Source organism: Arachis hypogaea, chromosome 4, assembly GCF_003086295.3.
Source record: "Arachis hypogaea cultivar Tifrunner chromosome 4, arahy.Tifrunner.gnm2.J5K5, whole genome shotgun sequence".
Lineage (NCBI taxonomy): Eukaryota > Viridiplantae > Streptophyta > Magnoliopsida > Fabales > Fabaceae > Arachis > Arachis hypogaea.
This window is the reverse complement of record NC_092039.1, coordinates 20,196,671-20,268,759: the sequence shown is the minus strand read 5'-3', so window position 1 is coordinate 20,268,759 and position 72,089 is coordinate 20,196,671. Positions and strand designations below refer to the sequence as shown.

Sequence of the window (72,089 nt, the reverse complement as noted above, 5' to 3'; positions counted from 1 at the left end):
GTTAAAGATTATACTCATTCGAAGGTCTTCATAAACTGTTATAGAGATGCCGCAGATTATGTTAAAATGTTTAACCGCAGTTGACAGGTGCAGTTTACATAGAATATAATCAAGACACACATGTAACTAATTTCAAATTGTTGCATTTATGTAAATATGAACTCCAATTATTCTATTCGTGTCATTTACCCTCTATAAAATTTAGTTTATTAAACAGACCAAATTAACTCCCTTAAGCGATCTGATCTAACTATCACGAAATAATCAACCTAAATGATAGTTATAAATCTTAAAGAACAAACTAGTTATCGAATGAAAATTCTTTTAACAAATTAAGCCTTAAGTGAATATTAATTAGTACAAACGAGTATTTGTACTTTTTTGACACGGGCAAAGTTATAAAGACTTTATGTGGAGTCTTTTGAAATTATAATATTATATTTAATTTCTTTATTCTTTCAGTATTTCTTAATCCGATAGGTTAATGACTAATTTATTGTGGATTTGAATTCTATTTAAAAGTTTGTCGTTGGCCAATAAATTACTGCATACATAAGATGAGATTCCAAGCTCTAACATTTGAAGTGGACGATGAACTAACTACTTGACCAATCCAAATTGATTATGTGCCTTATCTTATTTAATGTTATCACAACATACCTCTAACAATAACCCTTTATGTTCCCTTTAAAAACTTAGGTTAACATTTAAAAAGTGTTGCAGTAAGAATCATGCAGTTTGTGCAGCAGCTAAGAAGGCATTGAAATCTTCTCTGGCTTTCCTCAAACGAGGACTGATGCAGAATGCTGGAGAGGCAGGGCATGATGATTCCGGCGACGGCGACAGTGAAAACCGAACATGCCGAGGGGACCCATCTGATTTCCTACCACTCCCTCCTCTAGATGAACCATTTTTTAGTACCCCTTTGAGCTCTTTTTCAAAAGCAAAAGATGATGCACCACTAAATGGTGAATTCACATCATTGCCATTGATCAATTCGATTGGTAGATCAAAGTATGAACTCCTAGAGTGTGTTCTTACCTCAGGGACTTTTGCTACTCCAGAAGCCCAAGACCCACATTCAAATTCCTGCACTGAAACTGTTCTTGACATATTCATAGCACCACTTTGTGATTTTGATTCTGAACCATCTTCTTCTTCTTTTCTTGCCTTACAAGGCTTCAATAATTTAGCACCAAAACCTGGAAGGTACAAGCATAGAGAACTGCATCTAAAACCATCATCACTAACTTGTTTCTTCTTCACACTCTTGGGACTTCTCTTAACAACTTCTGAGAATGTTTCATTATGATGATGTTCTTCCATTTCACTCAGTTTTGTTAGCCAATGATGATGATCAAGTTCATATGATGAGGGTGCTAGTGATCTTGTTTCATCACATGACTTGCTCTTCCTTAATTGAGCTTGTTCTTGTTCTTGTGATCCGTTGCTTTCGCCTTTCGAGATCTTCCGGGGGGTGAATCGTGGTGAGGAGGAGGCCGAATTGGGGAGACTGAGGCTCAAGAATCTAGGATTTGGAGAGTGTAACGGTGGAGGGTGCAAAATGGTGCTAGTTAAAATAGTAGAAGATTCTCTTAATGAAAGTGGATCCACCACAATCTGTTTTTCTCTCTGCAAATTATTCTCATCTTTTTTGTTGGTGATTTCTACTCCTGCTTGCAAGGAAGCCATTATTTCTTCTTTCTTTTTTGTTTTTCAAGAATGATTCTTTCTTATGTGTTAGAAGATCAACATAGTTCACTACTTATAAAGAAGAGTCATATATAAGACAAATGGAAAGTGTGACATGGGAGCATGTCATTTACATTAGTGATGAACATGTTCTAAGTCTGCTATGGTTTAATAATTATATGTTTCTTTTTCACATAAGAAGCTGATATCACTGGAGAATAACAAAGGTCAACTGCATCTTTATATATATAGCACATGCAGGACATGATGAATTAAATATAGTTCACAAGTTTAATTATAAACGTGCTGCCATCAACTCCATGTAGCTTTTCAAAGAGGGTGAATGCTATGATGCTTATGGTGCTTAAGTAATGGTGTCTAACTTACTAAAAAAGTAAATAAATAATATTTAATAAATTTTAACTATTTTATTTTTATTTTATACATTTTATTTTTTACCTATAAAAAGAAGTTAGGTAATTTAAACATAACAATAAAAGACACCATAGAATTCACCTTCAAAGTGCTAGTTTAGTGGCTAATTTTTGCATATATTGATTTGTTGTCCTTTAATTTTTCTTGTGTTAGTTTCTCCTGGTATCTATACCATTTAAGAAATTTGAAAGAAAAGTATAGACTATCGACCATATAATGGAAATGGAAATATTAGAGTTGGTATGCAAATTTTCTTTCCCAAAATATTATATATTATCATATATAAACTATAAAAAGAATATTTTGCATATTATGGAGATATGCGGCCCTTGGTATATAATTGTTTTTTTTTTTTAAAGTATCTTTCATATATATATAATTATAAAAAAAATATTAACTCTAAAAAAATTAACTCATGATATTTGAATTTTAATATACTTATCATAATCATGATGATTAATCTTAAATTTATTATTATATTTACCTAAAAGAATGATAAAAAAAAATCCATAAAAACGGATATCTATAAAAATTGTCTATGACGGTGATTAATTAGAGACTCATAAAATTTTCGTTGTAATAAGACCTATGCGAAAAATAAATAGAGACGAAGATGAGGATATATGTATCCACTGAATAGGACCTGATAAATTCCTACAAATATTCAATTATCAAATTGACATAATTTACATATACATAAATGTTTATTTAAGTAATATTAATTTCTGAATTTGTTGTGTCTTTTTTCATTTTGTTTTTCTTTTAAATTTTTAATTTTGTCTTTCAGTAATCTTACTCTAAAAATTATGTTATATTATTATGTTAGAATATATTTTAATATTTTTAAATTATTTTTTATATAAATATATTATGAATTATATTGTGTTAGATTATGTTAAATTGTCTTGGACTGAGTTGAATTAATTAAATAGGAGGGATGGAGAAGGATGAGACAATTTTTTTAAACAGAACGAAAAGTAAGAATGGAAAGTAAGAGAAGGGATGAGAGATAATTTTTTTATATTTAATTTATAAAAAATAAATTAATTGTCATATTTAATTGTAAATCTACATAATACAGTAATATATATTAGTAGATAAAAATATTATTTATATACTAAATATTCTTAATATTTGTATAAAAATATAATTGTTACTAATTAATTGTATATTTAAATTATTTTTTAATCAACAAAACAAAGATAATACGTGTATGGTTGAATAAATGGTCAAATTCGTTTTTGAAATATCATTCATTCTCGAAATTGATCTTTGAAAAATAATTTTTCAATTAAATTTATTTTTTAAAAATTTTAAATTGGTCACATTAGTCTTTCCGTCACTTTCATTGTTCATAATGTCAAAATTTGTTGATATAATATATTAAGTGACATCACATTATATTCATGACGATCTTAATTAACTGCTAATATGATATGTTTATGAGTTGTTAGCAACCAAAGTAATTAAATGACTAGTATGACTAATATAAAATCCTTAAAAAATAAATTTAATTAAAAAATTAAAAATTAATTTAAAAAATAAGTGATCTTTTATAGATAAATTTAATTATTTACTCTGTATATAATTATTATAAAAATACTAATGTCAAAAACAATGTTTATTATAAAAGATTAGAAGGTATAGCCATAACGAAATTGTTATTATTAGAATGGGAATGAAGGGTAATTGTTCCAATAAATGATCGCTTGAAAATAATATATTCTCACGTTTATTTCAAGTTTTAAGATATTTATTATTAGAAATTAGTAATTAAATTATCAAATTTTAATGAGATTTTATTTTCAAAATGGAGGTTGGAAATAACTTCTTCACATGTCATAGAAATAAAATAGCGTAAATATACTTATATATCCTTGTTGGCCAATAAATTGCTACATGATTTTTTTTTTTTTGACCTGAAGTTGATTTCTTGTTGAATGCAATAACTGATAAAACTTATTTGGGCCTTAAACCGAATAAAAAACTGACCTATCCAGACCAAAAATATTGGAGCCCATGGAGGTAACCTACAACCTGTTTAGTTTATTTTCTCGTTTTATTCAAGTGTTTTATATCTAAGGAGAGCATCATAATACCAAAAAAAAAAAAAAAACAAAGGAGAGCATCATATCCACATTAGGATATCACTATTTGATCACCCTCCTAGGGATTTAGGACAAATTAGCTTTTAGAATGCTCAGAGGTCTCTTTATCCCGATATGTAATTGTGTAATTTTCGTTTTTTTTTAACTTTTATAGCCTTATAAAATACCAAAAAATAAATACTTTATTTTTTTAAAAATTATTTTTTTATGATTTTTAAGGGTTCTAGAAAAAGTAAAAGATACAAATTTTAAAAAATAATTTGTTACTGAAGATAAAAAAAATTTAAAAGATAAAACATTCTAAATTATTGATATAAAATATAATAAACTTATTTGAGAGTAGTATTCAGCAGGACTGCCTTTTTTAAGCAGTTTTTTGTTTTTTTTTCTCGTTCTTAGTTTTTGTTTATTTCTTTTAAGTCACCAAAAAAAATTAATAAGAAGCAACACTCTTTATTTATTAAAGAGCATTTAAAAATAATAAAATATTATTTGGTCTTTTTATTTTATCATTAAAATAATTTTGAAAATAAAAAATATTGAAAGTGAAAGCACAAATAAAATAAGTCTATAACATTTTCTTTAATTCCTTCTGTTTCTCATCTCCTCGTTACATGGCGATTTGTTAACTTATTTTGGTTTTTGGTCTTTTAACATGGGCACATAGGAATGGAATTGGCATATCGAACATAAGGGAGATATGATCGTATGAGAAGAATAGTTCGATTAGGCATCTTTTAAAAATAGTATAATATTGAGTTTTTTATTATAATAATTTAAAAAAATAAATATATTTAAAAATTATGAATAGATTTAGTATTTTTTAAAATTAAATATTTATTTAAAATATAAATTAAATAAAACTAAAATTTAAATAAATTTTTGTTTTAGATTTAATATATTTAACTATAAATATATTATAATTTAAATACACATCTAAAAACTAAATTATTTAAAATTTTAATTTTAAAATTTTAAAATAAATTTTAAACCATCTAATTATTAACTAAACACATACAAAACACTCATAGAAACAGAAGTCACATTTGTCCCACATCCAAAATCCCGAAGCTCACCTTGAAAATTCAGCACGCACATTGAAAACCCACATTTAAAATTGATTTTAATAATTTTAAAAACGTTAATGTTCAAATAAGTAAACGAATAAATCTAACTAATAATAAAATAATATTACAATCATAAAAGAGATTAATTGTATTCTTAGCGTTTATATTTAAATGCTAAAATTTATAATTTTGGATGTGTTTCGAAAATAATTTATATATAACATCATATTTTTAGATGTGCTATAATTAAAAAATAAAAATTTAATGAACATACCATCTACATTTTCTTACTTAAACTTTTAAATTTTGGATGTGTTTCAAAAATAATTTATATATAATATTATATTTTTAGTTGAGTTATAATTGAAAAAAAAAGGACGATTTTTATAAACATACCATCTACATCTTCTTAAACTTTTTATTTTTTTGTGCATCTTTATTCAAATTAATCTTCTTAAACTTTTTATTTTTTGTGCATCTTTATTCAAATTAATTAAGTATGAATTATTTTTTTATACCAACTTTATTATTAAAATCAAATAAAATCAACGTAGTTCCAATTAAATAAAATAGATTATTATGTTTATTTTATAAACATAATTAAATAATAGGGCAAAGAATAATAATAATTATAATAAAATATAAATTTAAATTAGTATATTTACTGAAAAAAAAAATCTTAATCTTTGAATTGACTCGAAGAGACTTTTAACGCATCGACCTCTCGAAACTGCTTCTTTTTACGCTGGAGAAGCTTGAAGAGGAGAGGAGCTCAAAAAGTAGACTACGAGTTTTAGGCTAACTGGATTGATTAAGAGTGGCGTGATAAATATTAGTTTTTGATATCTAATTGTTGGTGATAATAGGAGCGTAAAAAAAAGAATTATTTCTAAAGTAGGTAAAAAATTAAAAAAAAATTTAGAATTTAAAATTTAAATTAATTTTAATTATCAATATGTATTTAAAAATAAAAATATATTTTAATTAAAAAATAATTAAATAATATTAAAGATTGATTAAAAGCTGAATTTTGTTGTACAAATAATATTTTTCTGTGGCATGTTTCTTAAGGATACAATGTAGCAATCAACAAGGTCTCAAAAACATTTGCACAAATCCAATAAACTAGTAACTGCACAAACTCAGAAGAAAGAAAATACCAAGATTACAACTGAGTATAATTGATACACAGAATTACGTGCTGTGGAGTTGGAGACCATGGTCCAGCAAAGGACATCACTAGTTTAAAGATGATAAAAACAATTGTTTATTTAGTCCTAATTAAAAAATATATTCTAAAAAATGTAGATTAATAATAAAAATATAAATTATGAATAAAAATTAAAAATCTAAGAAAAAATAATTATATTAATGATTTAAACTAATATTAATTTAAATAAAACTAAATTTCTTTATCAAATAAATTTTTTCAAAATCTCAATTTCACAATAAGTTTTAGTCAAAGAATTTAAAAATAAATAAGGATTACTAGACTAAAAGTAGATCGATTAGCAATAAGAATTGGTAGATTAAAATATAGATATTCGAAAATAAAAAAATTATTAAAAGAATTATAAAAAGTATAAATAAAAACTCAATTTATAAAAAATCATTAAATTCATAAAATGAGAAAAAATATCAAAATGATAATTAAATAAAAGCAGGAAAATAGTATTATAAAATTTATAAAAAATAATAAAAAATAAAATAAACCTCTAACAAAATTTTTGCTAAAAATATAAATTTTAAACAAATTAAAAAACTAAAACCAGAATCAAATTAATGATTAAGAATATAACAACTCATTTAATCTATGTCACGTGTCAAAAAATCTAATTAACATATGATAATTTATTCAGACGAGATCAAACGCTTTTATTTAAAGACTTTTTAAATGAGATTCAAATTTTCAACTTTTTAAGGATACTCTTTATTATATTATGAAGATACTTTTCAAATATCTTCATTTAATATTTCAATAAAAATATTATAATTATATTTAATAGTCATTAATAAAAAGTTGAATTATTTTACTGTTCATGAGATATTTAATTTTATTATATTAAATGCTCGTAAATGGCATTATGATTTTTTGGAAATTTATTAATTTATACTTATACCATATATGATATACATTTGAGATTTTATGAGACGATATTTTGCCAATTTTAAAAGCATGCACTAACAGAGATACAAAGGTGTGATGTTAACCTTTAAGCAATTGGTACATCTCGAAGGATGTCATTTTTTTTGTTGGGGTGATTATTTTTTCAAAACCCATCATTAAATTAATTGTTTATATCGTATATATATAGGTTATGTTTATAAAATTTTATATTAAACTAAAATAATTTATTATACTTTAATTTGTTATATGGATTAAATTAACGTGATATAAATATTTGAAATCTATATATGAATATTAGAGTATAAAATATGTAGTTATAATTCAATGATTAGCGAGTAAAAAAAAGTGTATAGCTAGAAAGAACTCGTAACTATAATATAACTTGACCATAATAACCCAATATCAAGAAAAAAATATTATTATTGCAGAAATAGTAACTCGTATTTATAAAATTGCTCCAACCACTTAATTCTCTGTCTTTCTGTTAACATATTTATAAACTGCGATAAATGTTTCATTTCTATAGACTCAATTTAGACATAACTTCTTCTACACATACTTTTAATTTACTTCTTATATATAAAAATTATAGGCATTATTCTAACATTATTTTTTTAAAATAATTAACACATTTTTTATTTTATTGATGAAAAAATAATTTTAATACAGAATTAATTAATAACCTCAAATAATATCTTTGCAAGCTATAAATAGATTAGAGTCTAGATTATTATTATCATTATATCCAATAAATTTTGTGCTTCCATCAGTTTTTTGTTTGTGTTTATCAAATCTCCCTTCTCTTTCATGGAGAAGACTCCATCACAATCACAAGAGCCAGCATTCCAGCACGGATCTCTGAGCATGGCTCCAACGAACAAGAACTACGAAACACTTGAAATCGAATCTATCAATAACATTGAAGGAGAAGAAGAAGCAGAATCAGAAATGGGCAACAAGAAAGCACAAGAAGAGCTGCATGCAACAACAGATCAAAAATCCATAAGAAACAAGAGGTACATGCCCCTTCTGGTTTTGAATTACTTTCTCCTCTTTGTGGGTTCGGTCTCTTCAAGCATGCTCTCAAAGTATTATTTCACCCACAAAGGTTCAAGCAAATGGGTTTCAACTTGGGTTCAGTGTACGGGTTTTCCTCTCTTACTCATCCCCATTTTCCTCCCATATTCTCTCCTCAAATCCACCATCCGAAAACCCTTTACCGATTTCAACAAAAAGATTCTAACTTTATCGATTTTCGTTGGAATCATGCTGGGAATCAATAATCTTCTTTTCTCATGGGGGGTTTCGTATCTTCCAGTTTCAACCTCGTCGCTTCTTCTTTCTTCTCAGCTTGGTTTCAATCTCATTCTCTCCGTCATCATCGTGAAGCAAAAGATAACCTTTTCGAATCTCAACACCGTGATTCTCATCACGTTGAGCTCCATCATTCTCGCATTGAATTCGAGCAGCGAAAGACCCAAAGGTGTAACGGAAAAGCAGTACTTCATTGGATTCTTTTGCACCATTAGCGCGGGTTTGTTGTTTGCTTTGTACCTTCCCGTTGTGGAAAAGATCTACAAGAAGGTTTATTGCTACGAGATGGTGATGGAGATGCAGCTGGTCATGGAGATGACGGCGACAGCGCTGGCCACCGTGGGAATGGCGTTCGACAGCGGATTCTCGGAAATGAAGAGAGAAGGGAAAGAGGTGTTTGACAAAGGAGAAAGGGTTTACTGGGTTTTGATCGTGGCAACCATCTTGGCGTGGCAGTTTTGCTTCATGGGCACGGCGGGGATGGTTTTCTTGACGTCATCGTTGACCGGAGGGATTTGCATGACTGCGCTGTTGTCCATGAATGTTTTGGGAGGTGTTGTGTTTCTGAAAGAGAAATTTGGTGGGTTGAAAGCTGTGGCCACTGTTTTATGTTTGTGGGGGTTTTGCTCTTATGTTTATGGCATGTATACTAAGATGTTGGAAGCTAAGGCTATTTCTCAGCAAAACAACAACAACAACAACATCAACCGCCATTCTGGTGAAGATTCATCTTCCCTGGAGTTGGTTAGTATGGTGAAAAATCTTGGGGTTAGTCATTGAAGTTTGAACCATATAGGATTTGATGATTAGTCATGATAGGTAGCTAAGTACATAAAGTTGTTTTCGCTTAAATTCGAAATCGTTGCATGATCTCATAACTTTTAATTATTATCTTTATATCATGGTAATTTTATGTGAGTATTCACCTTAATAATATGTAAATTAGTATTGTAAAAATTTCATGGTCATTATAATAAGTACAATTATAGTTATTATAAAATTTATTTTAGTAATATTGTTGGGACTAATTATATTAACAAAAATACTATTTGTACACTAAAATTAACATCTAGTATAATACATGTGTAATTTAATTTATTTTCAATATGTATCTAAATTTTAATATATATTATATACTAATGACTAATTTTAGTATACATGAAGGATAATTCTTATATTAAATACACAACATATGTGATAATAAGGAGTGTCATCCTCAATTACATGAGGTATGTGTATTTAGTGTGATCTTTAATTAATAATAAACAAAAATATATTTATATACTAAAAGCATTTATAATATATTTATATATAAATATAGATAAATATATATGATATTTAACTCTTTTTAATAACTAATTTTAATATATATCTAATATAATTGAATAATAAAAAGGCGACAGTAGTATCTGAATTATTCATGATGGTGAGGGATTATTATTGTTGGCTAGTTTGGCTAAGAATCAGAATGGTTTACTTGAGAGTTGAGATCTTCTTGCCAAATTTAATTATTTTATTCTTTGTTTTTTTTTTTTTTTTTTTGGGGATGCATGGGGATAGATACCGTGCATCAAAAAATTTGCTTGATTTTCTTGGATGTGTGAATTCCATGAAAATGATGAGAGAAAAAGAAGGAAATATGAATAACAAAAATAGCTGAACACAAATACAGAAATAAAAAGAAATTTTTTAATTAAATAAATATTGACCAAGAAAACATATATCACAATCTTTTTACATATTTGATTAAAAGTAATTCTATTTGAATTGAGAATTAGGATTATGATGACAGAGTTTTTCTTTTTTTAAATTTCAACGCAAAGGTGTACGAATGAATAATTTCATGATTCCTTTCCTTGAAAATAAAACTCATAAATAAGTTCTTAGAGACTTTTATTAAAGGACCCTCAAGAAAAAAGGTGCCAGGTATTTCAGTTACTTCAATTGTAGCACAACCATAATTAATTTGTCTTATATATATCAATGAATAATGAACTTAATTAATTCAAGATAAAATTCATATCATGAAGTAGGAAATTGTAACTTTGGCATTACTTTCAGTTTCAGCATTTCCCGGCAGGTAAAATTGAGCTTAATTTGGTCAAACTTGGCACAGGCAACTTTGGTATCACAAGAAATCCGTTGCTAAAAGTGTTGAATGCTTAATTTCAGTCATGTGTAATATGTGCTGGAAACTGTAAGGTACTTTCAACATTTGTATACATAAAAAGAAAGAACAGAAACGTATTCACAAGCATCATTATTGTATAAAGCAATTTGTATTATTCTACAATTTCAGTAGTTAACTGCAAAATTTATACAATATAATTTTTGCTAATATAATTATTGAGTTATAATCACATATTATATATATTTTGATTATTAAAAAAATAACAACAATAATATGTTCAGATAATTCACTTAAACATATATATGTCCTTTTTTTAATTATATCACTGCAAGAAAGTAACATAATGATTGTTAGTTCTATATGAAAAATAATATTTGTAGCATTCTTTTATACACATATTAGGTGTACACCTTATAGGCTTATTTTTTAATATTAAAAGACAACTATTTTGCGTTCTATCTCTTTTCAATATTAGATAATTTTAATATTAAAAAAGAGCAGTATACTACTTATTTAAGCATTTTTTTAAAAATATACATATAACACTTTTTTTAATTACAATTTAATTTTAATATACTATTATTATAAAATAGTTTTATACATATATTTATCTACATACCGATATTTTAATAAAAATAACTATATTTTATATTAATTATATAAATAATAATCTAAAAATAATATAATTAAATAATTATGTAAAATATTTATTCTTAATCTATTAAAATTAAATTCTTTTAATTATTAGTATTAATTTTTGATGGGACAAAGACTTGGTTTAGAAAGTGCCACTATTTTCGGTAATTTGCAACGTACAGTATGATTTCCTGGAATCTTTTTCGTGTTGTAGAGCATTCTTCTTGTGAATAGCCTTGGCTTTTATCGTGTATATATAGCTGAACCTCATTTATTGGTCCTCTTTGACTATTATATCTTTTCATCTCTCTTAATTAATTGCACTCTTTTATTACGGGGGAAAAGAAAACCAATAAATGACATACATTTAATAAAATTAGTAATTAAAATGGTTCTCACCAGATGATGATGCATGAATTGGTTTAATTTTTTGTTTTTTTAATGTATATAGCATTTTATTTTTCAAAAAATTAAAGATGAATTTAATATATATTTAATGTTTTACACTATAAAACACGGACATAGACATAGATACGAAATACAACACGATAAAAAATACGACAACACACCAATTGTAAAAAATTATCGGACACAGAAATACAAATATATAAATAATATATATTCATTAATATTAAACTAATAATTATTTTTAAAAATAATTATATGATATATATATATATATTTTTTAAAATATATAAGTATTCAAAGATAAAATCTTAATTATTTGTCTTAATAGAATTAGTAAAAATATTGTACATTATATATATATATACAAAAAAAATTATCTAAAGTCATACTGTATTTTTTTATTATTATATATGATTGATATCTTCATGTTTAAAAAAAAGTTACTCATTTCAACTCCGGTTCATCAAGAGAACGGTAAACAAATTTAAAGACACTGTTTTTTTAATTAATTAGTGAAAAATTATCGTTAACAATATCTCACATCTTAGTTTCTTTCATTGTATTGTGAAATTTTTTTTAAAGAATATAAAGATTAGTATAGACAAATATTAAATTTTCTGCACGTTTAGGCTTCAACTTATTTTTTTTAGAGAATGAATAAAGAAATAAATGCTCCAATTCTATTCACAACAAAAAAAATTAATTTGGTTGTTCAAGTAGTCTAAAAGCAATTGATTGAAAAAACTTTACTTTACCATCATGAATTGACCACTAAAATTTTACATCGACTATGTCTTTATCATTCAAAGAGTCATAATCATCAAAAACACTTCTACCATAAAAAAAATTTACAAATTTAATGTTTACTTTTCTCCTTTTTTTTTATTAGAAAAATATCTCTTGAAAAGAAATTCGTGTAGTGTCTTCTTTTAATCATTAGTGACTATAATACCTATATAATTAGTAGTTAAAAAAAATTAGTAGTAACTATATTATCTTTACTTATAAATAAAAGATATTATAAATTAATTATAAATGTAAAGAATTACCTTGATTTTAATAAATGTACTAAACAATAAAGGGTTCTGCTATTTTTTTTCTATTTTTAAATTAATTTTGAGTGCATAATATTATAAAAAGATGATGACTCTTGTTTATTCTTTTTTTTATAGAGATATATAGCATTTTATATTTTTTTATTATTAAATTTCACATCTCATAAACCAAATAAAGAATAGGTATGTACATATGTATCTATACTCCTTAAAATATTATAAATAACTAGGATTTATGAAAGTAAGAATATAATTAATTTTTTATCATTATTTTTCATTCAAATTTTTTTTAATAGATTCAACTTTGTCAATATTATTTTTCTTGTATGAATATCATTTCTTATTTATAATCATCTATTTGAGTTCTTGCTTTAACAATATAAACCTTTTGAAAATTACAATGGTAGAGACAAATTTAGACAACATTAAACAATTTTAATATATTAAATTTATTAAAAATATATAACCTCATATAATGATTAATAATAATTTTTTTATAAAATAAAATTTTTGATAATTTGAATAATCCATGAACATTTTTTATAAACAATTTTATTTTTTTTTTATATTCTTAGCTATACAAATATCCTTTAAAATAAGGTCGAGAATATGACCAAAACAAAAAATTCAATAAATAAAAAGAAATTAGCTTCAATTATCACATATTTTATTTGTTTTGCAGTATAATCTTTGTTCTTGATCTTATCTAAACAATTTACATCTTTAAAAAATATAGACCTACTTTCAGTCATAATCATAAAAATATTAAGAGGCTACTTTAATTCTGGGAATCACTCTAACTGTAATATTTGTTTATTATGAATTCTCTTAACTAATTTATTCATCCTAAGGAGACAAGGCTTTGAGCTTCATTTGAAAAGAGAAATCAAAGCATGACGATGGTAAGATTTTAAATTTTTTAAAATTAAATAATAAATTATTTATTTATAATTTATTATATTTATTTATAATTTTATTTTTAGAAATTTTTATATTAATTAAATATTTTATTATTTATAATTTAAAATTTTAATAATTAAAAAATTACAAAAATTTTATATGCTTTAATTTGAATATTTAGATTTTTAACTTTATTCTATAAATTAAAAAAATTAATTTTATTATATATAATTCTTGAATTAGAGTATTTATTTAAAAATAAATTGTAATTTGACGAATAAATAATATTTTCTTTAAAGATAATTTTGTTGAGTTAAAATTGGTTTTCAACTATTATATTACTCCTAATTTTATTAAAATTACTAATATAACACTCTACCACATAGAACTTCACACTTAAATCATAAAGCAGAGGGGGTATAGTATTACGACCTCTAAAATAATAAAAAATATATATATAAAATAATAGTTGAAAGGAATTTATACCGAGGAGCTTTTGAAGGAAAGATTAAACAAAAGTCACAAAACAAGAAGCGCAATGCTCACATAAACAGAAACTTGCGTACAAAAAAAGTAAAGATACATATGTATAATAAGAGTGGAGTGTCAAGGATACAAAATATTCAAGCTCCGGGCTCAACCTGCGAAGCTAAGGCTGGCCGGAGAATATTTACATAAATATATACAATCCCAAGATCCAAAATACTCAAAACAAACCCTATGTCTCCATCAAAAGCCTCTATGAGACACAAAAGTAAAACATATATACAGGAAGAGTTCTATACATATAAATATATCTAAACATAGCAAAATACTACATCCAAAGGTCCCACTTCGCTGTAGAGTAAATCCAAACGTCTAGCGAGGTGCCTCTCGACCTACATCTGAAACATAACAACACTATATAAAATGAGAACCAGAGGTTTTCAACATGATAGTGGTACCCACATACATAATATATAAGGCCTCAGAAAAGCGAGAGGTAATCTTAGAACTTCGACACTCAGGTTTAAAACTTAAAAACTAAACAAAAAGCCATAAGCAGGATACATTGTCTAAGGCTCTTAATTCTAACTCAATTCTGACTTAATCCCTCAATTTTCTCCATATCCTCCAATTCTCTAAAACTCCGGTACACAAACAAGTAATATAGAAAAAGCAGACACAAGTAGGATACAGATACAGTAGGTAACAAATATAGCATGTAAGCATAATAATCACATAGGCAAGCCCAATTAAATACACAATCAAACAAAACACACATATGCATATGATGTATGTCTATCCTACTGACCGTGAGCTCACGTGTCGGTTAAACTGTCAGAACCCGACACATCCAGTAGTTAACTCGGATATTTGTCTCTAGGTTGTGCATCCCCAGGAGGAACTTTAACGAAGGATAGTGTCTTTCCACCTTCTCCTAGAGGTATCACGAAGGAGTGTGCCTTTTCACATCGAAGGAATGTGCCTTTCCACGCACCATGCAGCCAAAGAAGAATGTGGGAGAAAACAATACGAAGGAGCATAGTTGTCAGAACCGAACCGGTAATCGAATCGGTCAAGTTACTGGGTCACTGGATCATTGGTTCAACTGGTGGGTCACTGGTTGAACCGGTTGACCCGGTCATATGTAAATAAAAAATAAAACGTAGTCAAAATTTTAAATTTTAAATTTAAAATACATATTTTCATTAACGTTTTAAAAATATCTAACTATTTTAAAACAACATGGAACAGGAACAATAAATATTTTGTTAATTTTACTCTATCATAAATATTTTTATTTTGTTTTTATTAAAATAACTATTATTTTCAAATTTTAATAATTTATTAATAGTTTATATCTATTATACTATTTTATACTATAAGTATTTGTTGAAAAATAATATTAATAGATATTATATAATTATGAAAAGAAAAAATAAGTGAGTTTACAATTATTGTTAAATAAAAATATAATTAATTTAAGAATGAGTGAGTTTATAACTAAAATTAAAATAAATTAAATAGAAGTAAATTATTTGCTGAAAGATATCTATATGGCTGCGTTTATTTCTGTGGACAGGACACAGAGACATGAACAATACATATGTAAAACATATTTGGATAGAGAGACATGGACACTGGACACAATGTCTCTGGGACATATTTTTTATTTTTGTGTCCACTTCTAAATGAAGGACACGGATGAATAGGAACGTGGACACGGGATTTTTAATGAAATTTTTTTTCCTGTTTTATCCATAGTTATTTTTCATTATTCTCTTATTATCCCTTTTTATTATCTTGTAAAAAATTCTATCCATTTTATTAGATAGGTCTATTTTAGTAATTTTATATTATATTTTAATCTTGTTTATATTTATCCAAATATAATACTAGACATTATATTAGTGTCTTGTCCATTGTATCCAAACACAACACATAAAAAGTAATTTTTGGTGTCTTTGAGTATCATGTCCTGCCCTGTCTACAAAAACAAACACAGCCTATGTATTTTAATTTGCACATATATAAATAAGAATCAAGATAGCCTAAGGGTTATGATTATCATTTCTCTCTTTAAGGAGGGGTTCGAACCCCAACTCTCTCATTTTGAGAAAATTTTATATCTCAACCGGTTCGGTCGGACCGGTCTTTATTGAGTTTGATTGGTTTCTATCGGTTCACTTTGGGTTTGACCGATTTTTTACCTTATGTGTTTCAATTATCGGACCGGACCGGTATAGGATCCAGTTCACCAGTTTTAACAACTATGCGAAGGAGAGTGTCTTTCTACCTTTCCCACATCCACATCACGACAGAAAGGGAATCCTCCATCCTCAACTTGCCAACCTCGTGAGCCAGATGAAACCTCGTCCTCACTACGAGCAGGATAAAACCTCTGTTCCCGTCACGACACTGCAACCACAAGCAAAACGGGATGAAACCTCCGTCCTTGCCTGATGTTAGCGCTAGCACAATTTTTGAGGTAACGTGCAAGCGGGATCACACCTAAACCTTGTCATCTCAGCCAAATCCGGCCATACTCAGATTCCATTCACAATCACAAGTCAAACCTCATCATTATCAATTCTGTCATCATTCATACTTCCTCATTGATTCTATGCTTCCTCAACCACAATTCATTAATTCAAACTTTCTTCACTCTCAAGTTACCACCCTCTCAAGGCTTAAACCCCCTCACTATGATTTAGAATTTTGCTTTAGGATCTTAGAGAGTAAAAATAGAGGTTTAGAGGTTCGAAATCATGTTTAAATCACAAAACTCAAGTTGCTAAAAAATAGGGTCCCACGTACGGGAACCATGTCATGTGTACGTGCGTGCCTCATTTTCCCAGGCTGCGTACGCAACCTTTGCCAGCGTATGCGAGTGCACTGGACAGAGGCGGATGGCCATGTAGTCAGCCACACTTCCGCATACGCGCCCCCTTCATTTTCCTTAAAAAGCTGCTAATAGTGCATAATTCACATTTTTCACATCCAACTTTCGACGCGCATAACTTTTTTTGTTAAAAATTATTTTTTATCCGTTCTTCAAACGACGTAAACTTTACGGACCCAATTTTCATATAAACCAAGTTTGAGAGAAATCAAGGGTCCGGAAGCCAAGTTATGCCTCGCCGAAGTTCAGCCAAAAACCAAGTTTTGCATAAAAATCTCAAACCCCTATTTTTACAATTTTCCATGTCAAAAACCAAAGCTTCAAGTTCCAACTCAAACCAACGATATTTAAAACATACCTAAACACTTTTCATTCACTCCATAACATTCATCTCACAACATACTAACTTCCAAAACCCCCACTATATACCACAATTTCCAGACATATTTTCTATAATACCTCAACTAAATCAACACCACTCACATTCACATACATCATATCCATGCCTCAACATACAACATGCAAACCATGCCAATCTTAATTCGTTATACTTACCCAGACTTGCCGGTCACGACCTTGGGCCCAAATCTCACCAATATTCATTATCACAATTGCCATACATCACATTTTGTGCCATCAACAATCCTCATCATATCCAATCATATAACACACATTTATATACATTCAACATACAATCCAACCACTCAACTCAACAATACAAACAACAAGTCACTAATCCTTAATCTTCCATATCACACAACTTATCCTATGATCATCTAGCCTAAGTTTTCACAAGACATTATATATTATCTATGAGAAACCAAAACCATACCTTGACCGATTACTCATAAAGCCACAAAGCACCTCAAAAGTCCTTCTCACCACAAACTCCAAACTCCAATTTTCAATCCAATAAGTTCAACTCTGCGTCACTTGCTCCACCTCATTAATTAACTCCAACCAATATCCAAATTTCATATAATATCATATATTATCACTACAATCAATATAGAGTTCACTAAATTGAAAATCCACCAAGAATTAGGAGTTTCTTACCTTACCCACGGTTCAAGTGAACAAAATCCAACAATTCTCGCAAGCTAATTCGATTCTAAAACATCAAAACCACATAATCTTCAATACCAAAATTCCTTAAATTCGAAATTGAAGAGGGAAGAATTGGATAAGAAAAAGTGAATTCCTTACCAAATTGGTTAGTGGAATTTGTATAGAATTTCGAGATGAACGCATAGCTGCTGATGGCTCATCAATCGGAGCTTCGCATTGAAAGATAAGTGGAATTAAAATTAGAACAAGGGTTTTGATTCCCTTTTTCTCCCTTCATCAATTTCCCAACGTGTTTCATTATGAACAAGGGAAGAAGAGCTGAGGCTCTTATTAATTGTGGGCTTGGGTTGGGCATTGGGCATGTTATGGGTCCGGTTTGCTCAGTTCGGCCCAATTTTGGGCCAAATTTTTTAAAATTAGTGTCAACATTCATAATTATGTCTACTTCTTTAAACTATAAAATTTAATTTTCTAATTTCTTTAAATAATAATTAATTTATCAGTTAATTATTTACTAATTACCCGGAGTTTACAACTAAAACTATCCAAACCCTAATTTAGCCCAAACAAAACCCTAACTTCTTCACACCCACTCACTTTTCCCACTCTCAGCCGCCGCACAACACACACACAGCTCCACCATGCACGTAGAGGAAAATCAGAAGAAGAAGATAGATAGCGCCGGTAGGTATCACTGCCATCGTTGTCGCCGTCGTTGTGGGGTGAGAGGCAAGTGTTGAAAGAGACTCAACCGCACATAATAGAAGAGAGAGCTTGCGAGGGAGAGGAGACACTGCTGTTGCAGCTTCGTTGTCATCGCCGATGCTGATGTTGTCGCCAAAGCTTACCGTGACGCCGTCAATCTGCTATCACTATCACCGAGGAACTCGCGCAAGTGAGAGGGAGTTGCTACCATTGAAAATGCGAGCAAGTGGAGTTTTGTCTCATCACCACCGCTATTGTCAGTGGCTGTTTCCGCCGTTGCGCCTTGCTGCTACCATGGCCATCGCTCTTTCCACTGCTGCCGTGGTTGCCGCTGCACATGGTTCACCGTGGAGAGGAGCCGAGGAGAGAATGAGCAGAACGTGAGGAAGAGGACGGGTTCTTGTCGCCGCTATGCACCCAGTTGCCGCTGATGCCGCCGGCGCTACCGCTGCAAGCTTCCCCTGCTGTTTGGTTCTAGCTCGGTTGAAATCCCCTGTGTAAGCTTTATTCTAAGTGGTTTCTGGTTCACGCCGATTCTGTCCTTGCTAGTGAGGGTCACTGGAGTTGTTGCGCTTCATTTTCTTATTCCTCTTAATTTCAGTAAGTTGCTTTTGCTCCGAAAAATCTTTTTAATAGTTATTCCGTTATATGTTGTTGGGATTTTTGCGGCATTATTGCCATGGGGTTGAGTTTCAATTCTTGCATATCGCATTTGGAATTGATGTTGTTGTTGCGGGAGCGATATGGAGCTGTGGTTGCGGCTGCCGCTGCTGCGGGCTGGGAGATGAATGATTTTGTCTCGTAGTTAAGTTGCGATCAAGGTAAGGGCTTTTTCTTAAAACTTGTTTTTATTTACAAGAATTATTACAAGTCGATATCAATGAAAAATATATATATTATGATTACGTGAGTCTTATGGATTGAATTGAGTTGCTTTGGATGGATTTAATTGTTTGCTTAATTGATTCATAAATTGATTTAGAATGTTTAATTGGTTCATGTTGAAGTGATCGCTTGACAATGCTGTATTTATTATGGAACTGAGAATTCTGATTTATTGATTGATTGAGGAGGTTGGATATTTTGGTTGTTGATTGATTTTGTTGGATTTGTTTTCCTGATTTATTGAAAATGATTTAATATCAGAATTAGTTTGAAATTGAAAATGACTTCATATTGAAATTGGTTTGATTTCGAAATGGTTTGACATAAAAAATGGTTTGATATTTGGAAATGAGTTGTGTTGGGAAATGATTTCATTTTGAACCCGTTGGAAAGGGTTGAGAAAATGGTTTGGATGGGACCCAAGAAGGATGGCAAAATCCGAGTTTTAGGGGAGATACTGTCAAAATTTTTATAAGCATTTAAGTAAAATTTAATAATGATAATTTAACTATTTTGGGTTTTGGTTAATTATGAAGAAAGTTGAAATTGATTTATTCAATTGAAGCATTCTGTGTTGAAGAGTTTCGGGAGTTTTGGATATGGTTTTGAAAATGGATTGGAAGTTTTGGTTAAAGGAAAAAATGAGTTTGGTTTGATTAATTTTATCAAAAGAGATATGTCTTAAGTACTTTTAAAGCTTTTAGAGTAATTAAAGTAATGAATTTGAGGATAAATGCTTTTGGGATTTTCAATTAGGATTTTTAATTTTTAACTGGTATGACTTCAAACCTAGTTGAAAAAGTTTTAAATCTTGAAATAGTTTTGAAATTGGTTTATGATTATTAACTCATTTAATTTTGACGACGGTTGGAGACAGTGAGGATACTTTGAATTGAGATTTTAATTCTTGAGAAAGTTTTGTAAGTTTGTTTAAAAAAGATGAGATTGGTTGTCACTCCCCTAAAGTCTAAAGGCCTTGTTGAGGAGTTTAATTAATAAATAATTTTTGTTTGACTTTTGAGAGAGGTTTGAATCTTGAAATGGTTTGAAGTAGTTTAAAAATTTTCGGTTAAGTGAGGATTGAGTGTTAAAAGAAGAATCGCTTTTAAGTGGAATTATTTTGAAGGTTTTGGAAAATGTCATAAAGAAGTGGTATTGGTTTTACAGGAAAAGGATTTGAGAAAAAGGTGTTGAATAGTGTGTTGTAAAGAAAGTGGAAATGTTTTGAACTTAAGAATGAAATTGAAATGGAGAATTATGGAAGTTGGCTCATTAGCCTATAAAGTGATTATGAATTGAATTTGATTATGATTTTGAGCATAATTTATTGTGAATATTATCGAAATGTGATTGGTAAGGACTGTGATCTTATCCCGCTTGCATGTTTGAGATTGAAATGTGAGTATGATTGATCTTGTGAGGATGGTGGTTTTGTCCCGCTCACGGATTTGACAAGTTGAGGATGAATGATTCCCTCTCTTGTCGTGGTATGAATGTGGGGATGGTAGAAATACACTCTCTTTCGTATTTTTTTTTCACATCTCTCTCTGGTTGCAAGGTAGAGGCACACTCCTTCGATGTGGAAAGGCACTCTCCTTCGTAATTCCTCCAGGAGAATGTGGAAAGACACACTCCTACGATGTGGAAAGGCACTCTCTTTCGTTTGTGTTCCTCCTGGGGATGCACAATTTAGAGACGATGTTCAGGTTAGCTACCAAATGTGTCGGGTTCTAGCAATTTAACCGACACGTGAGCTCATAGCTAGTAGGACAAGCATGCATCATATGCATTTATGTGACATTGTTTGGGTGTATATATTGTATTTGGTTTGTCTATGTGAATATTTCTGTTCACTACTAATTGTCATACTTGCTGTAACTATTCTTGATTGTGTATGAACTTCATTATTTGTGATTATGACTACTGGTTCAGAATTATGGTGGTGGTTTGCTTATATGTTGGGCCGGAGGCCGTGGTTTGCTTATATGTTGGGCCCGAGGCTGTGGTTTGCTTATATGTTGGGCCGGAGGCCGTTGTATGTTTATGATTTGGGTCGAAGACCATAATTAGTTGAATTATCGGCAAGTCTGGCTAGAATGGCTTGTGGTATGTGGTGAAATCTTTTGGAGATTATGTTTGATTGAATCTCTTATAAATTGAAATATGAATTCGGGTTTTGAATAATAAATTGTTGGTTTTGAGAAAATTCATTGTTCTTTTTATACATATTCTCTTATGACAATTCTTAAACCCTCTACTGAGAACCTACGAGGACGATGTTCTCATCTGCCTATAGACTTCTCTTTTCAGGATGGACGAGAAAGCTGATGAAGTTTTTGCTAAGTCCTTAGCTGTACTGTTTCTGTTTGTATATATATTAGTCATAGTTTTTTCCTTGCCTTTGTCATTATAATTGTGTAAGAGGGATAGGAGTTGTGTATTTTGTATTTATATAATATTTATAAGTTACTTGTGTAAGAAGTGTTTGTATATCTTTATATGCATGTTCGTTTTCAAGAAGAAGAACTTTCTGTTTTTTAAAGAAAATAGTGATTTGGTTTCGAGTTAAAGACTCCTATTTTATTAAGTATATAAAAGTCGTCGTAATATTCTCGCTATCAGAGTGGCACAATCGGAAGCTTGACATTCTGATAGTAAAGATATTACAATAATAATATATAAGATTAGATGATTAATATAGTAATCCTATGGTTATCAACAATTCTATAGTACAGTGCGTTTGTCCCCTTAGGCTGTGAAAGAGGTTGATTTAATTTAACACGAAACAGTAGCTTACTTTTTTCCCGTTTGAAAGGAATTAGTAGATTAGATTCTTGAAAAATGACTAATTAAGCATTTGTGTGAATGGAACCAAATAGTAGTGCGGAATAAAATAGAACAAAAAAAAGTACATAGCAAACAGAAGTATAGAACCAAAAGTTAAACGATAGAAAAATAAGTATTCTCTCTTACTTGAAATCGAGGAGGCAAGCGGCGACCGAAAGGGCAATGAACACGGAAGTAAGTACGGGTAATTACGGGAGCAGCAACGACAAGCACAACAGAAGTGGTGACAATGAGGAGAAAATGATACGTGCTTCAAATGTTCAACATATAAAGAGTTCAAGTATTATTTAAAAGATATTAGTTTACATTTTTAGAATATTTTAATTTAATTTGATGTATTTTTATTTTGTTTATTTAATTACTAGATTGGGCCTTATGTTTATGGGCTTAGGATTTTCTATATTTTAACCTAATAAGAGGTTATAAATACCTCATAAACTAGGGTAGTCGTAGTATAGAATGATTTAGAGGTTTAAAGCCCATTTTTTATTTTGTGATGAAATCATGGTGTGGACAATTGAGGTTAAGGCGTCTCTCTCTTGTTGCATCGGGAAATTGCGTAGAAGGTTGAGGAGTCCCTTTGATTCAATTCCCAAATTATGGCGTTGACAAGTTAGGTTGAGGAGTTCCTTTCTTGTTGTGTTAAGAAATTGGGTAGAAAGTAGAGAGATTCTCTTTGTATTTAATTTCAATCTATCCTTTTTATTTCTATTTCAATTTTAATGTATCTTTTTATTCAGTTTGAATTCTTGTCTTTATGTTTATCTTTTATTTCTTTATCATTTGGTATTAGAGCTCAGGTATTAGATTAATTTTTATTAATCTATATTTGTTCTTCTTTTATCATAAAAAAAGAGTCCAATGTCTGACGCATTTTTCTTTTAATTCTTGTGTTCTTATTATCCGTTTGTGTTTCATTATTATTTTGTCATCATTGTTAATTTTATTGTTTAAAAAAAAAGCATACAGTGCAAAAAAAAAGGAGAAAAAAATATATATATACAACAAAAGAAGAAAAAGAAATTATCTTCCTTGTAATTATTGTGCTTTTCATATACTATTTTTCCACCTACAAGTTTCGAGGACGAATCTTTTTTTAAGAGGAGAATGATACGTGCTTCAAATGTTCAAGATATGAAGAATTCAAGTGTTATTGAGAATATATTAGTTTATATTTTTAGAATATTTTAATTTAATTTGATATATTTTGATTTTATTTATTTAATTACTAGATTGGGCCTTATGTTTATGGGCTTAGGGTGTTCTATATTTTAACCTAATAAGAGGTTATAATTACCTCATAATTAAACTAGGGTAGTCATAGTATAGAATGATCTAGAGGTTTAAAAACTCCTTTTTTTTATTTCGTGATGAAATCATGGTGTGGACAATTGAGGTTGAGGAGTCCCTCTCTTGTTGCATCGGAAAATTGCGTAGAATATTGAGGAGTCCCTTCGATTCAATTCCCAAACTATGGCATTGACAAGTTAGGTTGATGAGTCCCTTTCTTGTTGTGTCAAGAAATTGGGTAGAGAGTAGAGTGATTCTCTTTGTATTCAATTTCAATCTATCATTTTTATTTCTATTTCAATTTCAATGTATCTTTTTGTCTTTTTGTTTATCTTTTATTTCTTTATCAGAAAATGTTGAGATTCACACGACTGGAGCACTTTTGTACGTGTATAGTAACAGGAATGAAGGAGGAACACTCGTATAACAGCAACAACCAAAAGTAGTGGCAGTAACGAGGAGAGGATGTGCACTGGGTAGAGAGCCACAGAGGCTGGGACGCTAGGTCTAGTTGGAAGGGAAAAAGTTAAGGTTTTTACTTTGTATGAAAGAATTTTACTTTTGTAAAATCAGAGAAGTTTATTTTTGGGTTATGTCTGACTTTTTTTTTGGGGGATATGACACTTGTGAATACGAGAATCACGCGTGTCAATCAAACAAGTATCATTGTGCATCGTATCTGATACACCAACATGACAATTTAGTGATGTGTTCGTACTGCATAGATTTCACACTAATTAAATTAGTCCATTTATCTTTCAATACCAACTATTTGAGAGTGTATCATATTTTTACTATTAAATTTGTAATAAAATTACTCATTTTTAATAGTTTAAGCAGATAAGAGAAGACAAATAAATTATTATATATCTTTAACACATGTTCTCATACAAGAGGGACTTTTGGATTTGCATAAATTTTTTGTATGGAAAGTTATTTTTTTTATTGGTCTTATACTAAAATGATTTCTTTTAGAATCAACAAGAATTAAACTTATAATTTTTGAGGTCATAAAAGTTCTAATACTATATTACAAAATCGTTTTCTTCAAAAGGTTAATCTAGCTAATAGAAGTCACATGAATAATTATATATATCTCTAACAAAATTATCGAATACATAATATTTTTAGGACTATTTTGACAATTGATTCATATTTAATAATACACATTTTGAGTAATTATAATATAGGAATACTAGACAACCAGTAGAATTATTATTATTTTTCGCTAGCAGTTAACCAGTAATACTTAAAACTGTGGACTAAAATTATGTTATTGGATTACTTGATTAAAAGAATCAGGATGATGGTTAAAAGTGCTGGTCAAAAATACTGAATTTTGTTGGTCTTTGAGCTTTTCTCATTATAATAATTGTTTCTTGAACTTTTTGTATAGCTTTTTATACAAATAAATAATTTTGCTCACTTATTTGTTTAAATTAGTGTCAAAAGTTTAAATTTTGTTTTGTGCATATAATAATTTATTCGCCAATAACAAATTTTTAAATAGAACTTTGAGTTAGATAAATTAATATTTGGCCGATTGATTTGAAAATACTGTGAAAATAAAAAAATGTAATAATCAGGACTTTTAAAATACAAATTAAATTAAATTAAATAATACATTTAAAAAAAACCTATATTATGTAGATATCAAATGATTCATTACTAATATAAAATACATAATATCTAGTTTTTATATGCACATAATAATTTTTCAAAAAAAATGTATTTAATCTCCTAAACCACAAACATAGGATCAAAGTTAAGCTTTATGATATTTTACAATTCTTTTTATTGTTCAAAACAACTCGACCGTAATAAGAAAAAAAAATCAAAGACATCCCAACAAAAACTAAATATTTTTTTAACATTATCTGATTATCAAGGATAGTCCAAATCCAAAAAAATTTCTAAAGTACAAATTATAAGATGTTCTAAAATATTTATGATATTTTACATAGATTAAGCTAATAACATATGTTAACGTTCTGAGATATAAGTTAAAGTTATCGGTTAAAAAATTTTAATAAAGAAAATACAAAACTGAGTTTTTAACTTTTTATACCTTTGTTGCACGTTCATTAAAATAAAAAATTTAAAATTTTTCAGCGTGCCCAAATGAGGTTAATAACCATGCTTTTATAAATGGTGACGGTTGATTAGATTTTTTGCCACATTTTTTACGTTATACTTATAAAACGTGCTTATATATAGAAATTGGCACGTTTTTAAAGCGTGATTATTTTTTTGTTTTGATGACTTTTTAAAAGCGTGCCATTTCTTCTAACTATTCGAATATCCAAGAAAAAATGGCAAAAAAGTTCAAACCCTATTATATATATTAAATGGAAACCATTAAAAAAGCACTTGAATAAAATAAAAATGTCCTCAAATAATTTAAAAATGCACTTGAATTTTATTATCAATAAAAATGTCCTCAAATAATTTAAAAATACGACAAAAGTCCAATATTAAAAATGTATTATAAAAAAATATTTTAGAAATTAAATTTTGGTGAATTTTTTTGTAAGCATGATTAAAAAAATGAAATATTTTTATTCTCAAAATTTGATAATTTTTCGTTAAGTATATATTTTTTATAATTTTTTTTATCAACAACCAATAATACTTTTAAAAAATAAAAAATATAGAGATCAAAGTTTTATCCATTTTTTGTGTATATTTTTTAAATAGTTATGTAAATATTTTTATAAAATTTTAGATCAAATACATAAGTAATTTGTCAAATACACAAGTCGTTTGCCACTTACAAGAAAATAATAATATTTTTTTTGGATATTTTATCACTTTTTTAAATTATTTGATGACACTTTTGTCGATAACAAAATTTGGGTGCATTTTTGTCAACAAAATGATTCGGGTGCACTTTTGGTAGTTTACCTATATATTAATTTTCAGAAACCCTAAATTCCTAACCCTTTGTCGTCACTCCCTCTCTTCTAGATCCACTACAAGAAAATGAAACATTTGTAACAAAAAATTTGTATCAAATTTAAAATTGTTACAAAAAAATAATATTTTGTAATAATAATTTTTTATCCCTAAACATGATAATATTTTGTGACAACCTGTTTTATTTTGTTACAAATTATGTTAGTTTTTGTAACGATATAGTGTTATGTTACAAAATATTGTAATATTTTGTAACAAAAAAAATAAGTTGCAAAAATTCAAAATATTTTGTAACAATTTTTTTTTGTTTCAAAATCTCCAATTGTTTTGTAACAAAATAACTTTTTGTTTCAAAAACTCCAGTTGCTTTGTAACAAAAAATTAATTTGTCACAAAATTCAATATTGTTTGTAACAAGTCAATTATTTGTCACAAAATATAAGCATATTCACTACTAGAAAACTAGTTATTACAGACGGATATTTCCGACGGATTTTATCCCACGGAAATACAGAGGGAATTTCAGAGGAATTTTTTGTCGGAAAATAAAAAAAATGAATTAGCATAAATTACAGATGGAAAAGAGAATCCGTCGATAATTCCGTCGAAAAAATTAATTTGTTTCCTTGAAAAATAGTTACAGACGGATTTTCCGTCTGTAATTAAATAGACAAAACGCTGCGTTTTGTTAAATTATTGCAGATGAAAAATCCGTCTGTAATTTAAATTTTCTGTCGAAAATATTGAGGTAACCCTAATTTTATCACCACCCATTCACACTCCATTCACACTCATCCCTCGAACGTTTCCAGCAGCCCTCATCCCTCGAACTCTTCTCCTCTGGTAGAAGGTGGTGTCGCCGCCGGCAGGGACAAACCGTGGGTGCCCTCGTCATCTGGGGAAGCTCTACTCGGCCCTCTTCGCATCGTTCCTCCTCTTCTCGCCGTCGCACGAAGTTCTGAGTTGAGCTCGTGGCGTCGCCGTCGCGAAGGGTTCCTCCCCTCCTCGCCATCCATTGTTTCTGATTCTCTGCTCCTCGCTGGTTTGTGATTTTGTGATTTAATCTCTGCTCCTCGCCCTCGTTGTTTCTGATTTTGTGATTTCATTTCTGATTTTGTGATTTAATCTCTGCTTCCTTTAATTCTCAAAGGTGCTTGATCTGCGGTTTTGCCTCTTATTTCCATCTCTCTCTCTCTCTCTCTCTCTCTCTCTCTCTCTCGTTTTCTTAGTAGCCAAACAACTTGTTCTTGTTCAGGTAGTAGTTGCTGCGTGTATTGGCTTTGATGTTTGTGCAAAGGAGTTGAAGATTGACCAGCCTTGAAGTTTGGTAAATGTGGTGATTCATATCTTCAAAATTTGCTTCAGGTGCCACTCTTCACAGTTTTTCAGTTTTTCAAACCTAATTTCTCTGTTTATTCTTTTGTTAATTGTTATAATTACTGTTTTTTATTTTTTATTCATATTAATTTCTTGTATTGTTTGCTTGATGGAATATATTTTCTTCTACGATGATAAGCTTTTTTTTCTTTTTTTTTCAACTTTTTTATTTTCCGATTTGATTTGATTTATTTTGGGGTTGATGGATGATGCTGCTAATCACTTAACTTTGCTTGATTCATGCATCCAGCCATATCCAATGAGGGAAAGGTTTTGATGTTGTCATGATAGGTTTTAGTAAATTACATCATAGTTTGATTTTATTACTAGCTACTTGGGTTTGTGATCATCCAAGATTATCCCTCTCCAGGTGAAAGAATAACTTCCTCACAAATGAGATTAGGAGAAGACTCTTCCATTAAAATGACAGCTTTTTTCCAAATTGATATATTAAAATGACAAATTTCAGCATGAAAGTTAAATGCACCAGAGAATTGGCCAATTAATTTTAGATGCAAAGTGACCTAATCTCTTAACCTCATTTTATTGTGTTTTTTAGTAAAGTGTAGATCTAAAACACTTTGATATAAGAAAATACGCATTTAAATTTAAAGCCTGATAGTTTGTTTCTAACACAAGTTGGAGAAGGTGGCACCCAACTTTCTGGAGGACAGAAGCAGAGAATTGCTATAGCTAATTGGGAGTAGCAAAGGTGGTTGAGAATGACATGTTTAACAAAGAACGAACATGTATGCTCTCTATGCTCCCATCCTTTTCATTCTCTCCTTCCCCTTTGTTTAATTTTGATTATTGCTTGTTCCCTACTGCAATTAAAAGGAAGCTAAGCTAAGCTAAGCTAAGCTAAAATACTATAAGTAATGCTTTATAATGACACTTTTTTTGTTGGCATTATGCTTTATTTATTTATATTTTTTTTTGCTGTTGTAAAGATTAATTTTTTATTCAAAAATTGAATACTGCTGTCTGTACTTCACTTATAGATACTGCTTTGGTGTGGAGTTGACTATTGATAAAATCATAGCTGAGTACTTCTATGACAGATTCAATCTCAAGCTGCACACTGCTGGGATCATTGCTGCCAGTTTCGGATTGGCGAATCTTTTCTCCAGGCCCGGTGGAGGGTTCATATCTGATGCAGTTTCAAAGAGGTTTGGAATGAGGGGTAAGCTTTGGGCCTTGTGGCTTTGCCAAACATTCGCTGGTGTCCTCTGCATAATTCTTGGGCTTGTTGGATCTTTGAGTGTTTCTGTTGTTGTTATGATCATATTCTCTGTGTTTGTTCAAGCTACTTGTGGCATGACCTTTGGAATTGTTCCTTTTGTCTCAAGACGGTTTGTGTTCTTATTCTTCTTTTATTCTCTTTAGAGTTATCTTTAGTTTCATTGAATTGCTTTCCATTTTCTCCAGAGTGTTCTTTTAGTCAAGTTCAGACTCATTGACACAAAGAGGACAAAAATAGAAGTAAAAAAAAGTGGAATAGGATAAGTTCTTTTTTCTTTTTGGAAGTCATTGATCATCCTTACCTATGTACTTGGTTGAGACATTGAATTTGATTCTCTGGCATATAGTACATGGTTCATGCATCATATTTAGATTTGGAGAAATATTGAAGCCATTCATGATTTTTTATTCATAAATTGAAGCCACTCATAATTCTTGCTTCTTTTTTATTTGATGAAGTGCGTGCATCAACAATCAACATGCTTCTCAGTTCAATCTTTTGATTACAATATAGGGGGTTAAAATATTTTAAGTTGACTTTTTGAAGCCATTTCTTTTCTCTCTTAAATAATACTTGCTTTGGACATAACTTTTTAGGTGATTTTACATATAATTGAAGAAGTTGAGAATGTATGAAGTTGAAAATCAGATTTATTGATTTTTTTAATTAAGATTGTTTTTGAAAATCAGATTTTTCTGGCAACATAAGCTGAAACAAGAACACTCTTAGTGGCAGTAGTTGTTGTTAGTAATAAAAAAGTAGTAGTTGTTGTTAATAATAAAAAATGTTTGATGTTTGATTATTTATTTCATCTCGAGAATGCAGTGCATTATGTTGGGACTTTGGAAGATGGAACCAAGTTTGATTCCAGTAGGGATAAAGATCAACCTATAAAGTTCACTCTTGGTCAAGGTATTTATTAAAGCAAGTACTACTTGTTTTTTGATGCCTTGTTTTTCTTGAACAATCAATACATGACTACATAAATTTTTGTCTGATGGTAAAGAAGCTCAGTTTATCATATAAGGATGCAATTTAAGTTTGAATTTTAGTTTACAGTTTTTAATAGGTACATTTTGAAAAAGAATGAGAGTACGATTATGGCTTTGATAACATCTCTGTGGCTGACTTCATGGTTCCAGACGCTGCTGCTTTCACCTGGCTACCTCAACCTCAGCCTCACACCAATTTCAAGCCTCATTCTTCCAATATCAGGTGGGTGTTTTTGGGTTTTGTTTTGTTCTTCAACTTTCTCTTTTGTTTCAAGTTTCAACCCAAGTTTAAAAGCAGGGAATTCTATGGATTTTTTCCCGGATCATCACATAACTGCTTCATGATTGCAGCTTGGAAATGGAATACTTAGTGAATTTAATTGTGCTGGAAGGTGGCCCTTCAAAGCAGTAATATCTCTTTTCTTCTAAAATCCTTCCTTCTAAATAGTTTAGCAACTATTATTCATAATTTGGCATTTTCATCATGTAATGATATTTAGAAATTTTGTATCATATGCAGCTTGGCCCCTGGTCTTCTATTTGTTTTTATCAGTTGTGAGGGGAAACATGGTATTTCTTTTGCTGTATTCTTCCTTTTCAATCTCGTTTTCACATGAAACTCGTATAACGCCATATGCAGATGATTCCATGTTATGTACTGTAATCCGCATGCAAATCAGTAAGAATATCCAGTTTCAATTATCAATCCATTAACAAAGTTCTCATTTTCCTCCTAAAGGGATATGCAAACCAATATAATGGAATTGTAGATTGTGTTCAAACAATTATCAAGGAAGAAGGACCTAGTGCACTTTTAAAGGTATGGGTTTTTTGCTTTCTTGGACACACCAGTTTGAGTGGTGACTTTTAGCATGGTCCAAATTCTCACCAAATTATGAACTGTACCTTAACTGCTTAGAGCAGGTTCAGAAAGCTATTGCCAAAATTGGTTTGCTGATTAGCCAAAATTGGTTTGCTGATCAACCAAAATTGAATGCTTCCATTGGTTTGCTGATAAAAAAAATTGGTTTGCTGATCAGCCGAAATTGAATGTTATGAACTTGAACTTGAAATACTCATTGTTCAGTAGGTAGTTTAGAGCAAAGTTTTACAATAAAAGGAGATAATTAACAGAGGAGACATACTCACACTGTAGAGAGACCTGCTATTAAGAACATTAGACTCATCTTATTTTTACTTATTGCGGTTAAGGGTGCTTTATTTTTTTTAGCAGCAAAGTGTTAAGAATGATCATTACTTTGCTTTGCATTTGAATGCGAAGATGTGTTTGTACATTACAATACTGTTTGACAGTGATTACTATCAGCATTATAGCAATAGCTGTTTGTTTTTTTACTATTAACTAGATTATATTTGAAACAGCCATGTTTGTGGTGTGAGTTGAGATTTTGTTCACTATTGACTATGCAACATATATTCTGGATTTTGTGCATTATTTGCATCATGGTGTTACATTCTCGATCCTTTATTGGTCAACATCTAATTATTTTACTTTTTTCAGGTACTACTATTTCAGCACATGAATGATCTGGTCTTAGAGAATATTTGTGACCGTGTGAGGAAAGCTGGGATGATGAAGAAGAAGCAACAGCAGAAAGAGCAAGTGAAGTGAATTTTGTAGATGAGATAAGTGGAATTAACACAGGACCTCCTTCACCAACTTCATCTATTAATTATTAGAGCAGCGAAAATTGTTCAAATAAGTTAGGAAATTGAATAGGAGTTGCTTGCAATATAGGTCTTTTAATTTACTAGTATGAGGAAAATCATTTAGAGCCCTTTGGATACTCATTAACAACTTTTAATTTATTCAATAGACTTTATTGATGTATGTTTATTACTTATTATTATAGTTGATATATCAATACACTTTGTTTATATTTTGAATTATATTAACTTGCTTGTTTATAGTAGTTTTTTTTAGTTTGATAATACGATGAATTTGTTTATTTTTTGAAATATTATAAATATGTGAATACAAATTAGATAAAAATTTGTATTAAATTTATGTTTATTTTGTATGAAAATAAGTTTATTTTGTAATTGGAAAAATAAAAAAATTCTATTTTATCTTACTGACGGATTTACAGACGGATTTTCTGTCTGTAATCAGAGTGTGAGATGATTTTCCAAAGTTCAAATTACAGACGGAAATCTGTCGGAAAATCTATCTGTAATTACAGACGGAAAATTCATCTAAAAATCCGTCTGTAATTACAGACGAAAAATCTATCGGAAAATCCGTCTGTAATTACAGACGGAAAATCCGTTGGAAAGTTCGTCGACTTCGGGAAATGGATAGAGCATTTACAGAGGAAAAATCCGTCGGTAACTGGTAAAAATCCGTCTGTAATTTTCTGACGGAAAAAATCCGTCGGTAAATAATTTTCGACGGGGCTTTTACAGAGGGACAAAATCCGTCGGTAATTTCGTCGGTAACCAAAAATCCGTCTGTAATAAAGACTAAATCTGTCTATATTAATCCATTTTCTAGTTGTGATTTTATAACATTTTTTTTTCAAAATGTTAAACACTTTAAGAGTAAAAAAAATTGTGTATATATTTTTTTCAAAATAATTCTATTTTATTTCAAAAATTAAAATTTTTTATATAATGTATGTATTCATTAACTTTTTAAAAATTATAAATATTTTTTTATATTCTTCTAAATAATTAATATATAATTTTTATTAATAATCATATTTTTACACTACAATTTTTTTAATAATTAGTGGAGATTTTTTAGTGAAAATTTTTAAAAACTTACACAAAATATTTTATTTGTAGCAAATTATAAAACTCCCTAGCATAATTTTAAAAATCCCCCACTATTAAACATAATTAAAATTCTCAACCCCCTTCAAACAAACCCTAAAGCTCTCAGTCGTCGCAGTGTGAGTCTGTGAGAGAGAAGATCTCGTGGAAATGTGCAAGAGGCTAGCTTCAACCCTAAAGCTCACAGCCGTCGCTGCCTCCATCGCCGCCGCCATCACCACCACCATATCTGTAAGACCCGGAACTTTTAAAAAATCTTATTATGATCAAGTCTCAAATCATATAGTTATTTATAGTTTTAATTTCAGAAATTATTTTATTAAAGATAATTAGAGCAAGTTTTGATTAATTGAACTTAAAATAAATTAGGATTATTATCCAATTTTACAATTATTGGATTATTTTCTATATTTAAATTATAAAATTGATAATTATGAAATAATAAGAATTTTATATGATTTGGACCAAATAATTAATATTTAAAATATTAATACTGCTGCTTTGGAAAATAGAAAAATTAATTATATTATTTCTAATTTTTGGATTTGAACATTTTATTGAAAATAATTTGTAAAATTGATGAACAAATAGTATTTTTATACTTACTATTGTTGGAGTAAAATTTATTCTTAATTATTATATTATCCCTACTTTTATTTGAAATTACAAAACTATCCTTAGACCTATTTTTACTCAAAACCTTAATCCAACCTCACTCATCTCCCAGCCGCAGCCCTTCCCCAAACCTAAACGCCCTCAGCAAACTCATCAAGCTTGAAACACACACAGTAGCACCAAACTCAAGAAACAGAAAGGGTAGAGAGGAGAGGGATTCACAGGAAGAAGGGGAGGGGAGAGTGAGGATGGTGCCAGCGGGCGTCACTGCCGCCACGCCATCATGTCGCACAGAGAAGAGAGAGGTTCAAGCCGAGGAAGGAGAAGGAGGAGAAGGCCGCGCTGTTGCCACCGTCCCTGTGCCGCCACCGTTCGGTCCGTCCACGAGCTGTTGTCAGAACCGCGCGAGGAGGAAGCCGTCGTGAGGAGAAGCATCGCGTCGCTGCCGCTGTCCAGGCCGTCTTTGTCATTACCGATTCCCTTCGTTGCCACCATCGTTGATGAGCCTAGTCACCGTCGATCTGGTCTGAGGGTGAGGGAACGCGAACAGAAGGGAAGACGAGGAGTCACCGCCGCTGCTGGCTGAACCCCCCAGTGCTTCATATCGCCTCTGCCGTCTGGAATCGGCTTCGCCATAGCTGAATGGCTGGGCTTGGAAGGTGCTTCTGTCGTCATCTCTTCTCGCAAGCAGGTCATTTTCCCTTTCTCTTCCTCTTTGCCTCCAATTAATTATATTCATTACTCAATTTCCTTGTTTCTACAGTAAAATGTTGAAGAGGCTACAGAGAAACTTAGGGCTAAAGGAATTGAAGTTTTGGCCCTTGTTTGCCATGTCTCCAACGATCAACAGAGAAAGGATTTGATTCAAAAAACCGCACAGGTCACCCTTTTCTATTCATTTTTATCGAATGCATTATCCTTTATTAAAATTTGTTTGAATGATGTTGAATATGCTGTTGAACATTACATAAGTGTGGAAATATAGATGTGACTGTGTCAAACACAGCTGCAAATCCTTCTCAATAGTGCCTGTTTTTGGGGTAAATAATTTGATTATGGTGTTAAGATCTGAACTTCTGATTCTAAAGTTAATTGTTTATGGCTTCAGTCCTTGAATTCATTTAATGTTATCATAGTTTCAATTGGTGTAATATGTTTTTGGAAATGACATAAATACCTTTCGAATAGTTACTTGCGTTTATAGTGATTGCATTGTGTGTGCATTTGTTGTTGAATAATTTCTCACATTAAGTTGTTATTGTTACTCTATACTTGCTGTTGGTTGTTGCTGATTTTTCCTCCTCATTGCTTGCTTGTTAAATGATTCTTAAATTCAATGAGAAAGGAAATGCTGCTGAGTTATTGTTGTTTGTGTTGGAATAGATGATGGTTGCTGAACTGAGATTGGTTTTATTGATAAATCTGTTGCTGAAATCGTTTAGTTTGGCTTGATTGATTTTCTGTTGAATTAATGGATAAACTGCTGTGCCCCTGCTGCTTGCAAGTGTAATGGTTATTGACTTCAATGAATAGAATGCTACCTGAATCCATTACCTTTGTTCATTTTACTATTTTGGGTGCTGTATGATAGGCCATTGATTGCTATTCTGCTGAGTGATGATCTGCTTCTTGCTGGTTGGATTAGTTTTAATTGTTTCCTCATGTTTTCTTGCTGGAATTTGCTTATTTACTTGCTTCTTATGAATTCATGATTTTTTGTGTTTTTAACTGTCAAAAAATTCATATGAAATTTGAATTGATTGATTGAAATTGTGAAATAGGTAAATTTACTGCTGAAATGCTGCCGAAATTTATCTTAATCTATTTTCAATATTCATCTTTGATTCAATTAATTGATTGGCTTAGTATTTAATTGCTTTTGGTTTTCAACTATTGCTAAGCTCAATTGATTGATTATCCGGCTAAGTGCTTCACTGTTTTGGTTGTTGGAAGCTAGAAGCTTCTGGTTTTGTTATTCACTATTTGGTTGTTGTCATATTTGGTTGATCAATTAAACTGCATTATGTTGTTTGAGCAAACAAGTTCTATTTGACGAATTTCTATGTCAAAATAGACCCTTGTTTGCTACATGATTTCTGATTGCCTCAAGATATTTCTTTGCAAGTTGTGGTCATGCCTTTAACATTCTTTGCCATTTTTTTTCATACTAAATTACTCCTATGCATTGAATAGTTCAAGTGAATTTTCAAATTGACCACGAACTTGAAATTCTTTTAAAAAAAGAGCCTCTTTTGCATGCTCTCACAAGGTTGAAGATTTCTTTCTACCAATGTGGCTAGTTTGATTTATTTTATTCATGCCCAACTTACCTTAAGTCACATAGGGTATGAATTTTTCAAGTCTTGTCTCAACCTTGTGACTTTTATGCTTCATTGGAATTTGGTGTTTGAATGTTCTTTTACTTACATGTTTCTTTATGTTTCTAACTTAGTCAACACCAAATTGTTTTAATTTATGCCACTTACTTGTGATTGATATTTACTTGATTATGTGCTCTACACATACATGTGTATCACTTGTTTTGACATTTTGAATTGTTGAGAAGTGAATACAAACTTGCTTGTTTTGAAAATTTAGAAACTTTTTTAACTTAAGAAACTTTTGACTATGCACCTAACGTTTTGTTTCGGTTTTTCTTATTTACAGGAGTGCTGAAATGGTGCCCACATGCTACCTTAAGGGCTCAAGAATATTTTGATTCATAGAGACACTAATCTATGTTAGAACTTTTAACTTTTGGTTGAACTTGTGCAAGACATATAACTTGTAGAACAAATAAATGTACTCACTAATGTTATTTTGTTTTAAAACAATGTTAGATAAATAAGGCATGTTTGAATTATGTATGTTTTTACATATTATATAAATGTAGACTTGCTTAGTAAAATAGTTAATATATTAGTTAATTAAAAAAATAATTTAGTAAATTATGCATGCAATTTGTATTAAAAAAATTGTTACAAAATAATTATTTTACTTTTGTAACTAAAGAAAAAAAATGTTACAAAATCAAGTTACATTTTGTAACAAAATTTTATGATAGAAAAAATAGATTGTCACAAAAAATAGCTTGAATATCAAAATTTGTTACCACTTTTATAACGACTTCTGGTTTTTTGTATTAGAAAAATTTGTTACAAAATATCACTTTGAATTGTAACAGTTCCGTTTTTTGTTACAAAAACATTTTGTAACGGGACATACTGCAACGGCCCCCTTTTTTTGTTACAAAATCTTTTTGTTTCAAAATTTTGATTTTTTGTAACAATTTTTTTGTTACAAATATTACTTTTTTGTAGTGATCATATTCTCTCCCCTCAAAATTCAAACCCGAATTTCATATTCTCCCCCACCTCTCCCTTTACTGTTGTCTACCACCCTCCTCCCATCTAACCACCACCCTCCTCCCCTCTAACCACCAAGCTCCTCCCCCTCCTACTCTCAAGGTCACCACAGAATCTTCGTTGTGCGCCTAACACCCAGCCCGAGGAGTAAGTCGTCCTCGCACGCTTGAAAAGAATCGTCAGAGCACTACAAGAAAAAAGGCCTATGGCCACGCTTTTTTTGCTATGCTTTAAAAGCGTAGCCAAAAGTGATCTATGGCCACGCTTTTATGAGGGTGGCCATAAAATAAAGATTTGGCCACCTTTTTTTTGCTACGCTTCAAAAGCGTGGCGAAAAGTGTCAATGGCCACGCTTTTATGGGAGTGGCAATTGATGTGAGATTTGGCCACGCTTTTATTTGCCACACTTAAAAAGCGTAGCCGAGAGAGAAATCGGCACGCTTTTAAAGCGTAGCAACAGAGTTTTGTTATTCCGGCGTTTGAAAAGCGTAGCCGTTGACGAGAAGCCTTTTGGCACGCTTTAAAAGCGTGGCCAAAAGGTTCCCCCGAAAAAAAAAGGTATCGGATAAATTAAAAAACCCCCTCTTTGTTTAAAGACTTAGAAAAAAAAGGTAACCACAAAAAACTTAGAGAAAAAGCTTCATTGTGCTTGCTCTGCCCTAACCCCTTCTCGTTCGTGCTCTGCAATAACTACTCCTCCATCAAAAGCCCCAGCGACGAGACATTCACTCCATTGTGCCCTAACACCTCCTACTTCATTGTGCCTCGCCCACACCGCGCGACGACACTCCGATCACACTCCGTGAGAACGACGCTGCGATTGCAATGCCTTTGCCGGAAATCCCTCTTCTGGCACTCCCAACCCTCCTTCTGCAGTGACTATCTCTGGAAGTGACTCCCTCCGCTCAGTCACCGTGGATGCTCCCCTTTGCCGCTGCTCATCCCTTCCGTCGCTGCAAAACCCTAACCCCCTAACCCCTTCCGCGCCGCTGCTTTCCTGCTTCTTGCTTCTTGTAAGTCCTCTTCTTTGTAAGTTGCTCAGCAAATCTGATGGCTATGTTGTGACGAAGCCTAGAATGACGAAGACCAGTGACGAAGCCCAGGACGACGAAGCCCTCACTTGTTGGTAATTTCATCTTTCATTCTCTCTGTCTCATTTCATATACTTCGTCTTTCCATGTGATTTTTATTCGTTTCCTTAGTGTGTGATTTTTGTCTCCTCGTTCGAAATCTGTGTTTTTTTTAATGATTCAAGGGAAGCTTTGTCGAATTGATTAATTGGTTTAAGTGTTGTCATGTTGAGCTGGTTAAGCAAGTTGCAAAGAAAAAAGATTATTCCTTTTTTTTGTATTAAATCACACTGTAATTTGAATATTTGGGGGTTCATGATTCGCATTTTTATTTGCATGTCTAATTTGTTTGAAGATTTATGACATGTTCATGCTTCGAATTTGATGATGCTGTTTTCCTTGTCTATGATTTGTGAGATCAATTTTGGATCATATGAGATTGCATTCTTGTAAGGGTTCCTCCTTGGGTTTTGGTTCATTGCGCAAGATCTTCAGCTGCTAATCGAAAAATGGTCCTTATTAATTTTTTTCTGGACCAAGCCTCTAATTATCTTGTCAAAAAACCATCATAGTAATTTTATGACTGACTTTGCTCTTTTACTTTGTTTGTGACTTACTAAAGAAATATGTTTTGTACTTAAGCCCGGGACAAGAAGTATAGGCAAGCTATTACTGCCGCTGGCTCTGGTAATTTTCTCTTACTGGCTCACTGTATCTTCATTTTGGTTATTTTAAATTGGTTTCTGTGATGGTAGTGACTATAGATTCATTTGAGCTATCGTGTCCTATGTTCATGTGTTGGAACATATGAGTAATGTAAAACTATTAAACTAATGACGTGATTACATTGGAGTATGCTTCATTTTGCTTCTAATCAACAATAATTTTTCAATGTACATGGAATCTAGCTCATATCTTTATTTTTATTTTAGCTATAACAATATACAATACTCTTGTTACTTTTAATTAATTACCATTTGTCAATTAGAATCTATATCCATAGTTTGTTTCACATACCAAAGAGGTTATTATGACCTTTATATATATTAGATTCACCAACTTCTTTGATGTGCCTTTTTTGGTGTCTTCTCATTGATGAGTTTTATGGATATTCTAATCTGTTTATTGGGCATCACATACCATTGTACCAGTAAAATTGAACATGAGGCATTTGCAATTTCAACTAATAACTTTGAGGATTTGATTTCATTTGAGGAGTGTATTGAGTTAGCAGTTGTGGGTGCCCCTGATTATTATTTGCTGTTCACTCATAATGGTTGTACCTTCAAGTTAGTTTTTATCCTCTGCATAGAGCACAATTTACAATTAAATTCTTCCTAAAATTATTTAAAGTTACTTATATATTTGAATACTGTTTCATTTTTGTCAATTTAGAAGTAGCTATTTGTTGTCGAGACCATTGTTATCATCACCAAACATGAGTTCATGGTCCTATGTTTTCATTGTGTTTTGGTTTATTTGACTGAATCTTAGTAGAAATGAAGCAGGAATGCACCATTTGGATGTTACATGAGTTCCTGCACAAATTGTAAAATTAACTTCCAAAATTCAATCCTTGGTTTAAGATTCTTTTCCTTATAAACACACTTCTTTGAGTTCTCTCATATTTCTTTTATTTCTTCCTCATGGGTTAATCCATTTCCTTTCCTAATATATACGAAATTCATGCCAAGATTAATGAGATATATATTAAGAGAAAATTAAAGGGACGAATAATTGATGATGAAGGGCATTAGCCGTAACATGATTTTCAATATGTATATGTATAATGTATTGTTATTCCTATATTATTTTTATTTTGATTTAATTTTTCCACCAACAGAAAGCAACAGAAATCCTCAAAATTAATCAACTATCTAATAGCTACTACTCAATATATTGAAGCTGATTAATGAGTACTTAGTAGTATTAGCTTTATCCATTTAACTTTTTGCAGCTGAATTTATTATATGTGCCACACATAAGGCTTTCATGCTGATATGTTGTAATTTACTTTGGATAAATAGTAACAAATTCTTGTTTCTCAAATTCAGGGAGCAATCTCACAAATTCAATTTCTTCAAAGCTCTACCATTTGCACCACAAGACTCCAAGAAACTTGTTAGTTTTTGCTACGTCTGCTGATGGTATTACCTCTTTTTTCTTCCTCCTTCCTTGTTTTCTGAATTTCGTAAAGGCTTTGAGAATTGACGCTACTGGTGTCTTTGTCTTGAATTATTGGATTATTATTACTGGATTTAGATACTAATTCTTGTCGATTGCCACTATTTGTGCTTTTAATATTGATTTTGTGAATTGGTGCATTTGGTTTGCGCTGTCTCACTTGAATACACTTGCACAACTATATATCATATTGATGTGGAGGTCTTTCGAGTGTTCTAAGCTATCAGAGATATTATTGCAATTAAATAAATTTATTTCCTAAAATATTCAACAGGAAAAACTTGACTCAGTTCATGTCTTCATGGATACCTATTTGTTTTCAGGATTTTTTCCTACAATATTATTATATGACTAAAATATTAAATGTTAATGAATGAAAACTCTTAACAAAAATATAAATATGATCCGTTCTTGTATGTTTGAATGGATAAAAATGGATCTGAAGCTAAGGGCATGAAATTATTTTCAATTCTTTTATTCTGCTTCTCCTATGGTACTGCTTTGTTTGTACTTTGGTTTCTTAAACTTTCAACTATTTTTAACTATTTCTTGCCATATGCTACCGACATTACATATGATAGTTTGGGTTGTGGAGTTCTTATTCTTTTCATACTGCGTTTTTTTATTTAAATTTGGAAATATTTTTTACACTGCAGAATGTAGAAGAAAGTGAGGAAAGAGCACTACAGGATTAACACTCTCATTCTGAGTTGCTTGCTAATGTCTTTCCAAGGTGATTGCTGTGGTCAGAAAAAGAGAGTTGCATAATTTTTCATGCTTTGCTGTTTCTATTTGATGGAGTAATGTTTAATTAATACAGTTATTCTTAGGTAGAAGTTTATTATTATTATGATTACCTTATGGCTTGAGAATGATTGTATTTAAAGTATACTTATCAGGAGACCTAAAATTAGATTATTGAAAAATCACAGCCTAGATATATTTTAATCTCAGAGAAATTAAAGTTGAGATATACTTGCCAGTTTTAAGTCAAAATTGAAATAGTACTAGTAATTCATAAAACAGTTTATATAACAGCGAAAAATAATCAAGAAATGTGTTAATTGCTGGTTGGTTGCTACATGCTACAATGGCTATTTTTTTCGGTAAAAAAAAATAGGCTGACAAGTGTTAGGGGCCACTCTCACCCTGGTTGAAGATGAGAATTAAAATTCTCAAAAGAGTTTATATTTATGTATTTTTTATGTTTTAAAGTAAGAAAAAAATTTAATTCTCAAGAGCATTTTTAATTTTGTGCTTTCCAGCAGGCTTTTGATAGTTATCTATCCACTACTACTATCACTTCTTTTATTCTGCTGCTCCTGTGGTATTGCTTTGATGTTGTTGTGGTACTGATTATCTGCTGTCGAATCGCTATTCGCTGCCGCTGCTACCTTTCTAATTCTGCTTCTGCTGTGCTACTACTTTGGTGCTGGTGTTGTACGGATTAAGACAATATTTAAGGTTGGTTCATGCGAATTTAAATACATATATTAATTTGTTATTAATGTTATGCGGAAAACTTAAGTACTTTCATGAGGCACTCACTTCAGGACCTTCTTTAAGAATTGCTAAAATTTAATTTTCTTTTCTATTTTATGTCCAATACCTTCAAAGTATTTTGGAGACTTGGAAAATATTGTCTCTTAGTTAATTAGGAATTAATGGCCCTCATGGTATATCTCATTTTGCTTAATTTATTTATTGGGGATTGGTCTTTTCTTTCTTTCTTTTTCCATCTTTATTAATCAGAAGAAGAAATCGGTTATAGAATCCATATGCAATTTGTATTGATTCTTTAGTTGCTAGAATAAACTTATGGTGCATGCATGTGACTGCAGGTGCAGTATAGGGCTACAAGAATGGTTAATTTGGTTGTGAATTGTTGAGTTAAAACATGTGATAGTTGCAACAAAAAAAAAGGGGGAGGCGGCAGTTTGATTGTTAGCTTCCTATATTACTACCCTTTCCCTTTTTTGAAAACTTTAAGAACACAAAAAGTATAATGGCTTTCACTATGAAAGAAAAGCCTTTGCTGGTTACAATTATTGTATGACTATAACACAGTTTGTTGATAATATGTCTTCTCATTTTTTGGTTTGGTATAAGATGCACTAACACAACATTTAAAATGATGCAGGGCAGTGCTGAAAATAATTTCGCTCACAATAATGATCAGTAATCATGAAGTTTTATATTTTGTAATGAAGTGTAAAGGAAGTAGATAATGTAATCCATGTTGGAATTGTAATTCATGTATTAGGAAATTGCTAGTGGATGAGACTTTAATTTTTGGTATTTTGTTAGAGTATATCATGTGATCAAACACTTTTTTTCTGTGACAAGTTTATGAAGCAATGATTAGTTGATTTAAAATTAGTAGTCATCTTTTAAATTTTAAAATTATCTATGATTTTGTAAGGTTTATAAAAAAAGAGTGCCAATAGGTACTGAACTAACTTACAGCCACGCTTTAAAAGAGTGGCTATATTGTACAGCAGCAATCAACAGCCACGCTTTATAAGCGTGGCTGTAATTTAGTTCCGTACCTATTGGCACGCTTTTAAAGCGTAGCCATATCTGCACTTGTTGTCATGCATTGGAAGCATGGCGATAAACGTTACCGTGGGTATTAACAGCCACGCTTTAAAAGCGTAGCTGTATTTCACAGCTATTGGCACGCTTTAAAAGCGTAGCCATATCTCGCTATTGGCACGCTTTAAAGCGTAGTCATATCTCACACATATGGCCACGCTTTTAAAGCGTTGCGATCTGTAAAAGCGTGGCGATAGGTCACCAAAAGGGTGGCGATAGAGCAACCGGCACCCTTGCAGTTGTGACCCTTTCAAAAACGTGCCAGTAGCTTAAAAAGCGTGGCAAAAAGCTATCGCTACGCTTTTTGGACTTTTCGCCACGCTTTAAAAGCGTAGCAAAAAGCTTGTTTTCTTGTAGTGGAGGTAGAATCGTCACATCAAAGATAGAATACACCCGTTTTCTTATTATTGCTGTCAGATTTGAAAGCTATGTCATTCCTATTTTTCATAGCTATTATACTAATACATTTTAGTATGTCCTTACTTTTGATATTTTTCTCATTCTTTTCTGTCGACTGATCATTTATTAACTATAAGAATAATTATCTATTTCTTTTCACCATCCCAAATGCCTTGAACAGTTGAATGTTAATATGTCCAGTGATCTTTTTATTTTGCTATGTTAACAGGATAAAGAAGTGGCAGAATGTAAATAAAAAAAATTTAAATGTCATGAAATCACTGAACACGGAATTATAAATTTTATTTAGAAATTAAATTATTAATTTTATTATCGAATTGTAATTTTTTTAAAAATAATTTTTGGAAGTTTAAGACAGTCATTATTTAAAATATTTCATAGATTATAATTATAGCATGTAAATAATTCATGTAAATCAATAAAAAATCAATTCTTTTTATACTTTCTTATCTTTTTCTTTTATTTTTTTAATTTGATAAAAGAATAAGTCGCGCTTTGAATGCGTGGCAAAAGATTCTAACTGACAAGCCACCTCTCAAAGCGTGACAAAAGAATTCACTAGATACGTTTCAAAAGCGTAGTCATAAATCACTAAGTATGCTTATGAAAACGTGGCTACAAAGTTATATATACAGCTACGCTTTTAAAACGTGGCAATAAGTAACAGCATAGCAATAAAGTAAGTGTCGTCATAGCTCAATAAAAATGTGTCGTTAGAGCAACATGTGACTCACTAACTCCTATAAAAATGTGGCCATAACTGACAAAATATGGCTAAAAACTGTAACTATGCTTTTTCTCATTTTTTTTATATACTTAAAAGACGTGGCAAAATCTATATTTTTTTTGTAGTGCTCCTATCTAAACACATTTCACATCATGCATGTGATGTGGTGCTTTTCACTCTTCTTGCATTGAGTTTTAGTACGGAATCTTGACAACGTGGCTTTGAGTGAACACCAGAATTATTTTTGCTACTACTAATAAGTAATAAATTATTTTTTTTCTTTTCATCTTCTAATAGTATTAAAATTTAAATATATTACTTTTCAATTTTTATAAGTACGTACCACTATTTTTTTTAAATATATATCACTTCCAATTTTTTATATTTATATATAACTCGATATATTTGAATATAATTTTATATTTATATCTATTAAATTAAAAGTATAAATATTTTACAGAAGACGTGTGTAAAATGAGAAAACTCTATTTTTTATTGATAGAATTAATAAACTACAGATACTAATCAAGAACTTTATAATACTCTCTGAGTAGAGAGAATAAATTATTTTTTCAACGAGGACTTTCTTTTGTCGCTTTAATTAATTACTCAATTTTGACACTTTGATTAAATTGTTAATATATGATCTACCACCAGTCACCTTGACCAATTTTAATTTTGGATTGAACTATTATTTATTTTAAAAATATTAAAAAATTATTAAAATTTATTATTTTTTATTATTAATTATTTATTAATAATATTTAAAAATATAAGATAAAATATGTAATTAAATTATTAGATTAAATTACACTAAAAAAATTAAATTAATAATTAAATAATAATAAAAAATAATAAATTTTTATGATTTTTTAGTATTTTTTATGTTATTCAAAAATTCTTTTTTTGTGGCTTCTATTTATTAGAAACAATTTTTTACTATATTTTACTAAAATAAATGACTATAATTTTTAAAAAAAAAATTTGAGAGCTTACAAATCAGTATACAAATAGAAGAAGTTTTTTCTAAGAAAAGAAAGTTATTTACATGCACAAATTAAATTGGTGTGCCACAATAGAGATTTTTTATCGAAATAAAATAAAAAAAATTATTTTTAAATCAAATTTTTTCAATTTAATTTTTTAAATACAAATTTTTTCTAGCATTTAGAGCATGTTAGCTAGCGATGAACTTTAATAAGCTTCTTCATAAATATTAGACGAGAAAAAAATAATTAAAAAGTTTACAATGACAACCATTATCAGGTCTCCAGAATATATAGGAGTACACAAGAGTACATAAGAATATGTTCGTGTTTTTTTGGAAAAAAGTGATTTTTTTAATTTATAATTAAAAAAATTGGTTAAATATGTTTATTTCTGTATATCTATGTGTTGTTTTTAGAGACGATGATAATAATTGTCATTGGTGCTCTTGTATACTTTTATATAATGTTTGGAGATTTATATTATGTTCGAAAATAATGATAATGGCTTAGAAATTTGGATATCTGAAAATTTGGGTGGAATTTACGAAAAGTTAAGCGAACTCTATATACATTATAGAGTTTGTTGGAGTGCGATAAACTTATCCTAAATAAAAAAAAATTCGTATTTTAAAAAATTAAAATTAAAAAATAAAATTTAAAAAAATAATAATTTTATTTAAAAAAAATTATGCCGCACTAACTAATTAGTTCATGTTCATCTCAATAGTATTTTCGATACAATCAGTGTTGACATTTGTAGATGTGGTCCAACATGATATATGGCCACTGAATTCACCTGTTCATATTCATAATAAGTAATGAATTCACCGAAGCATTGTATGTTACACTTTTCTATGAACAGTGTTGTTTTTCATATATTTATTGATTTTTTTTTTCAAAAAAATTATACTACAGATGCTTTGTATATCTCTTAATTAGTATCTCATATCTAAATGGCTAGATCCCTATTACTTATCGTTAGGAATTTTTTAATATAAATTATTAAAAGTATTTATTTTTTCAAAACTTATTTTTGAGTTTTATTTATCAAAATGCACGTTTATTTGGTATTTGAGCAAGTTTGTCACACTTCATAGCAAATTCTATAAAAATTAGTAAGTTCGTTATATTTCTTGTAGAAATTTATATAAGAGTACACAGGAATAAATCTTTTCGATTAAAAATAGATTTTAAAAAAAATATTTTTAATATTTATATTAGAAAAAAACTCTTATCATTATTAGAATTCTGAAGGAAGTTTATTATGTTGTTGGATGAAATGAATCTTTTCAATTTGTTTTTAATAATTAAGAGAATAAAATATTAATTTTAATTTTTTAACATTTTTTATATATTTTAATTTTATTTATAAAATTAATAATAAAAAATTACATTTTATTCCTTCAATTGCAAACAAAAAGTATCTATTCCTCAAGTATGTAAAGATAAATTTGAATGAGCATTGTGGCAGGCCAATTACTTTATCAGATCTCATATTCACATTGACGTTGTTAAGAATACTCTCCCATTGCTCATGTCTTTCTGATTTAAAAAAAATAAAATAAAATTATTATGAAATTACTTTAAAAATTTAGAATTTATTTAGTTTATATTTCTATTTTTTATTTTAATTTTGTTTAATTTTTATTTTTTTCTTTATAAGATTTTAAAATAAAAAATAAGTTTAATTATTCCGTCAATCTCTATAATTTTATTAAAATTTTAATTAAATTGCTATATTATTTTTTCTATACTATTTTTTTTAGTTGAGTCTCTACATTATATCAAATTTTATAACTAAATTTTTACCATGACAAAAATGTTAAAATTAACCGACTATTTAGTTAAACTATACGAATACCCAGTCAACTATTAGGCATATTCATTTTGTTTAACGGAATATTTCTTTAATTTTAACATTTTTGTCACGGCAGGAACTTAATTACAAAATCTGATATGATATAAGAGTTCAATCGAAAAAAATATAGAAATCTAATTGAAAATTCAATGAAATTATAAAAACCGATAAAATAATTAAACCTAAAAAATATTATAAATAAATAAAAATACAAAACAAATGGATCTTAATATTTTATATGAGACGACATATTAAATATATAACTATTCATATATCATCATTTTAGACTGACTGGTTTTTTTTTCCTTTATGGCAATGTTTTTCCCCTCTTTTACACAATGTTCTAATTATTAACAATTTTGTCATAAAAAATGTTAATATGTATGAAATGCTAAATTTAAATTTTAAAAATATTAACTCTTTCTTTAATTAATTTAAAAGTTACATGAAAATATAATTGATTGATGCTATAAAATATTATAAGGATATATTATAGTATTAATTTAAATATGTAGTCAATTTTTAATTTATATTAATATATGTAATAACCTTATTAATTTAAATATGTCATAATAACACCATTGATCGAATTGAGATATTTCGCCGCATAAATAAATTGTTTAGAATTTTTAAAAAACTTAAAAGCCATTTTTTGTTTCATCATAATATTTTATTTTGGTATAACACAGTTTTTAATAAAAATATACAAGTAGATACTAACCACCTATGAAGTTGTATCATTATTGATATATGAATTTCATGAAATTTGATATGTTTAATTATTATGAATAAGGGCTACATGTATATCACATAATCAAGTAATCAACTATCATCAGCTGGCTAGTGTAAACGTACGTTTGATTGTAATTATGGATTTGGTTTGGTTATAAAGGGGAATAATTTAAGTGAGTCAGAAAAGGACAATTTATATTTTATATACTTTTTTGTTTTTGATTTTTGGACACTCTATTATCAGAAATTTATAGCATATTTTCCTAATTTTGGTAGGAATAGAAGAGAACAGAGAGACATATGATTTGGGTGAGTTGAAATATTACGATACGTAATAAAAAAGGATTTATGTGTCCAGAATTTAGCTTTATTGAAAAACAATTTTGGAGATTAGTTACGCAATCTAATTCTCTACTAAGTAGAATGTTAAAGGATAAATATTTTAGATATGGAAATGCATTAACTGCAAAGATTGAAAACTTATTTTCATGGGACTAGCACAGTATCTTAAAAGAACGCAGAATTGTAGAGAAAGACTTGAACTAGAAAGTAGGATCTCGTAGCGGCATTAAAGTTTTTGAAGATCATTGGCTACCACCTCCTTTTCCTTTCTGCATTAGCTGGAATCAAGCTATCCAACCGTAGTGTAACTCAATTTTCTGGGTGAAGGACTTCATGCTCAACCCATGGTCATGAAACCAGACTCTGATTCACAGTGTTTTTTCCTCGAAAATAGCAAGCAGAATCCTTGCAATTAAACCTTTAAGTGAAGAAGATAAATTGCAATGGTGTCTCAACAAGACAAACAACTATGATGTCATATCAGACTATAACGTTGCTTACCAATTCTACCATGTTTGTAATTGACCATTGCCCAGACATAATGCAGAACCCCATCTCTAGACTCAACCCTGGAAACTTGCAATCCCTCTAAAAATCCAATTGTTCCTTTAGAAGGCATGCCATTAAGCTCTCACATGATGCTGAACCTCAGTGCCAGGTTTGCTTTTTCAAGCTCAGAATGTACTCGTTGCTGCAATGACCGTGAATCAATTAATCATTATTTTCTTACTTGCGCAGAGACGAGAAGCGTTTGGGAGAAAAGCTCCTTGGCCAAATTTCTCCCTTCTCAACCATACAGTTACTTCCATCAATGGTGGCTGAGATTGATGGTAAATATTGGGAAACAGAACGACAAAGAGGACAAGCTCAGGTTCGCGGCTATTATCTGCTGGCAGAATTGAATTGTTAGAAATCTTTAGGTGTTTGAAAGAAAGAAGGTGACACCAAAGGAAAGCTTGGAGGCATCTCCGAAGATCTTCTACTCCTTTAGATAAAATAGCATAACCTCACAATCCTAACTTCTCGGCACTTTCCTTTTCCTTAAGCAAGTTTATGTCTAATTATTCATCACTTAGTTAATTTTGTTGGGATATACCCACTTTCTTTGTTATTTTCATCCTGAATTTTGAACTGTTTGTATTCTTCTCATTGTTGGAATAAAATAATTGTCTTTGGTAAAAAAAAAGAAAAACATATTATTATATCAAATAAGATTCACATTATAATGACTAATAGCTCGACCAACCCCCCTACGTGGACTTCACTAGTGAACAAACCGGAAGGTTCCTGACTCCCTTCAGTATGGAATTCACACACTCAGAGATATTCATCGTCATATGTCTGAATCTCCTACCCTCATTTCGATGCTGAGTCCACATCGCATACTCAATCCTGTTATCCCAATCACATATGGCAGGGTCTTTGATTTGTAGAATATCAAACCAATAATCAAATTCAACCTCAGTCTTGGCATACGTCGCATTTACCAAAAGCTTTTGTGCATCCTTGTCCTTAAAAATCAGGACAAAATTTGCAGCCACATGTCGAATACAGAATATACAGTATGTAGCAGGTGATAGCCAACCTCCGTCGGGAGCCTCAAGTACCGCTTTGATACCGTTGTGCCGATCTGATATCACCAGAATACCCCGCTGTGGAGTCACGTACTGGCGGGGATAAGAAAAACAACTAGGACTCAACATTCTCACCCTCTACGAATGCAAATGTACTAGGCAGGATGTTGGAATTTTTGTCTCGTGCAATCGCAACTAGCAACGTACCCCTGTATTTTTCGTACAGGTAGGTCCCGTCGATACTGACCAACGGCTTGCAATACCCAAATGCCTCAATACATGGTGGAAATGTCCAAAAAAGCCAGTGAAAATAGGCTTGTGAGTCATCCACATACCCATCCACTCGCACATGACTTGTCCTCAATACTGCAACACTACCAGGCATCGTCATATGCACACCTAAGACCCATTGCGGAAACTCATTGTATGACTCATTCTAATCTCTGTAAATCTGTGCCACGGTCTTCTGTTTAGCCAACCAAACCCTCCTATAAGTCGGCCTAAACTCGAAATGTGCCTTGGTCGCATTCAGTAGTACCTTGATACAGGCGGCTGCACCAGCTCTAACCATTAGCAGTATCAAGGCCAAGATCACATGATAATCAAGATTCCTGTGATCGCTCAAGATCGGCGTGGACAAACAACTATGAGGTCCATTGTACCTTTTTACCTCCCAAACACCTCTACACTGGCAGAGACTGATCCTAATCAACCATTTGCATGCGTTGCCAAATTTGGTACACTTCCCAAGGTACTTGCGATAATCGGACTACACCCCTATGTACTGTTTTCCGCGCCGGATGCTATATGTCTTCATGCTTAACGACCTCCACTTTATCCTGAAACTGCTGATCAACCTGAAGCTCTAATAAACCTCCGGTACCATGAGTATCTCTGGCAGCAAATCCAATAGGTTCCCCAGGAACCCCCTCCTGTCTCATGGCATCCAAGTCTAAAGATGAAAAGTGTGGGGGTACTGCTGTGTTCCTGAGCTGGACGCTCCGCCCGTCCCAGCTGGATTACTCGCTGCTATGTCATCATTGCTATCATCGGCAATGATGTCCGGCTCCACATCATTGATACACCACTATATTATGATATATTTTAGACTGAATTGAGTGGATTTTGTCAAATATTCTCACACTTCTTCATGTAAATTGCATGTTTTTAAGTTTTCTCCTAATTTTATCCTATGATTGAAAACATGCTTCCTAGGCCTTAAAATTGTTAATTTTTAATTCTTCTTTATTACCATTCGATGCCGTAATGTGCTTGTTAAGTGTTTTCAGGTTTATAGGGCATAAATGGCTTAAAGAATGAAGATGAAGCATGTTAAAGTGGAAGAAACACAAGAAACTAAAGACTTGAGAAGCGAGGAACGACGCACACGCATGGCTGACACGTGCACGTGATCAGGAGCGTCTTTCAGTGACGCGTACGCGTGACCAGCGCAGAAGTTCAAACGACGCGTACGCGTGATAGAGCGTCACGTGCTGGACTTAACAGAATTCGCTGGGCGCGATTTCTAGGCTGATTTGGACCCAGTTTCATGCCCGAAAATGTAGACTAGAGGCAGGGATGGAGCTGAGACTGAACACACACTTCACTTTTCACTTTAGTTTTGGATTAGTTTTGAGTTCTAGAGAGAGAAACACCTACTTCTCTCTAGGGTTTTTGATATTCTTAGTTTTGCTTTGAATTGGATCTTGAGAGAGCTGCTACTACCTTCAATTGGAGCCATTGTCCTTATAGTTTTCTTCTCTAATACCTTTATTTGATTGCTTTGAATTCATGTTTTGATCTTGTTACTCTTAAATTTTATTAATGCATTGAATTACTTTTGTGTTTATTTTTATTGCTTGTTTGATCCTTGTTAATTATTGTTAGTGCCAATTTCGATTTAATTAATTTCTCATAATTATCATGTCTTTTATTTACACCTACCATATGTTTATGAAAATGGCATTCATGTTAATGGAGTAAAGCTCCCAACTTAGTTTGGGGTTGAGTAATTGGAACCCCTTGAGTTGTTATACCCAAGTATTAATCTGTAATTAGAAATTGATGGCTAGTTCAATTCTCACTAACTCTAGTCCTTCCCCATGAAGTGACTAGGACTTGTGAGCTAGAGTTAGTGACACCCACTTGACTTTCCTTCAATTGCTAGAGGATAACTAAGTGGGAGTAATGAACCTTTATCATTACACTTGGAAAGACAACAAGGATAGAAATTCCAATTCTCTCCCTTAACCAAGGCCTTTTATTTTGATTAATTATCAACTCTTGCTAATTACCCATTGCTTTAATTTCTAGCTATTTAATTTTCCGTTCTCAATTTCAAAAACATTTAGGAAAATCCTAACCAATAATTTGCATCCTGTGTCAACTCTTAGGGAAATAACCCGGGATTCTACTCCCGGTTATTTATTATTAATTGTGACACACTTGAAATTGATAGTGAAAATTTTGTTGGTTAAGGCTGTACTTGCAACGCTATTTAGAAAATACTTTTAAAAAATTCTTAACCGGCATTTATCCACCCATCAATCATCAGCGTCATCATCATCCGGCAATGCATCGTCTATATCATCTGGTGCCCCACGCTGTAATGAAACCGGCGCCCTATCAATAATACCAACTTCTCCTTCACTAATGCGATTGAGATCAACTGCGAAGGATGGAGAGGCAACCACCATTTCCTGAGGTGCAATCACAGGCATGGATGAAGATGCACCAACAGGTCTCCAACTAGAATAGGCTGCCGTTGCTGGAGTTTGGGTATTCCTGTTCAAACCACCTGAGCTAAAGACCACATTTACAAGCTTTGCCAACAGCTCAGGTGTCCAGACCTTGGGAAACTGCCGACGACAATGGAACAGAACCTCCAAATCCTCATCACTCCCTATGACAAATGAATCGTATTTCACATCATCTCTCAAAACTGAAATCGGAATGTGATAGAATAACTTCTCAACCCGTTTCACGCCTTGAAAACGCAGTTTCTGTATTATAGAATTCAGGAACTCAGCGAAGCTTGTTGTAGGTTTCAGAAAAATATTGAGGAAATCTTTATATGTAAACTTAATACCAGTACGTATTTTTTTCTTAATCGACCCTCTATAGTGCACCAACACTAAAAAAACTCTCCTCACTAGTGTAAGACCCAGAATATTTGAAAAGTCTTTTTATGATCAAGTCTCAAATCACATAGTTATTTATAGCCTTAATTTCAGAAATTATTTTATTAAGGGTAATTAAGGCAAGTTTTGATTTATTAAATTTGAGATGAATTATAACTATTATCCAATTTTATCATTATTGGATTATTTTCTATATTTAAATTATAAAGCTGACAGTTGTGAAATAATAAGGGATTTATATTATTTGGATTGAATAATTAATATTTTAAATATTACTACTACTATTTTGGAAAAATAGAGAAAATAATTATATTATTCCTAATTTTTAGATTTGGGCATTTCATTGAAAATAATTTATAAAATTGATGAGCAAATAGTATTTTTCTATATATGATTAGTGTTGGATTTAATTCGGATTTCAATTACCATACCATCCCTATTTTTATGTGAAATTACTATATTGCCCTTAACCCTAATTTTGAAAAAAATGAAATCCCTATTCCCCCTAGCCCTTAGTAGCCGCACCCCAACCCTCCTTCCTTGTCTCAGCAGCAACGCATATCAGATTTCCTTTTTTGAAAGAAAGAAAAGCAGAAAAACAAGAAGGGAGAGGGAGGCTGGGAAGGGAAATCCAAGAGGGGAGGAGGGCGGCGCAGCCGCCGATGCCTGTCACCGTGTCGATCGTCCTTACCACCGCCGCTGGAGTCCCGTGACCAACGCGTTGCTGTCGTTGAAGCTCCGCGTCGCTGTCCAACGGCCATCGCGCCGTCGTCTGACCGAAAAGGGGGAAGAACGCCGCGCCTCTCTGTCTCGCCGCCGCTGAACTCGCACACAGGAAGAGAGGAGATGCGCGAAAGGGAGCCACTGCGGGGAAGCCATCGCCGCCTGCCACCATCGCCGAGCGTGGGGCCACCGTCGAACCCGTCCCTTGCCGCCGCCGTTGAAGCTGTGAACAGAGAAGAGGGAGAGGGATGAGTCACGAGGAAGCAACGCTGCCCTTCCATCGCCGCTGCTGCCACGGTTGTGGGAGAGGGTATCCCGTCACCGTGGGTGGTTCCACCACACTTGCCACCGTGCCGTCAGAGTCTGCCACCGTGGCTGTCGGTCTCCTAGTTGCTGCCGTGGTTGTGGGTCTGCTGTGTATGGTCGCCGAAAAACCTTTCTGCCACTGGAGCTGCCCTGAAACACCATCGAAGTCTGACAGCACCGCTGCTGGAGTTCTGAGGCCACCAGAACCACCGCCGGAGCTTCGGCTACTTTTGTCGTCGCTGGAAAGGTTGCCGGTAAGGGTTTCATTTGAGGTTTCTGCATTTTTGGTTTTCGAAATGGTTTTGATGCTGTGCGGTTTTTCTAGTTGATCCACCGGAGTTTCTGGCCACCGCCAGAGCTGTTGCTGCCACCGGTTTGAAATCGCAGCTGCATCGTATTGTCATTCCGGTAAGAAATTATGTTTTGAAAAGCCTCGCGTTAGTATTTTGTTGAGTATGGTTAATGAATATGAGTTCTGATAGCGTGGGGTCGAGTCCTGATTATTGTATGTTGCGACTAGTGTTGCTGGGGTTATTGCGAATGTGGCTTGAAGCTGAGGTTGCGGTTGTTGATTTTGGGTTGAGGCGGAAAGGACTCTGTGAGACGTTTGGGTTATAGAATTTGCATTGTGAGGTAGGGGCGCTTTCCAAAAACTATGTTTTATGTATTGGAATTATTACATATGGATACTGATGTGAGATATTGTGTATTTGGTGATTGTAATTGCCTTATGTATTATTCGATTGACTCGAATGATTATGGATGTTGGTTTGGCTGAATTATTGTGCGGCTCTGTGAAATGTAATGTTTTAAAGTTGATTCTTTAAAGATTTGAAAACTGAGTGTAAACCGTTGATGATTGGTTTGAATTGAGTCAATTATTTCAATTGTGAAAAGTCAAATGCACTTTTGAGTTCAGCCTGATTTATTTTAATTGACTTGGTTTTTGGACAAATGATTTGTTATTGAGCCGTCTTTTTAAAGCTTTGGAAATGAGTTAAATCGGTTGATATTGATTTGATTTTGAAACTGTTTCCTTGAGTTATGCCAATGAGGCGACTGTTGGATTTAGCTTGATTTTGAATTGATTTTTGGATTCTGGACTGTTGAAAGGGATTGAGAAACGGTTTAGTTAGGACCCGAACCGGGTGGCAAAGTCCAAGTTTTAGGGGAGATGCTGCCGAAATTTCTATAAAATCCGAGTCTTTTTGAAATGTTATTTGGGAAATTTTGAGTTTAATGCCTTTCCTAATTACTTGGAGGATTGTGAATTTAGGGCTTCTTTATTATCTTTACTTAGAACAATTACGAAAGCGATGAAGCTACGCTTTGAAAGAATTATTGAAAAGAGAATCATGATTCCTCCTTATTTTCCAAGAAGAATAGTTTGTTTTGGGTACGATTCATTCGAAATAGAATTTTGCTTTGAAGCTGTTTTAAAAGGTAAAACGGGTTTATGTTTTCTCTATTAAACATAAAGATTGTCCCTTGGAAGAGTTGTTCGTGGTTTTGAAAAGGATTTGGATTTCGATTGATGAACCTTATTATTCTGACATTTTAAATAAGCTTCAGAGTATCTTTTGAACTCTAGTTAAACACAATAAAAATGATTCTCTTGGTAGTTTGAAACGTTTCAGATTTAGTCGTGGAATTGAAGCCGGTTTTATTAAGTAAAGGAAATGGCTTTGAAAGGAGAGATTGATTTCATGACTCGGTTTGGCTTAGATACTATTTTATTACTCAAATCGAAAAGCCAAGGTTTTAATGATTTTAAATGAATTTGGCGAAATGAGTTATGTTATTCTCCCCTAAAGACTTGGAACTCTGTCGAAAAACTTTTGTTATAAAATCCCATTGTTGGATGGGTGATTTTGAATGCTTTGAAATAAATCCTTAACTTGCGATGGTTTCGGAAGTTTTGGAAAGAGAATGCCGAGAGTGACTTTGTTTTAAAAAGGGAACTCACCTTGAGTAAATTTGGCTTATGAGCCTGAGATGATTTGAGAAACGAGATTTCTAAAGCCAAGGCTGAAGAGAGTTAAAACTCGATTTCAAAGTGAAACGATTTGAGAAAAAGTGATTTATGGCTTAAATGCCGATTTTATGAATTGATGATGTTAAATGTGGAAGTGCTGTTTTATTGTGAGCCGGAATGGCTGTGTATGATTATAAATATTGGTTGATTCTGGATTGAACCGTGAGCCAGAATGGCTGTGTATGATATGAATATTGGCTGGTTCTGGACTGAACTGTGAGCCGGATGGCTAAGATGGATGTTGATCCATGGATGAGATTGAATGCATGTATATGCTGAATCATTGATAAATGTGAATGTTGCACTTTCGCTATTGGAGATAAGAGTTTTCCTGGGAGAAAGCAGTGGCTAGCCACCACGTGCTCCAGGTTGAGACTTGAAGCTCTTTTGACCCTATGTCGTCAGGGTGGCCGGGCACTATGAAAGTCCCGGATGAGCTCACCCCCATAAATATTCACCAGTGAGGGTGATGGATATGGATCATGATTATGATCAAGTTTATATTGAGTATAACTCGAGTTGGGGAGACACGACAGAGGGACAGTCCAATGGTTAGCTACCAGGACTTGTCGGGTTGGCTCTATAACCGACAGATGATATCATCAGCCACTAGGGACAGGCATGCATCATATGTTAGCCTGGCATTGCATAATTCCTAATATTAAGTTTGGCCGGCTTAATACTAGTGAATTATGTATATGAAAGCACTAATGGGTTATCATAGATGATATACGAGTTTTGAGTAAAGCGAATCGCAAGTTTTGGGAACGTTAGAAACTATTTCTCGAGACTATTCAGTTGTATATCTTGGATTTTGTTCGAGCCGACCTTTTCTTTCATATCCTAACTTGAAGTTCTTCTTTGCTAATCCTCTTGGAAGTAGTTTGATTTTTCAACTCTATTCCTCTATTCATATGCGTTCTTGTTTGATCTTAAGTGCATATGCTTGTTTGAAATCCTTGTTGCATCTATCTTCCTCTGTTTGAGTTCTTCTTGATTCACGTATTCTTTGATGTAGCTTTGAACTTGTCTTGATGCGCTGTGCCTTTTAACTCCGGATTTCGAGTCTATTCTTTGAGAAATTATTGATTCAGTTCTTCTCTTCTTTGACAGTGATTATAGCCAGTTTTGAGATTTTATGAAAATTGCTGTTGAATAGATATATACTATATATATGAACTTTGAAGATTTCTTATATAGTTTAACAACTATTTATTTCTAATACCTCGCCTGTGCTTCTACTGGTTTATGGAACCGCACTTACTTGAGATTACAATTTGACTTTCTAGTAATTTTACTATAGTTCCAATGCACATCTTCTTTTGAGTATGTATTTGGGTATTTTTCAAAATTCTGAAAAGGAAGGATTTTTCACTTTTATCCCGGTTGAGTTTCGTTTGATAAGCTTTACTCAACTTATTTTGAATTGAGTTTGATTTAGCATACTACATGGTTTATGCCATTGCTGTTCTCTTGAAAATGTTGGACTCATGGCTTTCTTCTTACGAACGGACTAAAGTCTCCCTTAAGCTTTCCATCTCCATGAATGTCATGTTTGACTTTGTTTTTAACTAATCTTTTACATCTTGTGAACATTACCATTGATCTTTGTTTTTCCCCTCTTGTGAATCTCACTCTTATGTGAGTCAGCTTGATTTGTTTCAATCTCGTGCATCGTTTATCCTCTCATTATCCTTACAAGAGTTTTTAGTCAAAGGATTATCCTTGGAAAATTACTAATGATTGAGTTGTTCTTTCCTATGACTTTTGTGTTCTTTTGGATCAACTAAAAGCTTGTTTGATGTCGCATGCCTAGTGGATTTTGTTTTAGCTACCTTGGTTTAAGATCTTTTCTTGTATGGTTTGACTCATTTTAAGTACATCCTAATTTTTGTGAATACCTTTCTGAGATGGTAATTTCAAGTATACTTTGGATTCTTGTTTGGGACTTTTTGAAGTTTTGAATTCTCTTGTAAGAAGCTTTAAACGGAATTTATTTTCTGTTGCTTGGTTATGATTGAAACCATTGTTCAATTTTGACAAAGTTAATTTAAAGTTGGCTTGCGCTATTTTAAATGAGGTTTTGAAAAGCTTCCTCGTTTAGTGGAAACCTGTTTGTTTGTAACGCACTACTTATTTCCTTTACCAATTTATGAGCAAATTTCTACCTCGGACCTTCTTTTCTAAATAGAGTTTAATTTTCTCTTTCGTCCTTGCTATAATTTTTATAAACGCTTGTTTGAATATGAACTTTGAGAATTTTTGAACAAGCATTTGATTTTTATTCCGAATTTTATGATTGCTTTTGGTTAGGTTCTGCACCTAATTATCTTTCTAACATACTTGAGAAAATATTTTGGCTCTTAACCAAACTTGTGTGCATTTTGTTTTTAAAACTCTGCATAATCTACTTTAACATGAAGTTGAATTAGAGCGAAGCCACGTTATTGCTTTTGTTATTCTCTTGGAGAGTGTTTGTTACTTAACTTTTCTTCTAAATTGCGAAGTGATTTTTCTGCAAGTTTTTTATTCTTTTGTGAACAGCGTATTCAGAAGTATTTTAATCGTGCTTTCAAGTTCTGAGCTTTGTCTTGAGTTTGAGATATTCTATTCTATAACCCTCATACTTCTTTGACTCAGCTTGAATTTGTCCAAACTAATGCACTGATTTTCTTCCTATTGATCTTGTTGGATTCCTCTTATCGAAGTATTATATTTGAAGTTGTCAATCGATTTACTTCTAGCAAACTTCATTGCTCGAGCATCCTTGTTTATCTGGAATTGGATACATTCTCTCAAATCTATTAGTATTATCCTTGACATTTGTTTCTCCTTGCTAGAACCTTATAGCCTTCTGAGTAGACTCGAGAATAGTTTTGATATCACGTGTGACTTGTAGACGTAGCAACGCGATGCGTTAGTTCTTTAAGACGTGATATGTGCATACGGAAGTTGAAACAGTAGGTGTACAACGTTATGAGTTGTAGGTGTATTGTTCCTTGCGAACGGATTTGCAGTTGTCAGGCTTATGATCGAATATGGGGATTGTAAAGTGCTTGATGGAGTTGGAAAGTTGAACCTTTGAGGTTGAGATGAGATTAGTGTGCGGATGTTGAGCACGTCGTTATAACCTCATCCTATTTTATAACCTTCAATGCCTTGCCTTACTATCACATGTTTAACACATGTCACTTTTTGCATTGAGCCTACCTGGTAATGTTTTCTTTGCACTCACACTTCTACCTTTTTACCTTTATGCAGACGTCCCTCCAAGTATTTGAAAACCGTATATACGTTTATATGTTGAGATATATTTTTGCTTCTTCCTTAAATGTGTTCAAGGGTGAACTGTTAGGAAAATTTTTTTTCGTTTTGTATCAATTTTCGAGGGCGAAAATTTTTATAAGGTGGGTAGAATGTAAGACCCAGAATCTTTGAAAAGTCTTTTTATAATCAAGTCTCAAATCACATAGTTATTTATAGCCTTAATTTCAGAAATTATTTTATTAAGGATAATTAAGGCAAGTTTTGATTTATTGAATTTGAGATGAATTATAATTATTATCCAATTTTATCATTATTGGATTATTTTCTATATTTAAATTATAAAGCTGGCAGTTGTGAAATAATAAGGGATTTATATTATTTGGATTGAATAATTAATATTTTAAATATTACTACTACTATTTTGGAAAAATAGAGAAAATAATTATATTATTCCTAATTTTTAGATTTGGGCATTTCATTGAAAATAATTTGTAAAATTGATGAGCAAATAGTATTTTTCTATATATGATTAGTGTTGGATTTAATTCGGATTTCAATTACCATACCATCCCTATTTTTATGTGAAATTACTATATTGCCCTTAACCCTAATTTTGAAAAAAATGAAACCCCTATTCCCTCTAGCCCTTAGCAGCCGCACCCCAACCCTCCTTCCTTGCCTCAGCAGCAACGCATACCAGATTTCCTTTTTTTGAAAGAAAGAAAAGCAGAAAAACAAGAAGGGGGAGGGAGGCTGGGAAGAGAAATCCGAGAGGGGAGGAGGGCGGCGCAACCGCCGATGCCTGTCACCATGCCGATCGTCCTCACCACCGCTGCTGGAGGAGCCGTGACCAATGCGTCGCTGTCGCTAAAGCTTCGCGCCGCTGTCCAACCGCCATCGCGCCATCGTCTGACCGAGGAGGGGGAAGAGCGCCGCGCCTCTCTGTCTTGCCGCCGCTGAACTCGCGCTCAGGAAGAGAGGAGATGCGCGAAAGGGAGCCACTGCGGGGAAGCCATCGCCGCCTGCCACCATCGCCGAGCGTGGGACCGCCGTCGAACCCGTCCCTTGCTGCCGCCGTTGAAGCTGCGAACAGAGAAGAGGGAGAGGGATGAGTCGCGAGGAAGCAATGCTGCCCTTCCATCGCCGCTGCTGCCACGGTTGTGGGAGAGGGTATCCCGTCGCCGTGGGTGGTTCCACCACACTTGCTGCCGTGCCGTCAGAGTCTGCCACCATGGTTGTCGGTCTTCTAGTTGCTGCTGTGGCTGTGGGTCTGCTGTGTATGGTCGCCGGAAAACCTTTCTGCCACCGGAGCTGCCCTGAAACACCATCGGAGTCTGACAGCGCCGTTGCCGGAGTTTTGAAGCCACCGGAACCACCGCCGAAGCTTCTGGCTACTTCTGTCGTCGCCGGAAAGGTTGCCGGTAAGGCCGTAAGGGTTTCATTTGAGGTTTCTGCCTTTTGGTTTTCGAGATGGTTTTGATGCTGTACAGTTTTTCTAGTTGATCCACCGGAGTTTCTGGCCGCTGCCAGAGCTGTTGCTGCCGCCGGTTTGAAATCACAGCTGCATCGTGTTGTCATACCGGTAAGAAATTATGTTTTGAAAAGCCTCGCGTTAGTATTTTGTTGAGTATGGTTAATGAATATGAGTTCTGATAGCGTGGGGTCGAGTCCTGATTATTGTATGTTGCGACTAGTGTTGCTGGGGTTATTGCGAATGTGGCTTGAAGCTGAGGTTGCGGTTGTTGATTTCAGGTTGAGGCGGAAAGGACTCTGTGAGACGTTTGGGTTATGGAATTTGAATTTTGAGGTAGGGGCACTTTCCAAAAACTATGTTTTATGTATTGGAATTATTACATATGGATACTAATGTGAGATATTGTGTATTTGGTGATTGTAATTGCCTTATGTATTATTCGATTGACTCGAATGATTATGGATATTGGTTTGGCTGAATTATTGTGCGGCTCTGTGAAATGTAATGTTTTAAAGTTGACTCTTTAAAGATTTGAAATCTGAGTGTAAACCATTGATGATTGGTTTGAATTGAGTCAATTATTTCAATTGTGAAAAGTCGAATGCACTTTTGAGTTCATCCTGGTTTATTTTAATTGACTTGGTTTTTGGACAAATGATTTGTTATTGAGCCGTCTTTTTAAAGCTTTGGAAATGAGTTAAATTGGTTGATATTGATTTAATTTTGAAACGGTTTCCTTGAGTTATGCCAATGAGGCGACTGTTGGATTTAGCTTGATTTTGAATTGATTTTTGGATTCTGGACTGTTGAAAGGGATTGAGGAACGGTTTAGTTGGGATCCGAACCGGGTGGCAAAGTCCAAGTTTTAGGGGAGATGCTGTCGAAATTTCTATAAAATCTGAGTCTTTTTGAAATGTTATTTGGAAAATTTTGAGTTTAATGCCTTTCCTAATTACTTGGAGGATTGTAAATTTAGGGCTTCTTTATTATCTTTACTTAGAACAATTACGAAAGTGATGAAGCTACGCTTTGAAAGAATTATTGAAAAGAGAATCATGATTCCTCCTTATTTTCCAAGAAGAATAGTATGTTTTGGGTACGATTCATTCGAAATAGAATTTTGCTTTGAAGCTGTTTTAAAAGGTAAAACGGGTTTATGTTTTCTCTATTAAACATAAAGATTGTCCCTTGGAAGAGTTGTTCGTGGTTTTGAAAAGGATTCGGATTTCGATTGATGAACCTTATTATTCTGACATTTTAAATAAGCTTCAGAGTATCTTTTGAACTCTAGTTAAACATAAGAAAAATGATTCTCTTGGTAGTTTGAAACGTTTCAGATTTAGTCGTGGAATTGAAGCCGGTTTTATTAAGTAAAGGAAATGGCTTTGAAAGGAGAGATTGATTTCATGACTCGGTTTGGCTTAGATACTATTTTATTACTCAAATTGAAAAGCCAAGGTTTTAATGATTTTAAATGAATTTGGAAAAATGAGTTATGTTATTCTTCCCTAAAGACTTGGAACTCTGTCGGAAACCTTTTGTTATAAAATTCCATTGTTGGATGGGTGATTTTGAATGCTTTGAAATAAATCCTTAACTTGCCATGGTTTCGGAAGTTTTGAAAAGAGAATGCCGAGAGTGGCTTTGTTTTAAAAAGGGAACTCACCTTGAGTAAATTTGGCTGATGAGCCTGAGATGATTTGAGAAACGAGATTTCTAAAGACAAGGCTGAAGAGAGTTGAAACTCGATTTCAAAGTGAAACGATTTGAGAAAAAGTGATTTATGGCTTAAATGCCGATTTTATGAATTGATGATGTTGAATGTGGAAGTGCTGTTTTATTGTAAGCCGGAATGGCTGTGTATGATTATAAATATTGGTTGGTTCTGGATTGAACCGTGAGCCAGAATGGCTGTGTATGATATGAATATTGGCTGGTTCTGGACTGAACTGTGAGCCGGATGGCTGAGATGGATGTTGATCCATGGATGAGATTGAATGCATGTATATGCTGAATCATTGATAAATGTGAATGTTGCACTTTCACTATTGGAGATAAGAGTTTCCCTGGGAGAAAGCAGTGGCTAGCCACCACGTGCTCCAGGTTGAGACTTGAAGCTCTTTTGACCCTATGTCGTCAGGGTGGCCGGGCACTATGAAAGTCCCGGATGAGCTCACCCCCATAAATATTCACCAGTGAGGGTGATGGATATGGATCATGGTTATGATCAAGTTTATATTGAGTATAACTCAAGTTGGGGAGACACGACAGAGGGACAGTCCAATGGTTAGCTACCAGGACTTGTCGGGTTGGCTCTATAGCCGACAGATGATATCATCAGCCACTAGGGACAGGCATGCATCATATGCATCTATGTGACATTGTTTGGGTGTGCATACTGTACTTAGTTTGTCTATGTGATTAACTGCTAATTGTTCTACTTGCAATAACTGTTTGTTTGTGCTTGTATCTTCCTATTTGTGATTGCTACTGAGACTTTGTTGGTTTGTGGTGATGGGTTGTTGGATTGGATTGTTTAGGCCTAGGGCCGTGGTTGAATTGAGATGGACCCGAGAATTGGTTTCGGTTTGGTGTTTCTGGTTTGGAAAAATATGAAATGCTAACTTGGCTCAGCATGGTTAAACCTTTTTGAGAGGCTTTTGAGTTTTTAAGAATTGAACGGTTCTTCTTTCAGAAAAGATTTCCAACTTTACTTTTATCGAAAAAGTGTTGTTTTTGAAAAGAGGCATAAGACGGTTATTAATCACTGGTGCAGTTATCTTCACGTATCCTGTTACAGTAATTCTCAAAAACCCTCTACTGAGAACCCTTCCGAGGATGATGTTCTCACCCCCCTACATTTTTTCCCTTTCAGGATATGTGCGCAGAAGTCACGAAGGGTTTATTTTAGTTGTTGTTGAGATGCTCTGTATTGTCTTAGTTATGGTTTATTGTACCCTCGCCTTTATCTTGATATATTCTGTAAGAGGGATAGGAATTTTATTGGGTAATGTTTGTAATATTATTTATAAATATATGTATCTATATGGATGTATCCTTTATGAGTTTTTGTAAGTTATATGGTATCTATGGATGTACGCTGTCGAACGAAAGTATTCTTGGGAGCGTTATTGCGGTTTAAAGTTTTAAACAGACTCATATTTTAATATTAAATAGTATAAGTGTCGTAGTAATGTCCGAGCTATCAGAGTTGCGCAGCCGGAAGCGTGAGCTTTTCTAGTTAGGATGTTACAACTAGCCATTGTGTTTCACTCTAATGAGGAGAATTCACGTTCACACAATATTTATACACGTCGGGCGCTTGATAATCAAAACAGTCAATTTCAAATTATATATATATATATATATATATATATATATATATAATTCGAAACAGCCTTATTCGAATTACTATTCAATTCTTCCATGCATAATTTGAATCAGTCTGATTCGAACTGCCCTAACACAACATGAATGCATAATTCAAATCGAGCTTATTCGAACTACCCTAGAACTACATGCATGCATAATTCGAATTGGTCAAATTCGAATTACACTTTCTTACTAATTCGAATTGGTCTAATTCGAATTACTCTTGGTTTTTCTAATTCGAATGGGTCTCGTTCAAATTACATAAGAAGGTGTTTTTGGGTGATTCAGATAACATTTTTTATTTTAGTAGAATTGTGTAATTTCTTTCTTTATTTAGTTTAATTTCACATTTTATCCTAAATTATACTGTATTTTTTTATTTGTTAGATCTAAAAATTTAATTTTATTTTAAAATAAAAAATTATACTATACACACTAAATATGTGTATTTCAAAATCTATTTTATATATATATATATGTGCGCGCGCGCGTGTTACATACTATTGTTAGAATATCGTTAAAATAAACATATAGTTAGTATATTCTACTAAAATTTTATGTAATTATCTTATTTTTATATACTAATAGGTAAATAATAAAATAATTATACCTTTTAAATTTTCAAAAATATCATGTCAGATCACGTGAAATAGTTTTTGTTTTCTCATGACTATATATAACTATAATTTTATATAAAATGTATTTATATATTTATCATATTCAAATAGTTATAAAATTGCTATTATCATATTTAGAGAGATAATAATCTAAAATGATTTTATTTGTCTTTATTATCCACTCATTAATATTCATGACTAGAAATAACATTTTTTCCAACCACATCTTTCACTATTAAAAATATGTTGTAACTGATAAATAAACTTATTCAAAGATAGGTCACGGTATGTTGTGTCAAAAAGTATTGCTGAAAGCAAAAATTTCTTAAGTCGCATGTAAAGATCATCTTATATCCGCAACAATTCTTGCTGTGATAATCAAATTTTGTCAACATATTCAATCGGTGTCATAATTCATCATTGCTTGCAGCATCATTGATCGCTGGCATAACCAGTATTTGCCACCAGCAACTTCATTCGCTGAAATAAGATGTCATTACCTAAAATAGTATATAAAATATAAAATAACTTTAAATTGCTTTGATTTGATCTTCTATTATTTCTCATTATATTTGTTTTTCATTTCACCAAAATCTTTACTATGTATAAAGCATCTTTTTAACGTGTATTTGGATTAAAATTTGTAAACCAGAGTTTATATAAAATTAATTTTATAAATTTAATTTTGATAAAAAGTGAATTAGTATTAATGTGATTTATATTTGATAATTTTATATTAAAATAGATTATAATAAAATAAATTTTGTTTAAATTACATTATTTAAAATTATATTTAGACAAAAATTATAAAAAAATATAAATTTATATCATATAAAGTTATATTATTTTAATATTTTTTTATTATAATTTCTTTAAAAAGATTTAAATTCATGTGTTAAAATTTATTATTCTTTTAGTTATAATTTTTTAGTATTTTTCTTTAGAATTTTTTTTATATTTAATTATATTTTTCTAAAGGAATTTATATTATAAAAATTAACAATACTAAATAAAATATATACTAATTTAAAAAAACATAGTAAAAACTAAAAAATATACAAAGTCAAATAAAAAAATAAGGTTCTATAAAAAATATGTATTAATTAAAATAATTAAAAAAATTTATATAAACAATAAATACTAAAATTTCTATTAAAAAATACAATAATATACATGAGTGAACATAAAAAAAATTTTAAATAAAAATTTCCATACTATTAACAAAAAAGAATAAATAAAAAATTAATAAAAATTAAAACTTAACAAAGAATACTAATAATAATATTAAAAAATGTTTATTTGTAGAGCAAAGTTATGATTTTCTTAACTAGTACATTTTATTAATTACACTATTAACTCTGCTGTGTGGTGAGTGGTGATACAAGGTTGGATTTTTAAAACCATGGTTAGCCAAAGTAAACGCTTTCACATGTAAGAGTTTGATGCAAAAACAACAACTTGACACACAGATATACACATGGTTCTCAAACAAGGTGACAACCAACCAAATCAAAACTTATATTTAGCCGAAAAACCTTGAAATTCATCGTAATGTCCATTTTAACATTACAACAATTTAATCCATCCCACAGAAAATAACAAGAAAGCACTATATTTCTTTCACTCTAGAAATCAAATTAAAACTCTTCACCACCTCACAAGTCCCAACACTTCACACCCAATTAAATTCATCACTAGCTATCAACAACAATAATCCCACGTTATGGCTACTCCGCCACTCAAGAACAACAATGACATTATTGATGATGAATCCTCCATTGATGATGATCAAGAAGAAATAACAACACAGCTAGATCTACCTTCTTCATCAACAATGGACGACAATAACATCACAATAATGCAGGAGGAGATCATGCAAACTGAGAGGGGAAACAACAAGAGGTACATACCTCTTTTAGTGATCAATTATGTTTGCTTATTTATTGGTTCAGTCACATCTAGCTTGCTTTCAAAATACTATTTCAACCACAAAGGTTCAAGCAGATGGGTCTCAACATGGGTACAATCTTCTGGGTTCCCACTTCTTTTGATCCCAATCACCCTCCCTTACTTTCTAAACCTCACAAAAAGAAAACCCTTTACCGATTTCACCACAAAGATGGTAGCTTTATCAATCTCAATAGGGTTCATGCTTGGAATCAACAACCTCCTATTCTCATGGGGTAACTCCTTCTTACCCGTTTCAACCTCTTCACTGTTGCTTTCTTCCCAACTTGTCTTCAATCTTGTACTCTCAATCATCATTGTGAAGCAGAAACTCACATTCTCTAACGTTAATTGTGTTGTGCTATTGACGTTGAGCTCTATCCTGTTGGGCTTGGACTCTAGTCACGAGAAGAATGGAACAAAAATGGAAAAAGACAAGTATTTCATTGGATTCTTCTGCACAATCGGTGCAGGTTTGTTGTTTGCACTGTACTTGCCTGTAATGGAACTTGTTTACAGAAGGGTCTATTGTTACCAGATGGTTATGGAGATGCAGCTCATCATGGAGGTTGCCGCAACTCTTCTTGCATCAATAGGAATGTCCATCGATGGTGGTTTTTCACACATGAAGGTGGAAAAATGCTTTTTGATTAGCTTCAATAATGAAAATTAGTAATTAAATTTAACCAAATAATAAAACCATTTTATGTGTCACATCTTTATTGCTCAATTATATATATATATATATATATATATATATATATATATATATTCATCAAAAGAATATTTGCTATATTTTACTTTTGTGGTGACAAAAAAAGAAATATTAAAAATTTTAATTGTAGGCAAATAAAATATTTGATAGAGACAATTTATATATATATTTACTTAGTCATTTATAAACTGAAAAAGTAATATCTATTTTAAGATATGAATTTAAATTTTACATATTATTAAGACAATAAAAGATTTTACACATTATCTAATTAAATTTATGTGCATGCATTTAATTAAATTATTTTTAAAACAATACATAATAAGATGTCTGTATATAAAAATTAAACTTATAACAAACACAAATATGTATATAAACTCTTTAATTCCAGTTATTTTCTCAAAATTTTTTATCCCAAAAGGCTAAAACTTATACTAAATACAATTATATACGAAAGAGAATAAAAATAATTTATGTATCTTTCTTCTTCTTTCAATATTTATTTTCTAAAATAAATATAGAGATAGCATGTATAGATGGTGTCCTAAATTAAGGTTTATTATTAAGTTGATTCTTATAATTTTATCAAATTTTTAATTAAACTTTTATACATATATATTTTTCAGTTGAATTATTAGACATTCTTAATTTTATAATTAAGTTATTTTTATATTAAAAATATTAAATTTAATAAAATATTTTTTATATATATAATACAAAATTTAATTATAAAATTAAAAATAATATAAAAATTTAATTAAAAAATATAAAAATTTAATTATAAATTTAATAAAATTATATCATCATAGTAATTAAATATTAAATTAATTTTGTTATCTCAAAAAATGATAGATAACCATTAAAATTTATTATTTTTTGTTATTATTTTATTATTAATTTAATTTTTTTAATTTAATTTTTTTGTTTAATAATCTAATAATATGTTTTATATACTTTTAAATATTAATAACTAACTAATAAACAAAAATAATAAATTCTAATTGTACTTTAATATTTTTCTAAAAACTCTCTCCAATTCAAAAGTGCATGTAGTTGTTGTTAATAACTATCGAAGAATAGTGCAGGTCGAAAGCGAGAGGGTGTTTGAGAAAGGAGGAAGAATATACTGGTTGACGGTTACAGCTAACATGGTGACATGGCAGATGTGTTTCATGGGGATGGCGGGAATGATATACATGACGTCCTCGCTCACGGGAGGGATATGCACGACGGCGTTGGTGTCCATGAACGTTGTCGGTGGAGTACTTGTCTTCAGAGATTCCTTCAATGCTGTTAAGGCTGTCTCCACTGCCATCTGTATCTGGGGCTTCTGCTCCTATCTCTATGGCCTCTATACCAAAAATAGCCACCACCATAACCACTCATCTTCTTCCATAGAAAAGGACAAAGAGAACGAGATGATTCCTATCATCAACCCTTTCCTCACTCGTTGAATTTTAAGGACTTTTTTTTTGTTAATAAAAAGTGGAAACTCACATGCATTGTAAAGTTGAAAATAATTAAATGATTTGATATGTTTAATTATCAAGAATAGAACAAAAATGAAAAGAGACAATCGGTGAAGATTTGTTGTTTGAACTGTATCGCCTGTAATGGAGCTTGCTTAGAGAAGAGTCTATTGTTATCAGATGGTTATGGAGATGAGGTTGTTGTCAGCCTTCTTGCATTAATAGGATGGTGATTTTTCACACATGAAGGTGGAAAAATACTTTTTAACAAGCTTCAATAATAAAAATTAGTAATTAAATTTGACTAAATAATAAAACATTTTTATGTGTCACATATTTGTTGCTCAATTATATAAATTTATTCATAAAAAAATATTTTTGTTTTGCAGTATTTTACTTTTTGTCAAGACAAAAATAAAGAAATATTAAAAACTATAATTGTAGATAAATAAAATATTTGATAGAGACAATTTATATATATATATATATATATATATATATATATATATATATATTTGCTTAGTCATTTATAAACTGAAAAAGTAATATCTGTTGTAAGATATGAATTTAAGTTTTACGTATTATTAAGACAATAAAAGGTTTTATACATTATCTAACTAAATTTATGGGCTCATTCTTAAACGCTCCTTGCTAAGTATGGAGTGCTGCACACCTTGTGAATTTATTAAATTTAAACTCTTCATTTATTATATTTTATTTGAATGGTCTGGATTTAAAAAGATAACCTGTTAATCAGGTTAATAATTTTTTACAAGTTTTAGAATTTTTTTATAAGTCTCAAGCTGAAATTCAAAATAAAAAAATAGTATATAAATATTAAAAACAACATGTCTGTAAAAAAAATTATTAGACTTTAGAATTAAAATAAATAATACATAAAAAATAAGTTAAAAATTCATGTATTAAATCTAAAAAAAATTTAAATAATATTAAAATTTAAATAAATTTTGTTTTGTGTGAAATAAAATTATAATATTGAATATAAACACAATGATAAAAAATTGTGTTATATATATATTTTATGTATATAATATTAAAATTTAAATAAATTTTGTTTTATGGTGAAATAAAATTATAATATTAAATATAAACACAATGATAAAAATTTTTGTGTTATATATATATATATATATATATATATATAATTTTATTTTGTGAAAAACAAAATTAAAACATTAAATATGAATAGAATAATAAAAGATTTTATATTATATTAATTTAATTAAAAAAACCATATATATAACATAAAAAGCAAACAAACATATAATAATTTTATTTTGTGCGAAACAAAAATTCATATAATTTTTTATTAACAATTTTTTATTGAAATATGTCATTTTACTATATTTATAATATATTATTTAGGATAATTATATTATTTTAGTTAATATATATTATTTAAAAAAATATTTAAAATTTATTATTTTGTATTAAGAATATTATTAAAAATATATTGTTAGTTTTTCTTAAAATAATACTTTCTTTTCTTTGGTTCAAATACTATGACAATAAATTTTTTTTACATAACTGTGTCTACTCAATAAATATTATATTCATTTATTTCTATATAGTATGTAAAATAAATAATTAATGTTTAAAAAGTTAATAAAAAAGAAGTATTTTTTTACCAACATTTAGGTGAATATAGAGACTATGTCATTTGAATTATAACTCATTGACAAAGAAATAAATACTCTTAATTATATTTAAATAGAATAATTATTTATTAGGCTCATTTTTATACAAATAAAATTTTTTTTAGTTTTATATCTGTAATATTTTATACCAATTAGCTTCAAAATTTAATTATTTTTTGAATAAATTAATACAAATAATACAAATAATTGTTTAAATAAAATTATATTTTAATTTTTCATTCTATTACTTACAATTTGAGGATAATTTGAAATAAAAGATAATGAACTTATTATAACTGTCATGTATTTTGTGTACTTTGACTGCGTCATCATCTGAGAATCATGGCGCCTTCATGGAAACCGGTTCTTCTACAGAATCAGTTTGGAGTTAGCCAATTAACAGCAGCGACAGACAGCGTCTTCCTTTTCTATGGCGGCAATTTTTTCGGCTTTGAAGGTCCATTTATGATAGAGGTGGAATGGAGTGGGTTCAAGAGCGTCAAAATCTATGGCTAGACAGAACAATAGTAAAAACACCTGCTAGTAAACAAAACAGTGAAAATGCTTGAAGACATCACATCAACAATAACAGAGTAACGGAGGAATTCGATTAAATTTTTCTGAGTATTTTTTTGGTGTAAAGATAGTCCTCTATTAAACGAGCGAATTAGTTTTTTTTTGTTAGTGTCGGTTTGTTTGTTCATCCCATATCAAAATAATAATAATAATAATAAATAAATTTAATTTACCTGATCACTTTTAATAGTAGGTTAACTTTTAAAGAGTGCTGCACTCCCTACTTTACCTGGAGTGCACTAGCTTTTGCCAAATTTGTGTACATGCATTTAATTAAATTATTTTTAAAATAATAGTTTCATAGCATAATTTTTAAAACAATACATAATAAGATGTCTATATATAAAAATTAACCCCATAAATTTTTTATCAAACACAAATATGTATATAAACTTTTTAATTCCAGTTATTTTCTCAAAAGTTTTTATCCCAAAAGGCTAGAATGCATACTAATACAATTATATATGAAAGAGAATAAAAATAATTTATGTATCTTTCTTCATCTTTTAATATTTATTTTCTAAAATAAATATAGACATAATATGTATAATTAAGCTTTATTATTAAGTTAATTTTTGTAATTTTATCAAATTTTTAATTAAACTTTTATACATATATATTTTTTTAATTGAATTATTAGACTATTTTTAATTTTGCAATTAGTTTTTTTTATGTTAAAAATATTAAAATTAATAAAATATTTTTTATATATATAATAAAAAATTTAAGTAAATTGTGTATTCAATTAATTTTAATATTTTTATATTAAAAATAATTTAATTATAAAATTAAAATAATATAAAAATTTAATCAAAAATATATAAAAATATAATTATAAATTTAATAAAATTATATTATCATAGTAATTAAATATTAAATTAATATTATTTTCTCAAAAAAATTATAGAAGTTCATAAAAAAATATTTTTATCGTTAATTCA

At 31.0% G+C, this 72,089-nt stretch overlaps 5 protein-coding genes across 27 annotated transcripts; 4 read left to right on the top strand and 1 right to left on the bottom strand.

Annotated features, from left to right (window-relative positions):
• Positions 1–729: 729 nt before the first annotated feature.
• LOC112794733 (uncharacterized) lies at positions 730–1,692 on the bottom strand. Its single transcript, XM_025836716.1, has one exon. The coding sequence runs from the start codon at positions 1,690–1,692 to the stop codon at positions 730–732; it is 963 nt and encodes a 320-aa protein (XP_025692501.1).
• A 6,473-nt stretch (positions 1,693–8,165) lies between these two features.
• On the top strand, positions 8,166–9,744 carry LOC112796465 (probable purine permease 4). Its single transcript, XM_025838932.3, has one exon. It carries the CDS (start codon positions 8,238–8,240, stop codon positions 9,522–9,524), a length of 1,287 nt encoding a protein of 428 aa, XP_025694717.1. The 5' UTR covers positions 8,166–8,237; the 3' UTR covers positions 9,525–9,744.
• A 17,976-nt stretch (positions 9,745–27,720) lies between these two features.
• Positions 27,721–32,493, top strand: LOC112796464 (high affinity nitrate transporter 2.5). 20 transcript variants are annotated; one of them, XM_025838928.3, is made up of 10 exons: positions 27,721–28,012; positions 28,226–28,335; positions 28,987–29,096; positions 29,390–29,530; positions 30,416–30,502; positions 30,733–30,805; positions 30,934–30,990; positions 31,103–31,152; positions 31,322–31,402; positions 32,105–32,493. In XM_025838928.3, the coding sequence occupies exons 3-9, from the start codon at positions 29,075–29,077 to the stop codon at positions 31,339–31,341; spliced, it is 450 nt and encodes a 149-aa protein (XP_025694713.1). In that variant the 5' UTR covers positions 27,721–28,012; positions 28,226–28,335; positions 28,987–29,074; the 3' UTR covers positions 31,342–31,402; positions 32,105–32,493. The 20 variants fall into 20 exon arrangements, with proteins under 20 accessions (XP_025694713.1, XP_072091366.1, XP_072091363.1 ...); XM_072235265.1 differs by having other exon boundaries at positions 30,881–30,990; XM_072235262.1 differs by having other exon boundaries at positions 30,650–30,805.
• A 27,486-nt stretch (positions 32,494–59,979) lies between these two features.
• On the top strand, positions 59,980–63,907 carry LOC112796463 (uncharacterized). 4 transcript variants are annotated; one of them, XR_003199212.3, is made up of 4 exons: positions 59,980–60,741; positions 60,820–60,902; positions 61,015–61,127; positions 63,670–63,907. XR_003199212.3 is itself a non-coding variant. In XM_025838922.3 (4 exons), exons 1-3 carry the CDS (start codon positions 60,429–60,431, stop codon positions 61,094–61,096), a joined length of 420 nt encoding a protein of 139 aa, XP_025694707.1. In that variant the 5' UTR covers positions 59,980–60,428; the 3' UTR covers positions 61,097–61,127; positions 63,670–63,907. The 4 variants fall into 4 exon arrangements, 2 of the variants coding, with proteins under 2 accessions (XP_025694707.1, XP_025694706.1); XR_003199211.3 differs by having other exon boundaries at positions 60,811–60,902; XM_025838922.3 differs by having other exon boundaries at positions 61,073–61,127.
• Positions 63,908–66,285: 2,378 nt separating this feature from the next.
• LOC112796462 (probable purine permease 4) lies at positions 66,286–69,158 on the top strand. Its single transcript, XM_025838920.3, has 2 exons — positions 66,286–67,361; positions 68,531–69,158. Exons 1-2 carry the CDS (start codon positions 66,507–66,509, stop codon positions 68,897–68,899), a joined length of 1,224 nt encoding a protein of 407 aa, XP_025694705.1. The 5' UTR covers positions 66,286–66,506; the 3' UTR covers positions 68,900–69,158.
• The last annotated feature ends 2,931 nt before the right edge of the window (positions 69,159–72,089 follow it).

Coding starts and splice junctions, on each gene's coding strand:
- LOC112794733 (XM_025836716.1), bottom strand. CDS start 1,692: ATGGCTTCCTTGCAAGCAGGAGTAGAAATCACCAACAAAAAAGATGAG.
- LOC112796465 (XM_025838932.3), top strand. CDS start 8,238: ATGGAGAAGACTCCATCACAATCACAAGAGCCAGCATTCCAGCACGGA.
- LOC112796464 (XM_025838924.3), top strand. CDS start 29,075: ATGTTTAACAAAGAACGAACAT. Junction 29,531..30,415: donor AAAGAGGTTTGGAATGAGGG/GTAAGCTTTGGG, acceptor TCGAGAATGCAG/TGCATTATGTTGGGACTTTG. Junction 30,806..30,933: donor CCTCATTCTTCCAATATCAG/GTGGGTGTTTTT, acceptor TCATGATTGCAG/CTTGGAAATGGAATACTTAG.
- LOC112796463 (XM_025838921.3), top strand. CDS start 60,429: ATGAGTCGCGAGGAAGCAATGCTGCCCTTCCATCGCCGCTGCTGCCAC. Junction 60,742..60,810: donor CGTCGCCGGAAAGGTTGCCG/GTAAGGCCGTAA, acceptor GATGCTGTACAG/TTTTTCTAGTTGATCCACCG. Junction 60,903..61,072: donor TGCATCGTGTTGTCATACCG/GTAAGAAATTAT, acceptor TGTTGATTTCAG/GTTGAGGCGGAAAGGACTCT.
- LOC112796462 (XM_025838920.3), top strand. CDS start 66,507: ATGGCTACTCCGCCACTCAAGAACAACAATGACATTATTGATGATGAA. Junction 67,362..68,530: donor GTGGTTTTTCACACATGAAG/GTGGAAAAATGC, acceptor AGAATAGTGCAG/GTCGAAAGCGAGAGGGTGTT.